The 72,089-nt window shown below is 41.4% G+C and overlaps 1 protein-coding gene across 1 annotated transcript; it reads left to right on the top strand.

The window, feature by feature from the left end:
* Positions 1-9,804: 9,804 nt before the first annotated feature.
* Positions 9,805-13,237, top strand: KCNE4 (potassium voltage-gated channel subfamily E regulatory subunit 4). Its single transcript, XM_045775324.2, has 2 exons — positions 9,805-10,145; positions 10,700-13,237. Exon 2 carries the CDS (start codon positions 10,726-10,728, stop codon positions 11,236-11,238), a length of 513 nt encoding a protein of 170 aa, XP_045631280.2. The 5' UTR covers positions 9,805-10,145; positions 10,700-10,725; the 3' UTR covers positions 11,239-13,237.
* Positions 13,238-72,089: the final 58,852 nt, after the last annotated feature.

Genomic DNA, 72,089 nt, shown 5'->3' on the forward strand with positions numbered 1-72,089 from the left:
TCAGTAGAATCCCTATCACAATTCCAATTGTCTTTGTTTTTTTAGAAATAGACAAACTGATTCTAAAATTTATATGAAATTACAAGAACCCTAGAATAGCCAAAAGTCTTAAAAAAGAAGAAGAAATTTGGAGGACTCACACTTTCTGATCTCAAAACTTACTACAAAGGTACAGAATTCAAAATAATGTGGTACTGGTGTAAGGCTGGACATATAGATCAATGAAATAGAATCGAGAGCTCCCAAATAATGCCAAACATATACAGTCAATTGATTTTCTAGAAGAGTACCAAGACCATTCAATGGGGAAAAGAGATCCACATGTAAAATAATGTATTTGGACCTCCACATCACATCATACACAAAAATTAATTCAAAATGGATCAAGAAACTTAATATAAAAGACAAAGCCATAAAATTTTGGAAGGAAACATAGGTGTAAATCTTTGTGACCTTGGGCTAGGCAACAATTTCTTAGATATGACACCAAAAGCATAGGAAATAATAGAAAAAGATTAGTGGAACTTTATCAAAATTAAAAACTTTGGTGGATCAAAGGGTAGGAGAAAATGTTTGCAAATCATATATCTGATAAGGGTTTAATATCTAGAATATATAAAGAATTCTTACAATGTAACAATAAAAAGACAATCCAATGGAAAAAAAGGGCAAAAGACTTGAACAACATTTCTCAAATAATACATACGAATGACCATGAAGCACGTGAAAAGCTGCTCAACATCTTTAGTCAGCAGGGAAATACATATCAAAACCACACAGAAATATTATTTTGTGATCAAATATAGGAAAATACAATTGTGATCAAATTTAGGAAAATAACAAGTGTTGGCAAGGGGACCCTCAAAATTGTTGGCAAGCATCTGGAATTGTATAGCCTCTGTGAAAAACAGTTTGGTGGTTCTTCAAAAAGTTAAACATAGGATTCTTATAGGATGTAGTAACCCTACTCTTAGGTTTATACCCAAGAGAATTGAAAACATATGTTTGAACAAAATCCTGTACGTAATTGTTCACAGCAACATTATTCACAAAAGCCATAGAGCAATAACAACATAAAATATCCAACAACTGATGAATGGATGAACAAAATGTGTTGGCTCCCCACGGAGGAATATTATTCAGCCTTAAAAAGGAAGGAAGTGCTGACACTTGCTTCAACATGAACGAACCTTGAAGATATTGTGCTAAGTGAAAGAAGCCAGGCACAAAGGACCACATATTGTGTCATTCCATTTCATTCCATTTCTTTTTCTTTTTTCTTTTTTTTAAGAGAGAGAGAGAGAGCGAGCAGGGGGGAGGAGCGGAGGGAAAGGGAGAGAGAAAATCCCACGTGGGCCTCAATCTCATGACCCTGAGATCATGACTTGAGCCAAAATCAAGAGTCGGACCCTTAACCAACTGAGACACCCAGGTGCCCCGTGTGATTCTATTTCTGTGAAATGTGGAGAGTGGGCAAATCCATACAGACAGAAGGTTCTTGGTTGGGGTGTGGGATGAAGGTAATGGGTATGGAGTTTTTTGGGGGATAACAAAAATGTTCCGGAATTAGATAGAGATGATGGTTGCACATTGTGAATAAATGAAAAACCACTGAATTGTACACTTCAAAATCATGAATTTTATGGTGTGGCCAGTATTATCTCAATTTAAAAAATGTTAGGAACATTTTCTGGCTGTGGTAAGGACTGACCGTTGACCCCTAAGTTACGCAGTGCTTCCTAGTTGCCAGACAGTACGCGAAGTCTATATACGATCTCATTTACTCCTTACAACGACCTGAATCCAGGCACAGGCAGGTCAATAAGGTGGTGAGTGGCAGAAACTAGCACCTGAGTGGAGGGCCCTGATTCTGGAACCTGTGTTTTTAATCCCTCTGCTTTTCTACCCATTTCTCACCATGATGGGGATTATTATTTTTCTTCTTAGGCCTAGGTGGCTTGGATAATTTAACCAAGCTTTACCTAGACTGAAGGAAGAGGTAAAATTTGCCTTTCCACTTCTATGAATAAAAGCAAAGGCAATAAGATATTTACTGTCAAATGAGCCTCAGAATTTTTTTTTCTTATAGGAAAAAAAAGAGGTCCTTGCCCAGGCGACTTGCCTTGAGGACCTGGCTTTCCATGGGTTGTGCCTATGTCATAGAGTCATCCCAGGGCTGAGCCTGACTGCTCTCACACTAGGCAGTCGCTGGAGGCTGGAGCAGCGCTGCGGGGATCCAGCGCGAGGAGGGGATCGCAGCGCCGTGTCTGAGCTGCCATGAGGAGTGTGAGCCATTGTAGACAAGTGCTCGGTCCCCTTCAAAGAGGAAGCTAATGGTATTCATGCAGGAAGCTGGGATCTGGCAAAGTCCCAATGCCAGCCACTGTTGTCCAGTGCTAATTTTTATTTTGACTTCTTTTCTTTAGAATAATTTCTTGTTGTTGTTTTGATCCTTTAATTTTATGAAATACCTGTTGGTTTAGGTTGCAGGACACGTGTATTTGTTTGAATAAATGAATCAGTGAGTGAATAAATGAAGTGACATAGACCTAATGAACATGTCATTTATTCAGGTCAGGCATAGTGGCACATGGGGTCAGGACTGAGATGGGGTTTGGCTGAAATTTCTGGACACATTAACCGAAGACACCAAGCTCTGAATCTACCCAACTGATGGTCAATGACCATCTCACATTCCAGGACACCCTCCCCATCACCCCCCCCCCCATTCCCTGGACAGGGCAGGGTACATTCTCCTCTCCTCATGCTCACTGTTCGGTATGGATCAACATTTCTGACACTCCTTTCCTGCTTGTGAGCAGGAGTGAATTATTTCTTTTCTTCCCTTCTTTTTTTTTTTTTTAAAGATTTTATTTATTTATTTGACAGAGAGAGAGACAGCCAGACACAGAGGGAACACAAGCAGGAGGAGTGGGAGGGGAAGAAGCAGGCTCCCAGTGGAGGAGCCCAATGTGGGGCTCGATCCCAGAATGCTGGGATCACGCCCCGAGCCGAAGGCAGACGCTTAACAACTGAGCCGCCCAGGCGCCCCAAGGAGTGAATTATTTCTTGAGCTCAGAAGGAATGCTTGCTCTCAGCATGGTTCTGGGTATCAAGCTCCACATCCCTGTGTCAGGTCTTCATTCCTTGGTCTCTCATGGGAAGCAGAACGCCTCTCTTTGCAGTTGCTAGCCTGCATGAAGAGTGGCTTTGGTCTCTTTGGGTCCCAGTTGTGATCCTATAGGCAAATCCCACCTACAGTTTCTCAACAGGTGAGCTAAACTTGACGAGCTGTCCATTCTCCAGGCCCAGCGGGGCTGACCTTGACTGCTGGCACAGTTATGGCTGTGGCAAAATAGACTCATGGCCTCTTGGCTTTGGGCTGTCCTATGACTTAGACTCCAGCTCTGTCTCTTAGATTTCTTTAACTTTATTAAAGAATAATGGACAGATATAATTGTATATATTTAAAGTGTATCACGTGACAATTTGACATACATACACGTGTAGAATGATTGCCTAGAGCTAGTTAATTAACACATCTGTCACCTCACAGAGTTGACACGGTTAACTTTTCTTTTTTTTTTTTTTGGTGGGAAGAATGTTTCAGATCTACTCTCGGCAGCCGTCAAGTGTGTAATACTGTATTATTAACTATAGTCCACCTCAGCTTTTATTGGGCCCTGTGTTATAATCTGTTACTTAGAGGGTTTAAGAAAACCTTCCAAGGGCTTCAAAACTTTTTTTAAAAAGACTGTCGGCTTTGTCTTTCTCAATTGGATTCAGCGAGTCCTTCATGAGCCCCCTTTGTCCATGGTGCTCCAACGCCGGTCCTGACCCCTTGATTAGCTGGGGCCAGAGGAAGTGACCAAGAACGGCCAAGCAGTGTGTGTCCCAGGAATGGAGTACGTGTCTGGCGTGGTTTCAGTGGGAGGCAGGATGGCCCATCGCAGGTCTGCTATGTCCTGCTGTGTGAGCAGGACAAGTTACTCGCCTTCTCACACCCCATTGTCTACGTTTATACAACTCTGCTCGGAACAGCCTGCACTGGGCTCTTGTGGAAATTAAATAAGAAAGTCTGTGAGGAGTCCCTGGCACAGTCTTGCTATTATTCCACTCTAGGGGCTCAGAATGAAACCGAACAATCACTTCCAGTTCTCCAACTTAAATTTCAGGTAGATCCTGCCGTGGGGCTCCCCAAATGTTGTCCTTTTGTGTTTTTCTCACATTGTTTGGTATTTGTGATGAGTGGACACTCGCTAGCTGCAGGCACTGGGGCCAGCATTCCGCACATGTGACTTCCTGATAAACAAGCAGGGCTTGCAGGGTGTCATCACAAAGCAACCCTTATGATGAGTCCCGTTACTTCTTCAGACTCATTCTCTGGGGCCAGTTCTTCCCCTGCCCCAGGGTGGAAGTCTGGGAGCAGATCCCACGACCTTTCTGGTCCCTCTTAGGTAACAAAAAAATCCTCTGGCTGTTCTAGTCTCCCCAAGCAGCCTCGGTTTGGTAATTAAAATTCTCATTCCCACATGATGGTTAGAACCTCTCAAGTTCATTTACAGTCAAAACTTCTGTCCTTCCCTCTCAAGTGCTCCCCTCCCCTTGGGCCTTGGAAAGACTGAAGGCCATTGGTGGGTAGGACCATGGGCTCTGCCCCCATTCCAGGCATTTTCTTTGGATGCGGGGAACGAATGTCTTCCCTCAGCCCTTGGGCTGCCATCTTGGGCAGGAACTAGCTTGTATCCCAGGTCTGTGTGCTGCCTCTTGTGTGGCCCACGTCTGGGCTATCGGAAACACTGCAGTATCTTTCTCCTGTCAAACTCCGGGAGCATGAGCTTTCCTTACTCAACAGCCTTTCTCCAAAGCCAGAGCTGAACACAGTCTCTCACCTTTCAGATTTTTCCAGGTGTGGGTATGACCCCAATCCTCGGTATCCAACAGGGTTTAGGCTGCACGAGATAATGAGACTCTCTCTCTTTTCTCACTTCATACAGATCCAGGGCATAGTGCTGTGCCTGGGACACTCAGTAACTAGAATAGGCCATGTGGTATGGTGGGTGGTGAGACTCAAAGACACTGTCACCAAAATCTCCAGTCTGGGTTCCGAAGCCAGCTCTGCCATGTACTAGCCATGTGATCTGGGGCAGGTTACTCCAATCACTCCGTGCCTCAGTTTCCTTATCCATGTAATAGGGATGATCCTAGAGCCTATCTCACAGGATTTTTAGGAAGATTCAATAAGATAAAATTTATAAAGTGTTTGTAGCCATTCCTGAGGCATTTCAGGCACTATGCAAGTATTTGCTAAATATACCAGGCAAAAAAGAGTTTGAATAAATAGCAAGGGCAAGTTAATGACGACTTTATTAGGCATTCTCTAATCTTAAGAGTTCTGAGTTCCTGCATCCTAATGTCTTGTGGGTGATGTCCTGCCTATAGACACATCCCCCCCGAGACACGGCTGATGTTCTACGGGGGTCTGGAGGTCTTACTAAGCACCAGCAGATACCCAGTCCTGTTTTACTCCAAGTGCTAGGAATGCTACAAAGTATGTGTCTAGAGAGGGTGACTCAGGGCATTACTAGGGATGACCACAGCAAGAGTTCCCAGACACAACTTTTCAGAAAGGGTTTCTGGGAAAACAGCATTGGGGTGGACACCGAGAGTTGCATTTTGCAATATTCTGCCAGTCCTGCAGCCTGGTTATCCCATATCTTCTGTTCTGTTCCTTCCTCTGAAGATGGCTGTCCGCATGGACTATGGGACATTCCTGAGTATCTGGAGACAATTAATTATCCTAGTCTTGACATGCCTGTGGGGCCAACACTGAAACACAGAGAAATGATGTAACTTAGCCAGTCACGTAGCACGGGGGAGGCCGAGCCGGGTCAGATCTCTGTACTCCAGGCTTACGTTTAATCTGATGAGATTCACCACCATGCTCTTATCCCAGCACTGACTTTGTTTAGTCACAGAAGCTGCTAACATAATTTCAGAGATGTGTGGCCAGGGTCATTTGGTGAAAATGACGTTACCAGGAAGTTAAAATACTCAAAGCTCTGGAGAAGGTTGTGGGTCAGGATTACGTAGGGGAAAAAAAAATCAAAACAAGACCAGAAATCAGCTATAAATACAAGCAAAAGGGAAACTGTTTTACTACAGACAATATGGAGATAGGATAAAAATATGACGATTTCACTGATAACTTCTAGAACATACTAAGGTTGGTGTAGCCTCCAAAGTTTTTGATGGCATGAATTCGGAATAAACAATTTGCAATTGCACATTTGCATTTACGCTTGAGTCAGTTTGTAAATACACACTTGTATTTATGTCTGGCCATGTAAGAATTCACTTTTTATTTATTTATTTTTAAAAAGATTTTATTTATTTTTGAGAGAGAGAGAGAGAGCAGGAGCAGGGGGAGAGGCAGAGGGAGAAACAGACTCCCCACTGAGCACAGATCCCAGGACCTTGAGATCAAGAGCTGAGCTGAAGACAGACGCTTAACCGACTGAGCCACCCAGATGCCCCAGAAATTCACTTTTTAAAAGAAAGTTTTATGAAGGCTCAAAAAAAAAGCTGGAAAAATAGCCCTCTTCTATTTTCTACTTTTTCTCAGTCCCTTTCCTGATTCCCATTGAGTGAAGCAAAGGGTAGGGAAAAGAGAATGGACTCTGGAATCGCATGGACCTGGGTTCAAATCCTGAGTCTACTACTATTGGTCTGGCCTTGAGCAATTTGCTTAGCCTCTCTGATGTTCCATTTCCTTATCTATGGGATGGGGGGTTATGGTAATTCTTACCTCACAGGGTTGAGGTAAGCAAAGCCTTTACCAAATGCCCGATTGACAACAGACACTCAGCTACGTATGGTCTGCAGAAACCTCAGACTCTTTTAAAATGCCAGTTTAGGGTGGATTTATCAAAAACATGGCACTGATGCAAAGACAGATAGATCAAAAGAACAGAATGGAGAGCTCAGCAATAGACCCACAAATATATGGTTTAATTGATTTTTGAGCAAGGTTTCAAGACAACTCAATGGGCAAAGGATTGTCTTTTCAATACATGATGTTGGAGCAATTGGACCACCATATGCAACCAAAAAATGAGTCTTGATCCATACCTTGCATTACATACAAAAATTAACTTGACATGAATCATAGAGCTAAAGCTAGAAAGTTTATAGGAGAAAATTGTTGTGACCTTGGGTTAGACAAAAATTTCTTAAGATACAAAGAAAGCACAAACCATAAAAAATTTTGATTAATTGGTTTTCATCAAAAAGAAGAAAGTTTTGGGGCGCCTGGGTGGCACAGCGGTTAAGCGTCTGCCTTCGGCTCAGGGCGTGATCCCGGCATTCTGGGATCGAGCCCCACATCAGGCTCCTCTGCTATGAGCCTGCTTCTTCCTCTCCCACTCCCCCTGCTTGTGTTCCCTCTCTCGCTGGCTGTCTCTATCTCTGTCGAATGAATAAATAAAATCTTTAAAAAAAAAAAAAGAAGAAAGTTTTGTTCTTCAAAGACACTGTTAAGAAAACGGAAATGCAAACTACGCAGTAGGAGAAAGTATCTGGAAAATGGATTTACTTCTTTAACATTGCTGTCTCCTGAAACTGTGGCACCAGGTAGATGTAATTAATCATTCTCGTGTGTCACTATCCTCTCCCTGAAAAAGTGCAGTTTGTAGAGGCTCTTCCTTCCTCCCTCACTACTTATGCCATTATTCGCTGCCATAATTCTCATAATACTGTTACGAGCGAGAGCTAGGAAGAAGATTGAGCTATGTGTAATAAGGTTGCAAGCCCCACAACTTAAATTGTATTCTTAGTGGGAGAGAAAAGAGCAACAATAAAAAAATCTAGAGTCAGGCACACGTGCATCAAGCAACCTGGCGCTCTTCTTAGCCACAAAGCACTCTCAAAGACGACAACAAAAAGCACAGATGGGGCACATTCATTAGGGCAATATGGCGCTAAAGCGCTTTGCATCATTTCATTGACGCGTAGGAGAAACATTGAGTCAGCATGGAGTCCTAGAAGAAGCAGAGACACCAAGGAGGCATCCAGCAGAGTTTCATCTGGGCTGTTTCCTCCCTTATGCCTGTAAAAGATTTTGCTCTTCTTAGGTCTCGGAATGGCTTTGTCTTTTGGACTCCATTCTCGCTTCATCTGTCTCTTATTGGTTTTACTGTCTTGGGACTGTTGGCTTGATTTTGGGGATTTCTCTTATTTGAAACTTTGGCCTCTGTTTGGCTTCCTGGCACCAGGCTCCGTGCTTCCTTGCTCCTTAAATCTGCTCTCCCTTTTCCCCATCTCCTCTCTGCCTCCTCAAAGTTTCCAGTTTGCCGTGTTTGGCCATTGATGGGTGATTACTAAACTCATATGTCCCAAAGTACATAGTCTACCATACAGGGATCCACAATCTGCAGACATGTCTCTCCCGGGTCTCTCTTACTCTCATGACCCTGACAAACCACCAGAGGCATAGCTGAAGATGGAAGTTGTCAGGTACTTATGATAAGTACAAGTTGATAAGGCCAAATCTATCTTGGTCAAGGTAGCTGTGGAACTTTGCAATTATTGATGCAACCATGAGGATGTCTTTATTGGTGTGAGCAAAGGTCCAGTGTAGGATGATCTTGGTGTTGGCGTGCTCAGGGGTTATATGCAGGAGCCACTTGGGGCCTTATGGGTGAACATAGCCTAAACCATAGGTGAGTAGAGCAGTAGGGCAAAGAGCATCCTGTGTTCATTAGCCTGCTCTTTCCGCAGGTATCCCGACAGACTCAGGACCAGGCACTAACCTCGTGGGTTTGTGCAGCCGCCAGGAACAGCCCAGTGCGTGGGCTATATACACTCCAGGTGCGGAAGAGGGGTGTGGCCATGCTTGCCCCCGGCTTCGGTTTAACAACAGCAGAACCACGAGAAATGTTTTCTCTAGAGTCGATTCCCCAAGACAGTCTGGCTGCAATTCATAGGCCACCAGACCACTGGGAACCGAGCATCCCTCCCAGTTGACTTTAACTTAGAATAATAGCCTCTCAGAATAAGCGTCCCGGGGAGCGGATGGGCTAACATCAAAGTCTTCCATTCCTTTTCCAATTTTGATCACAGCGACCATTTTAACACGAACTCTGCATAGGTTTTAAAAGCTTGAACTGTGCTCAGCAGGTCATCAGAAGAATCTCTGCTCCTCCCCTGACCCGCCGGAGACAGCAAAGAGACGTGTGCATGGTCTCTGTGGGACGCTATGAAGGATCGGGGATGTGCCATCCAACAGGAGAAAACTTGCCCGCAGCGTCTTGCACCATAACCCATTTCCACTTCACGCAGGCGATGGGAAACAATCTGGAAGACACATTTTAATTATAAGAAAATAAACGTATGAACTTGGTGCAGAAGACGGGTAGAACGTCTCCATGTTTTAAAAAGGCTCCCCTGTACCAGGCAGCCCTAAATCTTAGCATGATGAAGCCGACAGGGATTCAAAAGTTCACACAGTTCATATAAATTCTCCGCTTCGAAGCTCCCACATCCAGCAATTTTACGAATCAGGCATCTGAGGCACAGAAAGCTCAGTAAGGATTTATGACATTTGTATTGTTAGTGGGACGACTGAAACGTAAGCCCGAGTTCCTTGACAGTACATCCTGCACTTGCTTCCAACTGTCTTTTATCCAGACGATGGTATTTGACTGTCTCTGAAAACCTGCAGAAGGCATCATGGTTATTCCCCCAAGAGGGAGATGAAACGTGAACTCATTTTCAATGAGAGCGGACTTTGGGAGAACAGTTCCAACTGGGCACATTCTTTTCTCCTCTTTCCACTCGTTTTCAGGGCCACCTGGAAGGTTTGGCTCGGGGCTCGGGAGTGAGGAGAAATCCCCGATTCCCAGTCTCTTTCTTTTCACAGCTGCAAAGTTCAGTGAGTTGAACTGCAGTGCTGTGACTGTTCGCTCTGCCACGACCAACCTCTGTTGTAAATCTTCCTCCCAGAACACGTGACGATGCATTTCTTGACTATATATCCCAACGGCAGCAGGAGAGTTGTCAGAGTGCGGAGCCCCGCAGAGAGGAAGGACGCTCTTGGACTTGGCCATTTAACAACTCAGGACTTGGGAAGAATTTGCCAGCCTTGGGTAAGTTAGCAATGCAACTTGGCTTCAGAAACATTTGAGAGAGGGCTCTTTTGTGCAATTAGTAGATGAGGTTTTCCTTTCCTTTCTCTGTTCTCAGGAAACTCGGTTTTGAATTAATAATAGGTTTATGTTTGAGAAGCAACATGTAAGCTTTCTTTTTTTTCTCTTTGGCTCAGTTAGAAAAAGTTTCCCAGTGCCTAAAATGTGATTTATTTTCTCTATGCTCCCTTGTCTTAGGCTGATTTTTCCCTTTTGCTTTTAAAATGATAAAAGCAATGATTTTACACACTCACTTTATGAAATGCAGATACCACGACACGTATACCCTAAAAAAGGAAAGTCCTTGTCGCATTTCTCCCTATCCCTCCCTCCCTTCCCTCCATCCACTCTGGCCTCTCATAGCTCACCCGTTAGCTATTTTGTGGGTCTTCTTACCACGATTTCTCCATGCAGTTATCAGCCCTTTTGATGTTGCAATCCCACAAACCGCGTGCTCAGCTTCCTCCCTGTACCGCGGGCCGTGGGAGTGTTCTAACCTGCAGGTTTCTCCCCAGACCCTGGCTGTGTGCACGGCGCTTCAATGCTGAAGATGGAACCTCTGAACAGCACACACCCCAGCACTGCAGCCCCCAGCAGCCACCTGGTGTCCCACGTGCCTGGCAGCGAGAGCAGCAACGGCAATGAATACTTCTACGTTCTGGTTGTCATGTCCTTCTACGGCGTTTTCTTGATCGGAATCATGCTGGGCTATATGAAATCTAAGAGGCGGGAGAAGAAGTCCAGCCTCCTGCTGCTGTACAAAGATGAGGAGAGGCTCTGGGGGGAGGCCATGAAGCCGCTGCCCATGGTGTCGGGCCTGAGGTCAGTGCAGGTGCCCATGATGCTGAACGTGCTGCAGGAGAGCATGGCGCCCGCCCTGTCCTGCACCCTCTGCTCCATGGAAGGAGACAGCCTGAGCTCCGAGTCCTCCTCCCCAGACGTGCACCTCCCCATCCAGGAGGAGGGGGCGGATGATGAGCTGGGGGAGACTTCAGAGACGCTCCTCAACGAGAGCAGTGAAGGGTCCTCAGAGAACATCCATCAGAATTCCTAGCACCCCCAGGGCCCCTGGAGGCGGCCCCATCAGCCAGCACCCTTAGGGAGAGGAAGGACACTTTCCGTGTCTGGTTTCACTTTTGCAGTGCAGCTGCCACTTTAAAGAGACTGTTGGCGAGCCCCTGCACGGGGGTGGTGGGGGACGAGGCTCCATGGGAGTCAGCAGCCAGGAGTCCACACCGGGCCTGTGGTGGACACCTGCCACGGAAAAGCCCCGAAGATGTGCAGTGTGTACCTTGACTTTGGGGTCTGGGGCTTGGGGTTCCAGTTCCGAATTGGGCAGGTCGCTGTGCTTGCCGTTGTTTTCTCACCGGATGCCCTGGGTAAGCCCTGGGGCATCTGCCCCCTCCCAGGGCTGCCCAAGGCCTAGGACAGGCTGACGGACTGGTTTTGATTTGCTAATTTGCCTAGAGCTTTGTTCTAGATCTGATTGGCTGTAAGTACCTCTCCGGTGTACCTGTGGCAAGAGTTCACAGCAGGTCACAGAGCTTCCTTTAGGAGGTCTTTGGGTTAGAGGGGGATGTCTGATGGAGGACTTTGATGGCAGAAAGCTGGAGATCCAAACCTGTTCTTTTGCATACTGTGAGAAAAAAAAAACGCAACTTTTAAACCTGCTAACGTTGGCTGGGATTATAAAACAGAATCTGCTATTTTGACCCTATGTCTAACCTGTGACCTTGGACTCTGACCTCAGACCATCCAGCATTGCATGCTGGCATGACAGTTTTCTTGGTTGGAAGGGCTTCCCCAGAATCGAACCTGCACTCTGAACAGCTGTGCAGGGGACTTTTCCTGATCTTTCTAGAAGGGCTGATGGTGGGGTTGAACAAGGCCAAGCCGTTAGCTCTGCTGCTGCTTTTTTCCCAGCCTAGTTTTCTGAGCTGGGAGCTGACATAAAGTGGGCCTCCACGGTATGGCATTTTGTCACGTAGCCGGGACCCAGAAGGGCATCCTCAGGCGGAGGTTGGACGAAGCAGGGGTCCAGGTTCTGTTTTCTGATCTCGAGCCCTGACACTGATTTGCTGTGTGGTCCTGGGCATGTCATCAAGAGGCTTACTGCCTTCATGAGACTCCTGAATCTAGATCCCCAGGGGGCCGGGAGGATGTCTTTGGATTTTAAGACTCTGTGATAAATCCTGTATGGCCTGGTGTGAGGAAGCTTGGACAAAATATTTCCCACTTGGCCAGTTAGTCTGAGAACGGATCTGCTTATTTAAAGGAGCAGTTGGAGACGCAGAACACATGTAACTGGGAGATTCAGGGCGAATCACTACCCAGTTCATGCTGTCATTTTCCCAGCAGTGAACCAGGGAGGCAGATACCACATTTTACTCTGCAAAGTTCCCTGGGTAGGAGGGAACTTCTTCAGCTGAGAAACCAGAATTCTAAAAGCAAACGTTCGGGAATGCTCGCTAACGTCTCCGTGTATTCCTGCGGTCAGTAGCTTTGTAGCAGACCCATTAGGCCCTTAAAGGCAAGCAGGAAGAGAAACACACCAAAAGGTCAAATTTAATTCTAGTAAAAACAAATTTTTTTTTTTTTTTTTTTTTACACATGTTCTTCCTTGATTGAAGATAGCAGTAACTACTGTTCCCATAAGGGTTAACAGTAGGGGAGCGGGCTTATCAGTTTGCCCTCACACAGTGCTAGAGGACATTTATGTTTGGGGGAAAAGGGCCCTCCGTTCACTTTAAAATTCAGAGTGTGGATTTACTCCAAAGGGGGCTGTTTGAGGTGAAAGAAGCCAAGTTCAGTTTGGCCCCTTGCCTGGAATCACTTGAATTCTGAAGCTTTACTGCGAGGGACATGTGCGTTGTCACATTTTCCATTGCTTAATCCTGAAGTTTGGTGCAAGTCTATCTGCGCCTGCTAAAAAAGTGATGTATATACTTTCTTCTTATTCTATTAAGTTGTATAAAATCGTCTTCTGTATTTAACAGTTTGTAATTTTCACACCGTTTTTTAATTTAAATAAACAAACACATTTTCCCGAAGAAGTTATGAGCTCTCTCTTTGATTCTTCAGTGTGATTCCTAGTTTCCAGGACATCCCAGACATTTCCCAAGCCGTCTCTGGATCCGGGTCATCTTCCCGGGTCAGACTCTGGGGAAGGTGTATCTTATTTCTGCCTGAGTCACGGAGGGAGCGGGGCTGGGCTTTCCCATCCTTTGATATGCATTGCAATGAATTTAAAAAAAAAAAAAAAAGCTGCGGATGGGTCTTACATCCTCCTCTCGGTTCACAGTGGGTGGCTGTGGGGCCCTTGAATTTGAACCTGCAGAGGAACACGGCAACCTGGTGCAAAGCTGGGGCTCCAGATTTGGTGGCAAGGACTCATCTAGTTTGCATGCTGGCTAGGCAGACATTACTCACAAGTGGCCGCGGCAGCACAAACTAAGGGGCCAGGGGAGCTGCGAAGTGCACAGGGGCAAAGCTACTGAAGACCGCGGAGCGCGCGGGCGGGGGAGCCAGGGTTGGCGCTCCCGCCCCTCCCAGTCACGTGACCCGCTCGCCCCTCCCACTTGGTCTCGCTTTCGCTCTGTCCCCTAGGCTGAGGTCCCGCCAGCCTGCCGCAGCCTCTCTTTTATGATTTTATTTACACCGTCGGAAGTGCTGAAGAAAAATGACCCAAACCAGTGACCCATTTTGAGTCAAGCAGATGGTAGAGAGTGGCCTTACTTTTCCGTTTCCCTGCTTCCTGTGAGTTTAGCTTTTCAGTTTCAAGTCAATGTTTCCATTAGGTTCCCAAATAACTGTCTCCCTGAAGTCTTCATCTGGCAAAAGTACAGCGGAGCCTGGATTCTTCCCAAAGCACATCAAGGATCCCAATTCACTAGTTGGTATTTTGACAATGAAAGATGAGAACATGATTTTAAAAAGACAAGAAAGCCTTTCAATTTATCCGGGCTTAATATCCTTGGTGAGGAAAGAGTTAAAACAAAAAAAAAATTTTTTTTAAACCAGGGGCGGAAGAAGAGGGAATTCTAAACTCTAATTGTCCTAAAAATATGCAGAGTACACTATGTCGTTTTAATGGAATATTTGTTTTCTTAAAAAAAAAAAGAAGAACTTCTAAGCAGAACCTAAGGCCCAAGGGGTTTAGTCTGTGTGGATTTACTCATGCATGTGAAAATCGGAGAAGGGAATTTGGCCCCCCGCACCTAGGATATTAGAAACATATTTTAAAGCACTTAAATGTTAGGGATGAGGTAAATGGATCATCCCGCTTGCTGCATGCTGTTCTAATTACACCTTCGTACGTCAGAGTCAGGCGGGGCTGCTGCCGAGGAAAAGCTAGCTTTCACGGACAGAACCATGGGATCCAAATTACTGGGAAAGGCTGAACTTGGGCCAGGGAAAGAGTGCTCTTGGCTCATGATTCTGCTTGGAAAGTAGACCCCATGGTACATTTGCGAGCTGCAATTGGAGGGTTTTGTGGTCAGGCGCGCACTTCCAGGGCTCAGCTGGAGAAGGGCCATTTATCATCCTGTAAAATGTCGCTCTGATCACAGAGGTTGTGGAACAGACAGAACTTGGAGCTTGCAGTGCAATCGCGACTCCAGGTAGAGACAGACCCTACATGTGCCTTACCCCCAGTCTAGGCATCCTGCTGGAGAAAACCACGGGGAGCGTCGTGGGTTATGGGACAGGAGTTGGAGCCTAGGGCCGGAGGGAGACATGTCAGCTCACTGAGCAGGCCAGGCCGGTGGCTCAGGCAGAGGATAAATAGGGGTTCAGTGGAGACTCAGCCTTATTTTGTCTGGCTTTCTGTGGCTCTGCAGCTGTGCAGAAAGTACCCGGCCTCTCTGACCTGAGGTGTCTCTCTTTCACCAGGAGGAAGACATGCCGGCCTTTCTCTCTCGGGGTGGGGGAGCTGCTAATGACAAGAACGGTGAAACCCCCTGCGAAATATTGAGTGCTGCATGCAAGTAAATGGAAAGCAGCTCCAGGCTTCTACTTTTTCAAATGTATCCTGGATCCGACATCTGCAAATGAAAGTCACTGAACCTTCTCTTCTGTGCACGGTTTCCTCAGGAGACTGCAACATTCAGGAAAAGGATATGATTTGCCAAAGAAGAAGGGTCATAAGAGAGAAAAACCACTGTTCAATTTTGCCTTTCCCCATTTCTGAAATGTTTCCTCCCACGCAGGAAGGAACAGTTTGGGATGTGAGCTGTTACCATGGAGATAACCAGCCAAGGTCACTTGTTTGAAGGAGGAGCCCATGGCCCCACGGCACTGGATCATTAGAGCAACTTTATGAAATCGGGATTTGGTCCTTGACTCGGGCAGCGACAAGCTTTGAGCCCCGGCAGCCTCCCTTCATGGCATGGAGGAGGGGATGCAAGGAGAGCTTATCCTTTTGTCCGTACAACTCCATCTTCCTTCTCTTTGCCCCTCTCCTGCCCCATTCAATATAGGGCTGAAGTTTTGTTCTCCCAGCTCTAGGCATTTATTTTCTTACCTTGCATTTTTTTGCTAAGGAACATGATTAAAGAATTCTTCACATCAATGGCCATAGCCTTTTCTGCCCTTAAGGTTTTCCATCCCCTCTTCCAACATGGTGAGCGGCATGTTGTCTCTGGTCTTACTCCTTCCAGCTTCTGTAACAAAGTATCATAGACTGGGTGGCTTATAAACAACAGAGATTTATTTCTCATAGTTCTGGAGGCTGGTAGTCTGTGATCAGGGTTCCAACATGATCAGGTTCTGGTGAGGACGTCTTCTGCTGTGCAGGTGGCTGGCTTCTTGCATCCTCACATGGCAGAAAGACAGGAAGCTAGCTCTCTGGCTTCTTCTTATAACGGCACTAATCTCATTCATGAGGGCTCCACCTTCATGACCTAATCGTCTCCCAAAGGCCCCACCTCCAAATACCATCACACTGAGGAGTAGATTTCAATATGTGAATTTGGGGGAATGCATACAAATATACCATCCATAGCATCTCTTTCCCCAACCTCCTTCCTTTTCCTCTCTCACTTCCTTCCATTTCACGAAAGGAATGAAAACAACAAAAAACAAAACAGGAATGAAAACAACAAAAAGGAAACAGTAACCATAACACGTTGTACTTATTAAGCACTTATTACATGTCAAGCATATATATCACCCAGTTGTTACAAGCCTGTGCTTTGAGCTCCTACTACTCTCTTGTAGGTACTTCAGTAGGTGCTGGGAAAAATGTAAAGTCTGCCTGGCCTCCAAAGAGGTCAAAGTCTCCCCATAGTTGATTTCCAATAAAAATAACTTTGTTTCTGATTTATTTATAACATTAGCGCAGGGCTCTCTGGATGTAAGAATACGTAGCTTATGTCTTCGAACAGTCTGAGGACACTGTGGTGTAATTAAATGGACAAAATGTATTGCTTACTTAATATTTGCCTTGTTCTGTGATAGGTGCTTTCCCTTTGCTTATCTTAATCCTCTCAAGCAAACTCTGAGCTAGGTCTCTGTTACCGTTAATGTAGATATGAAAGTTGAGGCTGGGGGCAGGTAATTGCCGACTAATGTAATGAATGATCGGGATTCCAGTGTAAGTCATTTGATATAAATCTGGTATTCTTTAAACTACTGGGAAGCAGAGGCCATGAGACTTGGAATCTAGTCCCGTCGCAGACATTAGGCAGCTCTGTGACATTGCACTGGTTGCTCAACCTTTCTGGGTTTCCTCCTTAGTAAGATGAAGATAGTAATATCTTCTCTATTGACCTCAAAACACTGTCAGAACTGCCTATGAAGCAGCTGGAAAAGTAAAAAGTGCTTGTCTTTGACAGGGGACTGCGTGTAGACATTACTAGCATGCAGCAGTATCCAGCTCTTCTCCCCTTCTGAGAACATGGAAATTTCCACTTCTCCTCCCCTAACACCGGGGCAGGGATATGACTCATTCTGGTCAATGTAAACTTGGTAGACAAGATGTATGTCACCTATCAGCTAAGTCAGTGAAAAGCCCAGGTATGTTATTTCCAGTCCCCTCCTTACTTACGTGTAACTAGTGAGACCAGATGTTCCAGGTGGTACGAATGATTGTTGGAGCCTGAATTGGCCTGGAATGGAACTGCGTGGAAGGCAACTGCTCTGGAGAGTTGCCTAAACCTGCAGCTGGCTTTGTGTGAAGCAATAATAACGTAAGCTATGGTAAATATTGAGAATTAGGGGTTTTGCTCCTGCAGCAGAACCTCACCCGTCAGATTATACAGGGCACCCCAATATTAGAGAGACACAGAAGTCAGAAGGTGCCTTCTACATCATCTAACCCAACCCCTCTGTTTACTGATGACGAAATCAAGGCGCAAAGCTGCTGAGTGACTTGTTCAATGTCATAGAGGGAGACAGGAGCAGAGCTGGGATCACAACTCAGATCTCCTGACATTTGGTTCAGGATCCCCATGGTGGGCAAGGCTTAGGGAAAACAGAGGACCTAGGGGTCTTCTCACTTAGAGCATCCCTGAGCAGCTCTGAGTCACTGTGTGCCTCTGGTTGCTAGCCCCATGAACTGTGCCAGGAAGTAGCTTCTTTTTTCCTGCCCAAACCCTGGTACTTACTGCTCTTTGTGGGGGGATGGATCTGAGCTGGCAGAAGTACACACATTCCCCCAAAGCAGTACAATGTGACATCACTGGAAACTTTAATAAAGGGGAAGAAGCTATAAATAGGAGGAGGGAACTATTCAAACAGGGCTGAACGTACTTGTCTTGCACGCAGCTTATTGGCTTCGACCTTCTGTTTGTTGTTTGGTTGGTTGGTTGGTTTGTATGTTTCAGCCTAGCTCCAGCCCCAGAGTGGGTCGCAGGCAGCCCCCCTCAGTGCAGAATGCTCCCAGGACTGATGGTCCTAGGTTCCGGGCAAGGACCCTTGCAGGTAAATGCTGGAGGTCCAGCTCCAGATTGGGGTTTCAGATGATGAAGAAACCAACCCTGGTCATTATTTTTATATTCTGAACCCTGACATGAAAGGAACGCTTTCTCCCTGATCTTGTTCTTCTCTTTTCTCTTAGAACTGGACATGGTGCTTGGATACAGAGATTCTGTTTCTTTTTCAAAGTTTTCTCCTTTTTGTTCTCTCATTACATTGTCTGCATGTCTCAGCTACAGACGCTATGCCCTTTCCCATAGGATCATAAATCTCGTGAAGGTCAGAGCCGCGTATTATTATTTCTGTAGTTAGTACCTAGTTTGGGCCAGAATCCCTCAGGACAGTCTCTTGTCATGTTCTTTTCTTCCTTTTTTTTTTTTTTAAACATTTTCTCTTTGGGTCATCTCATTCATCCTCAAATCTTTAATTATTATGTAAAGAGCTATAACAAACACCTACCTAGTGCTTATTATGGGCCAGGCACTGTTCTCATGGTATTAAATTCTCATGACAAATGAAGAAATAGGGGTTTTAAAGCCATTTTATTTGCTTATTTTTAAAGGTTTTTAGTTATTTGAGAGAGAGAGAGAGAGCGCACCCATGAGCACGGTGGGGGGAGGAGCAGAGGGGGAGGGACAAGAAGACTTGAAGCTGGGTGTGGAGCCAGAGGCAGGGCTCGATCCCAGACCCTGAGATCATGATCTGAGCTGAAACAAATAGTCGAATGCTTTAACAGACTGAGCCACCCAGGCACCACTAAAGTCATTTTAAAAATGAGGGCCAGTGAGGCATGAAGTTAAGAACATTGAGAGATTCTCACAGCTAGTTAGCAGGAGAAATGGGATTCGAATCTGGCAACCTGGCTCCAGAGGTGAAAACACCTACCAGCTCAATGGACTGCCTTTCTATCTCTAAATCCTTCAGTTCTGGCCTAGACTTTTCTCATGAGCACCAATGCCTGTGGTTATTTCTACCCAATATCCCATAAGCATTTCAAGTTCCTGAGGTCAAAACCCAAGCACATCTTTTCTCCAAAATCTGTCTCTTAACATATTTAATAGGTGTCAGAAATGCAGGTAGAACCCAAGCTTCTCTCTCTTACTTTAGGTCACCAGGCACTCTCTGAGATTTCTTTCCATTAACGTGGTCATTATTTATCCAAAACAGTATTTCTTTAATCAGGAAAACACTGAAGACCAGGGAAAAAGAAAAGATAACCTAATCAGGTCTCTGCTTACATAAATAAAAAGATAATATTTAAGATGGAACCTGCTACGCCCTGAATCTGTACAATGATAAAAACTCAGTCTTTGTCATCGTGGTACTTAAGAATGTTCCCACTGCAGAAGATGAAGAAAATAGAAGAGGGAGGTAAAGAAAGCAGGATTCCTGATGGCAGGAGAAAAGTGCCTGGACTGGGCCAATGGCAGGTGCAATGGAAACACCTCAGCTAGAAATGCTGAGAAGTTGAAATTGACAAGCTCTTGCACCTAGCTAAAGGTTAGCAGATGAAGGAGAGAGTGGGATGGAGAATGATTCTAAGGTTTTGAATCTGTGTAGCTGAGGGAGTGCAAGGGCAAATGATAAAAATGGGTAATGAGTCCTGGAAGTGATTTATTGCATTGTGCATTTTGAGTTGGAGGTGTTGACATGATACCCAGAAAGCATGTGGAAAAGCAGTATGGGAACTTTTGAGAGAAGTCGGGGCTAGAGAGAGAGACTTGGGAGCCACGCACACGAATACATAGACTTGAAACCTTGAGCATGGCTGAAATAGCCAAGGATGAGTGGAAATAGAGAGGAGGGCAAAGAGCATTCCTTCAGGGACCAGCTACTTCTTGGGGTTGGAGGAGGAGAGGCAGAAAGAGCGGGAGCAGGCCAAGAAGTAAAATCAGGATGGCAGAATGCCCAGTAGCCAAGCCAGCAGAGGTTCTCCAGAACGAGAAGAAGGTCAACCATAGAGAGATGGAGGGGAAGAAGCTTCCTTTTGACAATGCGTATATTAGTATCTATAATATGAGGAATTTGTATGATGGTGGGGTGGGAGATATCACAGGTGTAAAAGGTTAATGCATGTTGAGAAATAGGTCACTCTCATTACAAACTAATTCTTTCAGGAAGTTAGGCTGTGAAAAGCGAAGTACAGTGTGGCCAATTCAAGGAGCTGTAACTACTCAGAGCCCTCTTTCTCTTTTACTTGCCATTGATTGCTACTTAGTGTAGGTTGCAAATGTACTTTCACTCCCTTTTGAGTTCCTTTCTAGGTGTGTCTCTTTAGGGGCTGAGGTTTTCCCAGGTTTATAATGAATCTCTATTTTTAAATTTTTATAATTTATTTATTTTTAATCAAAGTATAGTGGACATACAATACTACATTATTTTCAAGTGTATGACATAGTGATTCAATAATTCTATACATTATACAATCATGAATCTCCATTAAAGACATCCAGGGACGGCACTAAGCCAGCCTGAAGAAGTTGCAGGGTGATATGCGACAGGGCTGATTCAGGGAAGTAGAAATAACACCACCTTCTCTTTTCCACCACAGACAGCCCAACACAAATACTTTGCTGTCAAATCTCCAGCTTTCCATGATTTTTCTCTTCAGGTTGTATGAAGAAGCACCAAAGATTATAGGATGACCTTTTAACTAGAATTGCCCTGAATTTTGTATTTCTCCAAAGTGACTTTTATTCAGGAACTCAATTTCTCTAGATGCTTGAAAATTGATTGGCTGTGTAATTTATGTATATTGCTTGTGATCAAATTCCCTTTTAAAAAATCAGGTTTCTGAGTAGGTAAGTGGACGATGAGAAAAAGCTTTTCTGGTGGGGAGTGGGTAGTACTACAGGATTCATGGTTACATCCTGGACCCCCGCCATGATAAAAAGCAGCATTAACAATAACTGGCTTAAAATCCTCTTTGTGTTTTTTGGTCCATGAAGAGGCATACATCATCCTGCAAAATCACACACCAACAATATGGTCATTTTCAACATGGATAGGAGGACGACTTGAGGCTTCCCCGAGGCAGATGGTATAGACCGGAGGAACCATGCCGTACCAAGAACCGCAAAGTCAAGCTATTTTGACCTTCTCTTTGTAATTTAATGAATGGCTTTGTTTTGTAGCAATAATGATTCAGTATTTGGACTTTGACAGCTTCAAATTAGCTGAAAATCAGAAGGGTAAAGGCATATCATTATATTTCAATTAAAAAGATAAAATGTAATTTTGGTCTTCAGATAAACGATACTACTGAAACAAAGACAAAAATCAGGGAAAAATCTAAAAGTGGCATGTGAATGTCACATATTTGTATTTTACTATTGGAATCCATATTTTTCATAGGAAGTGGGGTTTGATTTTACTTCAGGGATTAAGTTCTAAAATCAGAGTGTAAGACAAAATTATCCTTGAAAGTCCTCTAATTGCTCTTAAAATTTCAACTTCTGTGGTTTCTCAGAGGGCTTTGGTCATGGCCTCCATGTCCCTGGGTAGTATAGTCTATGCCCTCCGCCCACCCCCACTCTCTTTCTCTCTCTGTCTCTTTCTCTCTCTCTCTCTCTCTCTCTCACACACACACACACACACGCACGTATGCACACACAGGAATTCCCACAAATGTAGTGTGCCTATTTTGGACTTTGCTATAAAATAGGTGAGTTATTTCTCTGTGTTGTGACTGTTTTCTGCCCTAAAAGCAATCCGTATTACACTTCTATCCTTCTGTGCTCCCCAATAAAAGACGCTACATACCAGCCCTTGTCCTGATTATAGTTGTGACAAGAAAGTATTACCAAGGAGGAAAACAAAATTGCTTTTTGAGGCATACCCCCCAAACTCAACCAGAGATATCATAGAGTTTAGGGTTTATACTTTGAATGGTCATTTCTTTTGCTTCTTAAATTATATGTGTGGTAGGTCAGTTAATGTTTCCTGGGTGCTCATTATGTGCCCCTCGTTCCTTTCAATTCCCAATCTCATTCAGTCCTTCAATGGCTCTATGACATTCTCCTTACACGTGAGAGGTGGAAGTTCTGGCAAGTGTCCAAACTCAAATTACCAGTAAGCAACATTGTTAGGATTTGAACTCACATCTGCTGGATGCAAACACAGGTATTTTTTTTCCCACTCTACATGATCTAGTTTTGCCTCATTTCCCACAATATTAAAGTCATGTGATTATTATTATTTTTTCTCCGTTTTAAGAGCATTCATATGAGGTCTCACCTAAAGCTCACATTTCTTCATGAGCTTGGACACTTACAGTCAGTTGGGAAAAATCCTACCTGCCCCAGCACCCCAATGATCTCGAGTGTCTTCTCCACACCATTCAATAGAAGAAGGGCAGTACTAACGTAATACAAATTGGAAATGAAATAAATCCCTGAACTGAGATTGTGGGTCCCTAGGATGGTCTTCCTGTGGTGGGAATACAGACCATGGTCAAGAGGAGCAATGAGATGGGTCATGGAGGGAAGAGAGGGCAGGCTCTGAGATGCTTGCCTGAGACTAGGAGTGGCTTGAACAGAGTTGCAGAGACTCTGTGTGGGGGAAATAGTTTCTCAGGACTTAGTGTAGTTGTAGAAAAGTGGCTGGAGAAAAGGGAAAAGATCATTTGAATTCATTTGTTAATTCAATAAGCATTCATTTTTGAGTCTTGTGTACAAGATCTCGTGTCCAAGATTTTATTCTAGTACTCTCAATGATTCAGAGAAACACAAGACACTTTTTCTTCTAGGACTGGAAATATTAAGAACCTAAAAACTAGATACTACCTTGAAAATGCTTCAATACGTATGTTTTTTTAATTAGAAAAAGAATCTTCATTAATTTTATTTGCCCAAGGGCTTACTATTGAACAAATTCAGTTGAATTTAAGCCTTTCATGGAAAGAGTCAACCAATTCCTTTGTTTTTCTTTCTCAAGTTATGGAAATTTCCAGTCCAGTCATCCTGATTGGATTTCATTTTGTCAGGTTCATACTCTGCCTTATCAACCGAATCTTCTCCAGCTCCATGGTGACAGACCAAAGAGAGGAAAAATATTTTGGGCCAAAGTTTGGGAACACGTGCCTCATATAAATTCACTCTAAGCCCAGCTCTTCAAGATTTTAAAGTGCATGTTTTCATTGAAAGAAATGTAACCCGCATGCTTTTGGTCCCTCACACTGTTAATCAAAATGTCATTATAGAAGAATAATTTGTCATCTAAGGATATTTTCAGTTTTTTTTAAGTAAGTCTAATTTTTAAAAATGGAAAGTCATGATACGCCATAGGCATGAAATCTGAAAACAAAGATTGCTAGGGAAAGCTCGACAGCTGCCGTTTAAAAAATTTATTTTCTTTTTCTTTTCTCTCGTTCTTTTTAATTAAAAAAAATTTTTTTTTGACTTACTGGTCCATTTTATTGAAATGTAGTTCACACCTAGATTTGTATATATTTAAGATGTATCATGATTTGACATATGTATATCGTATACATTTAAGGTGTATAATGATTTGATACATGCTTATATTGCAAAATGATCAACACAATGAGTTTAGCTAATATCCATCATCTTGTTTTCATTTAGTCACATGTGGGAGAGACATAAGGATTGGTCTCAAAATGTAACATCAAGTTCTATATAGTTTTAGTGATAAATATTAAATACAATTACATTAAACATAAAGCACAATATAATATCTCAGAATAGGTCCTTGTATATGGTAAATACTCAAATGTTAGGTACTATTATGTTTAAGTTGATATTAACACAGCCAATATTTATTATTGTATTTTAATTTCTCTAAATTACAATATTCATATTATATACCAAGAACTGTGCTGGCTTATTACCATTTGTCTTATGAGTATTCTCTTTGTCCAAAGAACACAAAAATTTTCACTACCACTATTGCAACACAGGTATGGAGAAAGAATCTATTTGGAGTGCAAATTTGTTCAGATTCTCAACCGAATTATTCTCAACCGAATTATTCTCATCCAATAATCACTCTTTGAGAATACTTTATGTGCTAGAATTTGAGTGTACAGAGCTTATGGCCCCATTCTTAGGTAATTTACAGTAAAAGTGGGAGACAGATGCATAAACAGATAAATTGTATGTGATAGGGTAAATGTTAGTAGTCAGCTGTGGGAGCCAGAGCAGATAGCAGCCCGGGGAGGTGGAGAAAGGTTCCCTAGAGGAGATGGCATTTGATCAAGGTTTTAAAGGAGAGGTGGGAGTTGCCTAATTTCTTTATCTGTAAACAGAGGCGGCTGGACAGGATTCCTTTTTACTCCAAAATTCCATGATTTTAATGCTGTGGATCCCCTTTTATCAGTAATGAGGGGCATTGGCATTGGGCCTTTGCATTTTGATTTTTGCAGAAGATCTTATCTGCACGATTCTACGGCTTCCATCCACAGCAGAGCATCAGTTGACTGTTCAGCTGTTCTGCTAACCTGCCAGATGGCTGAGCTTTTAGATTTCAGGACAAAGAATTCACACAACTGGCTGAATGTTTCACTTTTCATCAGAAAATTTTGGCATCAGGTGGACAATAACCATGGACAAACTTCAGGAATTTGAGTGATTTGGATTCAGTACAGAGAAAATAATAGCTTCGATTCTGATTTGAAGTGAAGCTCAATTATCCTCAGCCAAAAAAATAGCCTTTCTTCTTCCAAGTGGTCTAAGATGCTCATTAGCTCTGGCTTTGGTCCTGGGGTATTTTTGCAATGAAGTCGGCTGAAAGTTTGCAGGACAGATGGAGTTGCCATCTTTCATGGGGCTGTAGAAGAGAGCAGAGCTGAGTTAGAGACTGGAAGAAATAAAAAAATTCCATGAAAAGAGAGGACCAAAATGTCACCTGAATGATGATGTAATTGTGCCCAGATCTTTCTCAACAATTCGTTGGCAATTATAGTGGTATTTTTAAGCAAACCAACCTTACTGAGGTGAAGTGCACACATTGTATAAGTGTACAGTTCCTTGAGTTTCCGTGAATTTCTACGCCCACAAAACCGTCATGCAGCTGAGATATAGCATACCACTGTCAGTCCAAAACACAGTCCTTCCTCCACAGTCCTTCTCCATCCCACACCCCAACCTTACATAACCACAAATCTGCTTTCAATCACTGTAGATTAGATTTGTCTTTTCCAGAATTTCATATAAGTGGAATCACAGTATACTCTTTTGTGTCTGCTTTCTATTACCCAGCGTGTTTTTGAGATCCATCCACGTTGTTGAGTGTATCAGTAGTTTCTCCTTTTCATTGTTGATTCACATTTCATTGTAGGGAATACCACAATTTCTTTACCTGTTAACTTGTTCATGAGCATTTGGGCTGTTTCCAGTTATGGGCTCTATGATTAAAGCTGCTATGAACATTCATGTACGATTCTTGGTGTGGACATATATTTTCATTTCTCTTGAATAAGTATTTAGGAGTGAAATTACTGGATTGTGTGTGGTAATGATATGTTTTAACTTTATAAGAAAATGCCAAACTGTTCTCCAAAGTGGACCTACTGTTTTGCGCTCCCATTAGTAATATTTAAGAGTTCCAGTTGCTCCATATCTTGGTTAACCTAGTTTTAAAAATCTTATCTTTTCAAGTAGGTGTGTAGTGGTTATACACTGTTGTTTTCATATGTGTTTTCCTGGGGGCCCCTGGGTGACTCAGTTGGTTAAGTGTCTGCCTTCTGCTCAGGTCATGATCCCAGGGTCCTGGGATGGAGCCCTGTGATGAGAGCCCCGTATCAGGCTCCCTGCTCAGTAGGGAGTCTGCTTCTCCCTCTCCATCTGCCCTTTCCCCACTTGTGGCGTCTCCCTCTCTCTCTGTTTCTCTCTCTCAAAATAAATAAATAAAATCTTTAAAAATATGCATTTTCCTTTTGACTAATGATTTTGAGCACCTTTTCATGTGCTTAGTGGCCATTCATATACACTTATTTGTGGAGTTTTTGTTTCCATTTTTTTTTGCAGTGGTTTTGAAGCTTCTATGTGGCACCCACAATGTTCCATGAAGAGACCTAGGGGCTACCATGGTGGGTGGATTGGGTTTTGCTAAAGAATATTTTGAAGACAAGTTTTCATGGCTAAAAAAAAAATTTGAAAACCATTGGTTTAAAACAAAATTGGGAAGGAGGTAAATATGTCTTTTGGTGTTTCCATTCCTTTTTTCCTCAGGGCCCACACAGTAAGTGATGAAGTGCTTGAGGAACAGAAGTCCCAGAGATAAGGTTTCTGAGTTTTAGGAAGCCTTGGAGTAAAGAGAAACATGCCCAGGCTCTGGAGTCACAGAGATCTGACTTTACAACCTGATTTTGCCATTTGTTAGCTCTATAAACTTGGACACTTTATTATCTCCTTTGAGTTTATAGTTCTATCAGCTGTAAAATAACAGAGCTATTATAAAAATATTATAATGGGATTAATAATATCTAACCAGTAGGCTATTTGGTAAATGAATCTGAGAAAATAAACGTAAAGTATCTAGAAGTGTGCCTAGCACACAGTAGTTACGTATTTAATGTTAGTTTCCTTTTCTTTCTCCTTACTCCTAAACTCGCTTTACTTCTCTCCCTTTATTTTAGGATCTCAGGATTCCTCACCATGTTACTCCATCTTTCCTAAACTTAGATTTATCTAAGCTCTAGACTTAGATTAATTCTTCCTTCATTCTAACATTAACCTGTTTGCATTCTCCTCTCATAGAGTCCCGCTGAATGTGTGAGCAGCTAATCTGATAAAACATAGTTTTCTGTTCAGGTGGTAATGGTTGATAATATTGCAAAGTTTTCATAAGTATCTAATCCAAGGAGTGGGATTAAGGAAAGAACAAGTAAGAGGAGAATTTGAGGCTATGAGGGGTGCCTGGATGGCTCAGTTGGTTAAGCGTCTGCCTTCAGCTCAGGTCATGATCCTAAGGTCCTGGGATTGAGTCCTGCATTGGGCTCCCCGCTCAGAGGGGAGTCTGCTTCTCCTTCTGCCCCTTCCCCCCTACTCATGCTATCTCTCTCAAATAAATAAATAAAAATAAATAAAAAATTTAAAAATCTTTTAAAAAATACTTTGAGGTTATGAAAGACTGGTTAGGGTCAGTAGTGTTTTGGGTATGGTTGACTTTTCTCAGAATCCCATAAATCACAGAACATAAATGGTTTTTGCCAGGGAGTTGGTCTGTGCTTGGACATTTTTAATTAGTTGTTCATTTTTAAGCCTCCTTCTCCCCCTTTTTTGTGAAGTCTTTCCCACCATTGTCTAGAAGGCCAGAGACATACAAATGATTTTACAAGCCAAGTAATTGTTCTTTAATAAAAGTTTTGTGTTTCTCCGGTACTTGTTGATTGCTTATGCATTAGTGGCACATTTCATAAAGGTCTTGAGACTTCTGATAAAACCGTAATTATTTGTAGTTGTAGCAAAACCCTGACTGAGTAGATAGACCTAGAATTGGTCTTCTGGATTCTACTTTGGAAACCCATACAACATCTAGGCTAACAGATCTTCAAGGGCAGTTTGGATGATAATCAGTTCTACCTCAAAGATGTTGTGAAGTCATGGAATACTAGAATATTACAGCTGGAAGGGTCTCAGGGAACAGTTAGTCTAACCTCACATCCAATTTTCAGATGAGACTATATATTATTGTGATTGAAAGTTATTTCTTGATAAATGTGAATCTGGTTAATTGATCATGATGTTGACCTCGACATCACCACTGCTGACCTTGTTCTGAGACAGCTGATTCATTAATTTCTTGGACGTCACTTTTCAAAATTAAGTTCACAATCCTTGATTCTAGTTACTGCTGGTCTGTGCAGTTTTGTTAACACATCTTATTTTTCTATTGTTCTGGGAGCCAGAGAGTTCTGCGGAATATTAACATTATGCAAATAGAGCCAAGCTACCCACAGTAAACTTTAGGTCCTAAAGTGAGCTGGCTTCTTCCTTGCCAAATTATCTTTAAAGATAAGTAAACAAACAACTAAAAAATGTTTAGAGCTTCCATGAGATAGCCGTGCATGAATGGGTTCTTACTTTGAAACTTTATCCACTTTACAAACAAAAATGTTTCCCCAGCCGACTGAAAATGATCGCCTTCAAACAGGGTAGTTTGGACAGACATACATCCAAGTTATCCCATCTGAAGATTCCTGGAAAACTCAGTTCTATTCTGAGAATGAAAAGTTATAAGAGAAAGTACATGGAGACTTTGGCACTATTTGCTCTTAATCTGTCACATTGGGCCACTCTTGATGGACCACCCTCAGGAGTCTTTGCAATACTAAAATGTCCTTCCTGAAACAGTATATGCCTCCACCTATTGAGCAAAATTGGTCAATATCAAGTCTTCATTGGAAAAACAGAAGGCAACTCAGAAGAGCATAGCAGTGGGCCAGGCATGGGGTTATGATGACTTGGAATGAGGTAGTGGGAACACCGTTGGGAAAGACAAAGAATCGACATTCAAGTACTGGGAGTGTGGAAAGGGAATAGAATATTTGGTTGAAAATTTAAAATTCATTTTTTTGATACTCAGAAACAGTTAAGAGAAGAGTTGCAACTGTACCAGACCTATGTCTTATTTGGATTCCCCTGGGCGCTCTGGCTAACAGTATCAGCTAGGAGTTCCTCTTTTTCATGGCGCTCCTCATTCATCTCATGTGGGTGGTGGTTGTATTGTCCTGTTGAGTTATGGTCATGTCTTGCTTTAAAGGCAGCTGCCCTTCCTTACGGGGAAAGGGGAGCAGGCTATTTGTTTCACATTGTGCGAAATGCTGGAGAACCCCAAGGGAAAGAGGTTCTGTGTTAGCAGGCATTGTTAATATGCAGCTAACACGAAAAATGAGCACTCAGGATTCGAGGGAATTTACAGGAAAGAGGCTGGATGTCACCATCACTAATTAGCTTATGAAGAGGCATCAAGCATATCTATAATTGAGCATAAAGAGAGTGCTAAGAGAGAAAAACACAAAATATTTTTTAAACCCCCAAACTTGGAAAGACTGTCAATTAATAAAAAAAATTTTTTTTTAGATTATAAAGTGATATTTAGCATTGAATATGGCTTATAAAGTTCTGGAGGAGACCTGGCTGAGAGGAGAAGGATTTTCTTTTGGAATTTGCATTGAGATCAATTTTTTTTCTTTCCTTTCCTTTCCTTTCCTTTCCTTTCCTTTTCTTTCCTTTCCTTTCCTTTCCTTTCCTTTCCTTTCCTTTCCTTTCCTTTCCTTTCCTTTCCTTTCCTTTCCTTTCCTTCCCTTCCCTTCCCTTCCCTTCCCTTCCCTTCCCTTCCCTTCCCTTCCCTTCCCTTCCCTTCCCTTCCCTTCCCTTCCCTTCCCTTCCCTTCCCTTCCCTTCCCTTTCCCTTTCCTTTCCCTTTCCTTTCCCTTTCTTTCTTTCTTTCTTTCTTTCTTTCTTTCTTTCTTTCTTTCTTTCTTTCTTTCTTTCTTTCTTTCTTTCTTTCTTTCTTTCTTTTCTTCTTCCAGAAAAAGCCTAAAGGTCTTATTGAAACTCATACTGGTAGGTCCCACTCCCAGAGGCTATGATTCAGTAGCTCTGGAGTGAGGTCTGAGAACTTGCATTTCTAAGTCCCAAGGTAATGCTGAAACTGCTGTGTCCCAGGGCCACTTTGGAAACCATGGATTGACCAATTCCATTATTTTACACAGGCAAAACTCAAGCTAAATTTTATATTTTAGTGACATGGTCAGAGTTACATGGTTAAGTCTGGTCAAGCCAGGATTAGACCTAAAATCTGTGGACTCCAGCTCCATAAGCATTGAGTAGGTGAGGTAGTGCTAGGGGGGGAAATATTGTCTCTCTCTTAAGATTTTATTTATTTATTTTTGAGAGAGAGAGAAAGAGAGAGCAAGCATGAATCGGGGGGAGGGGCAGAGGGAGAAGCAGACTGCCCACTGAGCAGGGAGCCCAATGCAGAACTCAATCCCAGGACCCTGACATCATGACCTGAGCTGAAGGCCTACTGAGCCACCCAAGTGCCCCAAAATATTCTCTTTGAAAGAGGAATCCTCTTGTTTCATCTTTAGGCCTTAAAATGTATAACAAACAATGGCAACAAGACATTATAGGCCAGGAAATGTGTTTAGTAGAAGAGAAGAGTGAATCTAGTTGGAAACAAAGGCTGGTGCAGAGTGATGGGAGGGTCCCAGGCCCTGTAATTCTTTGTGACTCATAGTTTTAAGAATAATTTACTTATTTTATTTATTGTAAGTCTCTCCCCAACTAGAATGTAAGCTCCCAAATGGCAAAAATTTGTATTTCTCTTCACTTCTGCATTCCCAGCTCCTGTACTATGCCTGGTACACAGTGAGAATTCAGTCAATATTTGTGAATAAGATGAATGTGAGGTATACTCAACACTGGAACAGACCATTTCTCCTTGTTTTCTTCTGTGAACGGGTGGTGCTGGAGAGAAAGCAAATTTTACCTTCTTCTTTTGATGGCCAAGAGTAAACCCTACCACTGTTCCAGACTAGATATGCCTTTGGCAAAAGCTGCCAAGTGTCCCAGGGCTCCCAAACCAAAACTTAGTGACATGTCTGCACCAATGGTGACCATCTTGTTAGCTTTCTCTCCAGGAGAGAATTCTAAAGCCATCTTTAATGAAAATGAAAATTCACCGAGCCCTTGCAATTTGCCAGGTACTGCTCCATGGGCATTATATGGATTAGCTCACTTAATCTTTAGAACTTCCTTGGGAGTGAGGTACTATTATTGGCCCCATTTGACAGATGAAGACAGTAAATCCTATAGAGGTTAAGGAGTCACTCAAGGCACATGGCTGATGAGTATTGGAGCTGGGGCTGTCTGATTTCATACACCATGCTCTTAACCACCTGATCATCTGATCTTTAGATGGCCTTGTGAACCAACTAGAGCCACACATCCTTCAGATGGAAGAGGAAGTCTTGAAGCCCACCAAAACCAGGCCTGGGTTTCACCTTCCCTGGGCTGACTCAAACTGTCTGAAACCTACCTTGACTTAGGGAGAAAGTTCTTGGGAATAAAGGTAATTGGAGGGCTACAGCAGGGATTACAATGAAATGTCAGGAAGCAAATTCAAGGTAGAGAGAAGTATTATATAAAATGAGGGGCCTGGAAAACATGTAATGGCTTTGAGATGTTTTCTTTGAAGTCCAGTGGCTAGGAGTTCAGAGCAGAATTTTCTATAACGTGTTACCTATCTGTCTGGAAAGTGAAATATTTTAGGCAGACTTTCTGTCTGTATTTGAAAGGAAAAAAATAGTCCAAAAGATAATAAAGAATTGAATAAGAAAGTTTTTCTTAAACTTCTTTCTGTTATAAGCATGTAGACATTGAAGTTAACACTTGAGCTCTGATCTCATTTTTCTTTTTTTTTTTTTTTTTAAAGATTTTATTTATTATTTATTCGACAGAGATAGAAACAGCCAGCGAGAGAGGGAACACAAGCAGGGGGAGTGGGAGAGGAAGAAGCAGGCTCATAGTGGAAGAGCCTGATGTGGGGATCGATCCCATAATGCCGGGATCACGCCCTGAGCCGAAGGCAGACGCTTAACCGCTGTGCCACCCAGGCGCCCCTGATCTCATTTTTCTTTTGACATCATCTGCATGTTGCACTGAATAAACCCAGAGTGGGACATTCTTTATTTTTAGTACTGGGAATGTCGGGCACCATTTACTTATGAATTCCTCTGTCTTGCTTATAAGAACACCTTAGGACACCATGACTATCTCAACAGTCTGCTCTTTGGAAATCTCGCTAGCTTTGAACATAAAGAAATGGAAGGCGCAAGGCTGAGTATCCACGTGCTCTTCTTATTCCAGCCAGGAGTTTTTTTGGGGGGGGGGGTTCCCATCACTCATCATGTGCTTTCCTTATCTCTGTGTCTCAGGCACCTCTGAGATGCCCAGATTTATTGATGCCATACGACTGCTCATTGAAAACGGTTGGTGGAGTTCCTTTTCTTACAGGGTGAGATGCTTTGGTTTTCAAGGGATTTGCTAGTTAATTGCTAGTAGAGCTGTGAGGAAATTAGTACCTTTGTCAGATTTTAGTGAATTATGCTGCATAATAAACGATCTCGAAATCTCAGTGGCTAACTATAGACGTTTATTTTTTGCTCATGTAAGATACGGGTTGCAGGTCTCTAGCAGGTCGGCTACACTTGGCCTCTCCCTTCCCTACAGAATGAGCTGCTTCTATCTGAGGTATGCTCTTTGTTATGCATTGAACTGTAGCCCCACAAAATTCATATGTTTAAGTCCTGACTCCTAGTATGTGACCTTATTTGGAAATATGTTATTTACAGAGGTAATCAAGTTAAAATGAGATCATTAGGGTGGCCTTAATCCAATATGACTTTGTGTCCTTATAAAAAGGAAACTTGGAGACATATACCTAGGGAGAATACCATGTGAAGAGACGCAGTGAGAAGAAGCCCACCTACGTGGGGCACCTGGGTGGCTCAGTCGTTAAGCATCTGCCTTCAGCTCAGGGTGTGATCCCAGAATCCTGGGATCGAGCCCCCCATTGGGCCCCCCACTCTGCTGGGAGCCTGCTTCTTCTTCTCCCACTCCCCCTGCTTGTGTTCCCTCTCTCGCTGGCTGTCTCTCTCTGTCAGATAAATAAATAAAATCTTAAAAAAAAAAAAAAAAAAAAGAAGGCCACCTACAAGTCAAAGAGAAAGACCAAAACAGATCCTACCCTCATCACCCCTGGAGGGAACCAACCTTACGGACACCTTGATCTCAGACTTCAGCCTCCAGAACTGTGATACAGTGTATTTCTGTTTAAGACATTCATTTGGTGGTACTTTGTTACGGAAGTCCTAACAAACTAAGACCACCATTTTGTAAGAGAGATGCAGGAGCAAGATGCTCAGCCAAACCACAGGCACGTGTAAAGCATCTTCTACTTGGACAGGGCATGTCCACTCACATGCTATTGGTCAGTGCAAGTCACATGATCAAGGCTGCGAGGTACGCTCTTTCCCGTGCGGGGGCGATGCAAGGGGAGTGAATGGTTGCAAAATATAATTCAAGCCACTGCAATTACACTTACCAATCTTGCTAATGTCAGAGGACTAGAAGACAGAACTTGGATTCCCCTTGTCTCCAGAAGTTGACTGATCAAATCTACGTGTTAGCCGAAAGAGAATAGTCCCTTCTTCCCTGCTTTACTTGCCAACTTGGATGTGGTCATTCAATTTATAGTGACACGATTCATAGGTTTGTGAGTTTACAATGAAATATCCGGATAAAATAGACCAGCTGATCATCCATTTGATGAACATGTCCTTACTCTACTGCCACTGCAGGAAGATCGCCAACCTCAGCTCAGATCTCTCAAGAAGGAGAGGGCTTACTCTCTTGGAGGTGGCCCATTCAACCACTGGCCAGACCAGTATAAAGTTCCTCCAAATTCAGAACGAGCAACTTCCCGTTTGGGGACTGTGAGGCTTTTACCAGTCCCCAGATCATGTGAAGTTGACAAAAGGCCTCTTGGACTCTGAATCAGGCACACATATAAAAAAAAATCCCTATTTAGAAAAACACTCTGATTCCTGTTGTCACTTTTTTTCTTTTATCTTCAGGCAGGGCAGACAGTGTTCTCAGGGGTCCCTCAGAACCACCTTGCCCAGGCTCAGTGGAAACCAGGTGCACAGACTGAATTATATGTGCACTTTCGGGGTTTCCCTAAAAAATTTTCAGTTTGAAGACATGCTATCTGCAGCTATTGTGGTAATTGCATGAAGGTCCTTGACCTTAGTGTTATGGTTTCTTAGTGTATTATATTTTAAAAAATAAATATAAAATGGAGCTCATATCTTTCCCTTTTAATGTTTTTTGACTTCGATTTTATTTTATTTGCTATTATATTGCCACATTTGCTTCTCTTTTGATATAATTCTTTTTCTCCATTCTTCAATAGTTTTATTTTATTGTGCAAAGATGTGTTTTTTGTAAATAAAAAAAAATATTTGTAAACTCAACTTGGGCTTTTTTGTCTTTTAACATGGGAAAATTTACCTGTTCACTAACAAATATTTGCTATGCTTTAAATTTTCATTTATTATGTGCATACACATCTTACCTCCTGCTTCATTGCATGTTCAGGAACATGGCATGAGGGATGGTAAGTGCTTATTTTTATATGTAGTTATTCAGTTAGTAACCCCAATAATGTCTGGGCTTCCTCCAACTCTTCATAGCTATTGATTGGATTTAGAGCACTCATAGAACCAATCCAGAGCAGTGCTCTTTTACACATGGATTTGATTTTCTCTGGGCTTTTTTATTCTTGGCCTAATACCATTTGTCTTTCTTCTTTAATAAATTCCTCAAAATTTTTGATTTACTAATGATATTCCTTTCTGTTTTCTACTGCTATTAAGATTTCCTTTTTATTAAAAAAAAATCTTTTCTGCATATTTTGGGAAGCAAGCAAGAGGAAAGGAAGGTAGATGTACACAGCTATGTTGACCTGATTCCCCAAGATCTTATTTCTAAACACTTTTGCTTTTTCAGAATTTTATTTTATTTATTTATTTATTTATTTATTTATTTATTTATTTATTTATTTATTATATAAAGAGCATGAGCATGGGGGAAGTGCAGAGGGAGAGGGAGAGAGAGAGAATCTTAAGCAAGTTCCATGCTTAGCGCAGCACCTAGTGCAGGGCTCGATCTCATGACCCTGAGATCATGACCTGAACTGAAATCAAGATTTGGACACTTAGCTGACTGAGCCACCCTGGTGCCCCAACACTTTTGCTTTTAAGAGGGGAATGGCGGGGGGTCAGATTTTGAGAGAGTGTGTGTGTGTCTAATGCTTTCACTGTTGCAAAATCCTGGGTTCTGCTTATCCTTTCTCTCTCTCCCTCTCTCTCTTTTTGTCTTTTCTTCTCTTCTCTTTATCTTCCCTGGTTTCTATTTGAAAATGAAGTCAGTTAAGAAGAGCTTATAATGGATATTGTGCTTTTTTGCCTAGTCTGTTCAGGGGGTGGGAGCTGGGAACCTGCCTGTAGCATGATTAATTTTCATCACTGTGCTTTAAAAAATAAAACGTGTCTGATTATCATTAATTATGTTGCTATTATAATAGGCCTAATCAAAATGGATAGTCAATCATCCACTGTGACATTAACAGATGCCCTTTTTAGATGAGATAAAAAATTCTCAAGGCTCAGGTTCACTGTCACACGTAAAAGTCCCTACTCTGTGCATTGTGAGATGCCACATATTAGGAGAGGTGTTCTTAGATTGCTGAGTAGTTCAAAGGATCATTGTCATTTGAGTCATTTATGCGCTAGAGTTGAAAAGGGCAACTGTCTAAAACTAGTTCTTAAACCTGAGTACATTATTGGAATCATCTAGGAGGTTAAAAACATGCCTGGGTCTACTCCTAGAGGTTTTGATGTAAGCAGTTTGGTGGGTAGCCTGCATACTGAGAGCTCTAAAAGTTCCCAAGGTGTTCCCAAGCAAATTTTGAGAACCACTGCTCTAAAATACCAACGGGTAGAAGGTAGAACACCAGTGTCAAGTCTCAAAATAGATGCAAATCACAACAGGGCAAAGTCTCATCTAAAAATCCTTAGCCTGACTTTCCGACTCTTACCAGTTGGTTGAGACTCTTATTCATGCCTCTTGATACAGATTTCCTGGTCTTCTGAAAGTGGTCCTTCCACCATCTTGGTCAAAAGCAAGTCACAAAGCTAGCCCAGTCAGAAGGAGAGGGGAAATAGACTCGCCTTCTCAAAGGGTGGAGCAGCATGGATGTAGAAAGCGAGGGCAATGATGGAACCATCTTTGGAGACCATCTAGTACAAGAATATTCTTAAATAATTTTAAGAATGTTTACTTTATTTCTCAATTAGATTGCGCTCACCTTGAATCCTGAGATAATATATTTTCTCTATCTTTTATACTTCCACATAGTGCTCTGTAAAGAACATACACTCAACAAGCAGATATTGCCGAGCTGATATTAATGCAATAGGTCCAAGTTCAAGCAAGTGTGGGAAGAGTAATTGACTTTTCCACCTGGGAGAGAATCCACAAAAGAGGACAAAGAGATGGAAATTTTCTAAGAGAGCCATGAGTTTCCATGATGTGTCTTGACTTCCAGGGAATGATACATACCTTTAAAATTTCCTTCCTTCCCTTCCTAATTTCTCTCTTTTTATGCTGTCCTAGGTAACCTTACATGATCTCCAGTTTCAGAGGAGAAATGAGGGGAAGTGCTCACGATGCTGCAACGCCTCCCTGCGTGTTGCCATGGTGACAGAAGGAGCTCGTTCCTAGGGCCCCAGCCTGCAGGCGCCTCTTCTAAAAACCCAAGGCCTCCTTTGTTTTTCATCAATTCTGGATACTAGCATTTGATTGCCACACAGCCTTCCCTTGAATTATATTTTAAAGATTAATGGTTTGTGGAAGAACGTTCAAGGTTTAGATTTCCACCAAGAGACTCATAAAACAAGCATGTAAAATAGAGCTGTGGAAACAGAGCATAGTTCTCGAGGATTTTTAAAGTATGAATCTAAAGCTACTTAAAATCTGGATCTTTATGTCCCACTGGGAACTACAATGGTCCAACTTTTGAATCAGAGTCTGCAGAAAGCCTTTGGCCTCAGGACTACCCGTACCCTTTATCTCATATATTTTTTTCCTAGGCAGCTTTTGACCTCGTTTCCGGTGGGCACTCATGGGCCGTGAATGGTAAACAGTAAAGAGGCATCATGGGAGGCAATAGTCACAGCCCGGCCGCGCAGTGGAGGCTTGTCAGGACGTTGCGTTCCAACAGCTTTTGTTTCACATCAGAAGTTCTGATTGCCTTGGTTTTCCCAAGAGATGTTTTGCTTTATTTCTAACCTGGAATAGATTTGGAATTTCTAAGAAGTTAGAATAAGAATGGCTAATATATATTATATATACACACATATAATGAAGTGCCTTGTGTGGGTTTGGAGTTGGAGGCCTGCGTTGTGGTCCTGGTTCTGCTACTGTCTTACTGTGGGCCTGTAGTCAAATCCTTGAACGTTCATGGTCTTGGTTTCTTCATCCTTAAAATGAGGCAGATTGTCTCCAAGGTCCTCCCTAGCTCTGACGCACTAACTGTGTTTTCACAGCTTTGGTCTCTGCTCAGCTCACCTCTGCCACCACTTTCCCTTTCAACTGCCTTTTGATTTTTCCCTTTTGAAATCAGTCCTCAGTTTGGGTTTCAGTTAAGTTGGAAAAAGGTACATAGATTCTTTTTCTTTTCTATCATGATAATGAACACCTCTTGGACACTAATCTAAACGTAAGCCTGGTTTTTTAGTAGAAGAATAGCAACGAGTTGTGCTAGAGACAAACTAGCCATCACGATTTCTTCTTACTAATCTTTAAGTGTCTCGGTTTGATTCTGCCTCAGGACCTTGGTACATCCTGTTCTTTGAGCCTGAATGCCCTTCCCCTAGATCTTGTCTCGTCTGCTTCTTTCTCAACATTCAGATGTCAGCTGGAGTGACTTTCCCTTGGAGGGACTTTCCCTCTCACCACCCCAGTAGTCACACACTAGCAGGACAACTTAGTTATCTCTCTCTGAAATTATCATGCTTATGTACTTTTAGTCAACTTCTGCCTCCTCCTGGTGGAACCTTTGCCCCATGACAGCCGGAACCTTGTCTGCCTCATTCACCTCGAATCCCCAGCACCTGGAAAGGTGTTTGGGCTTTGGTCAGACCTCAGTGTAGGCCCTGACCCTGTGTCCCTAACCACTACCCTACAGTGCTGTTAGGAATGAGGAATGCAGGCAGCTGCTGGAACGAGGATGAGCTAGGTAGCATTAGGTAATGCATACATAATCATCAAGCCCATTCTCTTAAATCCTGACCCCGAAAATTCTGGCTCCCAAATCAGGCTTGTCAAATGACTAATAGCTTTTGAGCTGTGATTTAACTTCTCTGGCCCTTGTATTATACATATTTTAAATTGACGAGTTGAATTAATACCTCACATGTGTGCAGCCCCCCCCCCCTTTTTTTGGTCCCAGATGCTGGCCCAGCATTTTATAGTCATTATCTCATTCAGTCCTCACACTAGCCCTTTGAGGTAGGGTCTATGATGATCTCCATTTGCAGAGGGGACCTGGGGCTGAGATGGAAACACCTGCCTGCATTGGACTGCGCAGGCAGCCACAGCACAATGCCATAGACCGGGTGGCTTAAACAACAGAAATGAGCTTTTTCTTACAGTTCTGGAAGCTGGAAACTCCAAGGTGTGGCCGGTTTGGTTTCTCCTGAGACTGCTTTCGTGGGTCCCCACACAGCCACCTTCTGGGTCCTCACATGGCCATTTCTCTGTGTAACTGCATCCCTGGTATCTTCTTATAAGGATGTCAGTCATATTGGATCAGGCTCTCATTCTTATGATTTCATTTCACCATAATTACCTCTTTAAAGACCCTATCTAGTCATTTTGGGGGCTAGGACTTCTGAATAAGAATTCAGTTTATAACACGGCCCAAAGCCACTCAACTCATAAGCAATGGAAAGGTCATTTGAATCTAGACCCATCCCCATGCTGCTAACCACTGCTTTGCACCACCATGAGGGGTTGCCCAAAAGCTGGAGACCTCACCTCCATGTTTGCAAAGGGGATATTGGGAAGGGAAAGGCAGATGGCTGAAGGTTGAGGGACCTCTCAGCACTGCTCGTGGATGTGCTGAGGCTGGGTAATGAAATGAATGTTGCCATGTTCCGTTACTCATGGAGTGTCTGACGGGGAAGCCACTGTTCGCGGGAGTTACTGAGCATTAGCCAGTAACCTCTCCCAACCTCTTCTAGAATTATTGGAAGATCAATTTTACTCCAGTTCTCTCATGGATCAAATGGCAGTTATCCAGGGACTTAAAAAGTCCAGGAAAGTTTAAAGACGCAGAGCTGATATTTGCCGAAGTGTCTCATTGGAGCCCGTCTCCTAGGTTGACAGAAGGAGTGAGCGGGGCGGCCAGGGCCCAGGGAGTGAGATCTTCTAGTAATGCTGGTGGGATGGCTGTGAGCCACTGGGCATTGAGAGTATGTCTGGGCTGTCATTTGTCACCTGTTCAGCCACAGCTTCTGAGCAGCTCCATGGACCAGGCGCCCTGCAAGGAGACGGTGATTTCTGCCCAGTTTAGCAGAGAAGCTCACAGTCTGAATCATTACCCATGCTACAGAGCAGTGCGTACTCCCACAGCACCACTGACAGAACATTCCACACACCCAGCTAATAATTTTAACTATATCGAACTCCTCTCTTTCTTCTGCTCCCAACCCTCTTGCTCTTCCTCCCACTACCTCCCTCTTATATTTACTGTGTGGCAGCTGCTTGCTAGACATCCCCTCATTCAATCCTTAGAAGATCCATATAAGGTACTATCGCTATGACCACCATTTTATATATAGAACCAGCCTACTGAACACTCTCAAATGCTGGGGTGTGAGGATGCCATTGTTCTATTTTTCTTTAGTCATTGCCTGTGCTGCGTTGAACAGGCCTTTTCTGCTGGGTGGAAAGCTCCTGAATGACACTGTGAGCACTTCTGTAGCTTCCTAATTCACTTAAAACTTCTGTCCAATGTCAAACTCATGTCCTGTGTCCCCAGCCTACCAACATCCATAAAACCATCATTCTGTAATGAGATTCTTTACATTTAATACTATTGTAGATTAGAGTTATTGCCATGTCATGTGACATGATATCAATGAGTTTACTCTTAGAATTACTTTCCAAACACAGTATGGAGGGTTTTCAGCCAGGCTGGTCAAATGAGGGAGGTACCGTACTGTGGGGGATTTGCGCATTAGCTGTTAATTGTGAGATGTTGTAACTAGTAGCTCCTTGTACTCTGTCTCATACTGTGGTGACTGATCTCATAAAAAGACTTTGCTCCTTTCTTTGTACTTGGAGAAACTTAGAAATGTCCTTTTGTCTGTGAGATGGATGCTTTTGCAAAATGAAGGCTCAGTTTCCTTGGCACCTTTGCTTTTCTTGAAAGCTTGAGCATGAAAACAAGCCATTTAGGCAGAGGAGAAGAAGAATCAGGTCTCACAAATTCAAATTAGTGATAATCCTCAGTAGATTGCTTAAATAGGGCCTCAAATATTTTTTGGACTTCTCTGTTTGTTTTTGTGAGTCTGATGGCCTTCTGGCTTTAATCAAAATCTTGTCCGTTGTGATGAGAAAATAAATGTCAGAAAAATTTAAATCTACTTAAATGCAAGATACTTAAGAGGATTATAACTCTTCTTTGGTTTCAGAAAAATTGGTTTCTCAAAAAAGTTTTTAGGTCAACTGTATTTTTAAGAATATTAAAAACTAGTTTGCGTCAAAAATACCGAAAACTGAGTCTATGTAAGCAAAACAGTGAGTTTGAAAAATAAATTTTTATTTAATCCTACAGTTAATAAGCTAAAATTTCACAAGATTCAATTTTATGTACATTTATGTATGTTCAAATATATTTTGAAAATTGATATTCTGATGCCATAAACATCTACAATAGCCTTTAGAACATATTTATTTAAATTATACTTAAACGTTATTTGTTTTTAGAAATAAACATCATTTTCATGTCTAGAAAATACTTATAATGAAATTCTATCAAGAACCAGACTTGAGGGATACCTGGGTGGCTCAGTCGGTTAAGCATCTACTTTCAGCTCAGGTCGTGATCCCAGGGTTCTGGGATCAAGTCCCGTTTCAGGCTCTTTGCTCAGTGGGGAGCCTGCTTCTCCCTTTGCCTGCCTCTCCCCCTGCTTGTACGCTCTCTCTTGCTCTCTCTTGCAGACAAATACGTAAATAAAATCTTAAAAAAGAAGAAGAAGAAAAAAAAAGAACCAGACTTGAGCTCATTATTGATACCAAAAGCCAATAAAAATTATTAACTAAAAAGTCAAGAAGAAACAAGTAATAAAATAAAAACAATTCTATCCCGTTTAGGAACATGGAACACCAGATGACAATAGCAAGGACAAGAGTCAGTATGGCTTCTTTATTTGCAAAAAAGATTGTGAAAAACAAGGCAAATGAAAAATTTCACACACATTCCCAAAATGAAACTCATCAATGGTGATAAATGAATGACTTATCTGGGGTGATTTGCCAGGATGGTCAGGAGGAAATATTACTTGGTCCAGCCCCTAAGTGCCAGAATAGTAGTTACTGACTTCAGAAATGTATAGAAAGAACCATACATACCGTTTTCCAATATCACCTCAATCGTTGAGAGTATTCGAGTGGTTTTAAACATGATCTTTAATTTGTAAACATTCTACAACTCTTTTTCCTATAAGGTCACCCAGCACAAGTGTGAGCTGTGTCTTTCCCCGTTGGGAAGGTCTGTGCTGTCGAAGACCACTGGTATTTTCTGTGGAGGGGACATCAACCCTTTTCTAGCCTTTTAGGACTTTCAAGGCCCTTATGTCTTTGAGGCTGAGCCTCTGGCCAGTGTCATTTTGTGAACCAGACCATGAGAGCTTCTTGGAATGTGAGGGAGCTATGGAAATATGATAGTTCTTAATACAGCAACATGATTGCCATGACTGTTGTGTGTGTTGGGAGAATTTGTGTGAAAAATATATTCTCTTAGCCGTTGGCACTTAAATTCTTCTTAGTGAGTAAGCTGTCTTTCTTTATAATAACACTTTACTAAGACATTTGGGAGGGCAGGTGAGAAAGAGACTGAGGTCAATAAAATAGAGACAAAAACAGTAAAAGAGACAAAGTGTTCAGAATAAGAAAATAAAAAATAGTTTTGCTGTCGGAGGAACAGTGAGTCTGGGTACCATAGGGGTGAAGTGGCCAGTGGAAACACCCACAGGCAGGTGGCAGGTGGATGTTTAAAAGACTATGGACTATGAGAAACAAACTGAGGGCTTCAGAGGGGCGGGGGTGGGGGAATGGGATAGACCGGTGATGGGTAGTAAGGAGGGCACGTATTGCATGGTGCACTGGGTGTTATATGCAACTAATGAATCATCGAGCTTCACATCAGAAACCTGGGATACACTGTATGGTGACTAACATAATATAATAAAAAATCATTAATTAAAAAAAATAAAAAAATAAAAAGGCTGAGAGTGGGGATGCCTGATTTTAATGGGTTTTTTATATTTCATTGAAAATCTATAGTAAAGTCAACGTTCCCCTCCCCTCTTTCCTTTAGAAATTGGGAAATGGAGGGGAGAACTGAGTTTCACATCTAAATCCACAGAAGTAGTTACAAAATGGCAAGATAGTGCATTAGCTGGGCAAGCCAAGGTTAGGGCCAGAAGATCTCCTGAGACCAACAGCGCCCCCAGGAGTCTACAGAAATTATGGAAGATGGGTTTGGACTTCCACAGGGTTTGGAATCATGATTTTGATTCAATCTTATGTAGATCTCAAGGCACATGGAGGTAACACCTGACATCTTGGTTATAAAGAACAAGAAAAACAGACCCTAAATGGATCATGAAACTGTAGTTATCCATTTACCACAGTGATGCCCTTTGACATTAACTTTTACTACTGCTCAGGCCCCCTCCCCTAACGTCTTCATATTTTGTCCGTCAGGAAACAGACCCAGGCAGATAAAAATTCCTAGCTAGGTACCCTGAGTTAGAAAGAAGAAAGAAGTGTGCTTGAAAAACATTTTTTTAAAAAGATTTTATTTATTTATTTATTTATTTATTTATTTATTTATTTATTCGACAGAGATAGAGACAGCCAGCGAGAGAGGGAACACAAGCAGGGGGAGTGGGAGAGGAAGAAGCAGGCTCCCAGCAGAGGAGCCTGATGTGGGGCTCGATCCCAGAACGCCGGGATCACGCCCTGAGCCGAAGGCAGATGCTTAACCACTGTGCCACCCAGGCGCCCCTTGAAAAACATTTTGTGTCAGGAAAACTGTAAAATATTGCCTTGAGAGAACTGCCAGTATCCTAAAATGTATCTGGCTCAGAAAGGAGACATGTCATTAATTGACGGAATAATTTGTCTTGCTAAGTTGGCATGATGAAACTTACTTGCTGACCTTACACACCCTCCTGGCAGATCCAATTCTTTTTGCTGAATTGCATTTTCTTGAGACTCTTAACCTCTCATTATAGGTGAGAAATCTGGTAAGAGTGGCCCCCATTCATTTTTGGGTTTAGGGCTGCCTGGGAATCTTTATAAGCAACCAGAGCCAAAGCCGGACATGAACTACGACATAAATTTCAAGTTCATGATTAATTTCTGGCAATCCCCTTCTGTCAGATTTACTTTTTTGGAAGAAAAAAATACATAATAAAGACAACATCACATTCTGATGACCAACTTATTCTTTAGAGATGCTAAAAATAAGGTTTATTAGTTTGGTGGTAATTATTTTGCAGTATCTGTGCATCAAATCAACCCATTGTACACCTTAAATTTACTCAGTGTTATACGTCAATTATGTCTTAATAAAGCTGGAAAAAAGAAAAGTGACCTTATGTAAGCAGAACTTTTAAAATACCTAATTATCTTCCTGTCTATGTTTGATTTAAGGGCCTTGTTTTTCTTCCGAGGTGAAATGTCTGGGTCACAATTTATTTATGATTTGAGAAAAGGCTATCTGTCAGATTTGAAATATGAACAGAACCCATTCTTTAGAAAAATGTCAATTTTTAGACTGTCTGTAGTCATTTTTTTCTGATTTTTACTCAAAATATTTGAAGATAAATCCAAAGATGTGTAATTGGTTATTTTTCTACCTAACCTTCCCCATCGATCTCTGCTTTTTATTTTTTATTCTGGAGACCCTTCTCAAGTGAACGCTGCTCTTCTCATTATCCCCAGGTTTCTATTCCCTTTCTACCTTGAACCCTACTGGGTTCTCATACATTTCCAGTTTTGTTCTCTTTGAGCATTTCATTTCTCTCTTGTCCTATCATGCTCAGGAATGACGTCCTCATTTCTGAGAAAGGCAAGGCTACCTGAAGTCAATTTCTTCAATTCCTCTTTACTGGAGATATGGCCACCTCAGCTGGTATTTTCTGCTTCCTCTTCCTTCTCAGAGAAAGGATTTCTCCTTTTCCTTTCAGGTTACCTCCTCCATCTGTACTCCACTCTTTTCTCCTCCTTACTTCTCATGGCCACCCTTCTGTTATTGCTCCCACGACATTGAATTCCTTTTTACACTAAAGGTATTCTCCTAGGCCTCTTATCTTCAACCACCCCGGGGACTTCCAGTCCTCCTTCATATAACCTTTATATCCACATCCCTACTTCTTCCTCCAGGGATAGCCAGCTCTCCAGGGAGAGACAGACAGCAAGGTCAACCTGCCACAAACCCAAATCTCCTCATCCTCTTGCCTCAACTATCTACTCTTCTTAGACTTTCTACCTTGATTATCAACTTCCTTGTAATCCAAGCGAGAAACTGTCCATCCTTGTTCTTACTGGTCCCATCACACACAACCCCAACTCACCGTAAACTACTTTTGACTTTTTGTTCACCGTATTTCTCTGTTCAGTGCCTTCTTTTCATCTCATTCCCCTAGCTTCTGCTTTCATTTGTCTTGCCTGGAATATTGCCACAGCTCTGGCCTCTCTGTCTCTATGGTGTTGCTAGAAACATGAAATGTGGCGACCCAGTGCAAGCCTGAGGAACCTGAGAAGTACTTTGGCTATGAGACACACCAGCAGTGAGAGCATTCCTGATCACTAAGTGTCTGTTTAGCTCTGGGTTCTAGACATAAAAATAGGTCCAGAGTCCCAAAGCTGTAAATCTTTTGAGTTCCCAGTCAACCATTTCCCTCAAGGCATGGCTGGGTAACTCTAAGTCCAGACTACAACGGGGCACCAAATTTGCAGTAAAAAGTTCTTTTGAAAGATTTGATATTGCAATAGAAGTATCAAGTAGGCAATTATGGGCTAGATTCCATTCTTGGACTTTCTTACCCTTATTTTACAGTTTAGTATAATTGTATTTTGAGTGACATTTAGAGTAGAGATGCATATTTTAAATGATAATTGGCTGGGAAATTACCTTTGAAGGTCTGAAGCTGACTTTGCCTTGAGGACACGCTCAGGGTACCATAGTGACTAGCTGGGAAGGGTCTCATGATGTCATCAGCCATGAGATGTTCCCAATACTGGAGCTCTAGTGTTGAACCCAGGCCTTCCAACTAGACTCCACCTTCTTACTCCTGGGAAATTTCCTATTTGGTTGTCTTATTTTCTTACCACTGGTCTCAATCTAAATGCACCGAGCCTAAAGTTTTGAAACTAGAAGAGCGGTGTCTGGAACCACTGCTCTATCTCAGAAAACTTAGACCCTGGATAAATTCATAGTTTCAAACTGGTTAATTGGGAGGGACCTAGCTATTTTGATTGGCAATAGGATTTGAGTTCAAGACCACTGTGACACCCAATAACATTCCTGAACTTTTTCCATAGAACTGCTGAAAAGGATTTGCTTCAAAATTTATTTATAAAGGGCCATTTCTGGTGAACTTCCTGAAACAAAGAGAGTGTGACCCCAGATGGCTCCCTATTCCCATCATCCAGATTAGAACCTGTTGTATATTCCAGGAGAAATATTAAAGTTAGCTTATTTGTGCCCTAGCACCTTCTTTATTCTTGAGTAAATGGACATCTGTGTTGTTGAGTCTGTGGTTTTCCATCTGGCTTTGACGTTCGTCTGCTGCCTTCTTTGACTCCACCCTTGACTGGAAGGACCGCCTCATGGGACACGCATGTCAGAATTATGTTAGCCAGGCTGCTGACCGCCAGTTTGCCTGCTGGGGACACCACACTCTAAAAATCCTTTTGGGCCAATTGTCAAAACCCAGTTCCCATTCAGTCCTTAGAGAATGTGAAGAAAAACCAAAACCACCTTGGTCAAGTGCATTAAACACATTTTCACATGACTCAGAAAAAAAATGTTTGGCACACACACACACACACACAAAACCATTTGGTTTATTTAAAAATTCCATTGCCTTATCATTGTGTGAGGATTTGAAACTGACAGCTACACGGATGCCTTAGATGTTTCTGGTATGTCTTTGAAAGAGGCTCAACGTATTCAAAATAAGCCAAGTCCTTGCAATTGGCTAACAAAATTTTTAATGTAAATCTTTTTTTTCCATTTTTTCATTATTCATTTTTAAATTGGCCAAGATTTTTTTCCGATTTTATTGAGAAATAATTGACATACACCACTGTATAAGTTTAAGACATATAGGTGACAGTTTGATTTATATATATTGTGAAATGATTACCACAATAAATTCAGCCAACATCTCTCTTTTCATGCGTTTACAATGAAAGGAGAAGAAAGGAAGAAGAAAAGAAGGAAAGAAGTTTTCTTCTTACGATGAGAACTCTTAGCATTTACTCTCTTAACAACTTTCCTACACGTCATACATTAGTGTTAGCAATAGTCATCGTGTTGTACGCTATATATACCTCAAGCCTATTTTTCTTGTAACTGGAAGTTTGTACTCTTTGACCACCTTCCTCTAAATCCCTCTCCTTCCACCCTCTGCATCTGGTAACTACAAGTGTGATCTCTTTTTATGAGCTGTTTTATTTTTTATTTTTTAATTTTCTAAAAGATTTTATTTATTTATTTGCAAGAGAGAGAGAGAGCAGGAGTGAGGGAGAGGCAGAGGCAGAGGGAAAAGCAGACTACACACTAAACAGGGAGCCTGACATGGGGCTCGATCCCAGGACCCTGGGGTTATGACCTGAGCCAAAAGCAGATGCTCAACCAACTGAGCCATCCAGGCACCCGTTTTATTCTTTGTCGAGTCCACATGTATGTGAGATCTCACTTATTTCTCTGAGCATAATGCCTTCAAGACCCACCCATGTTATTGCAAATGGCAGCATATCTTCATTTTTTAATGGCTGAATAATAGTCCATTGCATATATACATACCATAACTTCTTTACCCATTCACCTGTTGATAGACATTTGGGTTATTTCCATGTCTTGACTACTGCAAATAATGCTGCTATGAACGTGGGGGTGCAGATATCTTTTTGAGTTAGTGTTTTTGTTTCCTTTGTGTATGTTCCCATGTAAAATTGTTGGATCATATGACAACTCTATTTTAAAATTTTGGGGGATCCTTTGTACTGTTTTCCATAGCGGCTGTACCAATTTTACAATTTCACCACCAGTACACAAGACTTCCCTTTTCTTCACTTCTTTTTTTTTTTTTAAAGATTTTATTTATTTATTCGACAGAGATAGAGACAGCTAGAGAGAGAGGGAACACAAGCAGGGGGAGTGGGAGAGGAAGAAGCAGGCTCATAGTGGAAGAGCCTGATATGGGGTTCGATCCCATAACGCCGGGATCACGCCCTGAGCCGAAGGCAGACGCTTAACCGATGTGCCACCCAGGCGCCCCTCCCTTTTCTTCACTTCTATGCCAGCATTTGTTATTTTTTGTCCTTTTATGATGGTCATTCTAACAAAAGTGAGATAATATCTCATTTTTGCTTTAGTTTGCATTTTCCTAATGACTTGTGATGTTAAATGTCTTTCATGTACCTGTTGGCCTTTTGTATATTTTTTTGGGGGTAATGTTTTTTGGGTCTTTGTAAATTCATAAAGTTGTATTATTTGGTTTGCTATGAAGTCGTATGAGTTCTTTATATATTTTGGGTATTAACCCCTTATCAGATATATGGTTTGCAAATATTTTTTCCTATTCCATAGATTGCTTTTTTTTTACTTTGTTCATGGTTTCTTTTGCTGTGCAGAAGCTTTTTAGTTTGGTATAGTCCCACTTATTTGTTTTTTATTTTGTTGTTTGTGCTTCAGGTGTCATATCCAAAAATTCATTTCCAAGACGTATATCAAGGAAGTTTATTCTTATGTTTTCTTCTAGGAGCTTCACAATTTAAGGTCTTACACTTAGGTCTTTAATCCATTTTGAGTTCATTTTTGTGAGTGGCATAAGATATGGGTCCATTTTCATTTTTTACATGTGAATATCCAATTATCCCAGGACTAAGTGTGGAAGAGACTGTCTTTTCTCCATTGAGTATTCTTGGCTCCCTTGTTAAATGTTAGTTTACAATATATGCTTGGGTTTATTTCTAGACTCTTGACTTGGTTCTATTGGCCTATTTGTTTTTATGCCAGTACTATATCTTTTTGATGACTATAACTTTACAGTATAGCTTGAAAATAGGAAGTGTGATGCCTCCTGTTTTGTTTTTCTTGGCTACTTGGCTACTTGTATTTCTTTGGCTACTTGGGGTCTTCTGTGGTTCCACATAAATTTTAGGAGTATGTGTTCTACTTCTGTAAAAAATGCCATTGGAATCTTGATATAGATTGCATTGAATCTGTAGATGGCTTTTGGAAGTATTGATATTTTGACAATATCAATTATTTTACTACATGAACACAAGAGACCTTTCCGTTTATTTGTGTCTTCTTCAATTTCTTTCATCAATGTCTTGTAGTTTTCATAGTGTAGATCTTTCACCTTCTTCGTTGAATTTATTCCTAAGTATTTTATTGTTTTTGATGCTATTATAAAATGGGATCAATTTCTTTATTTTTTTCAGAAAATTCATTGTTAGTGTATAGGAATACTTCTGATTTTTGTACATTAAATTTGTATACTGCAACTTTATTGAATTCGTTGATTAGATTTAACAGTGTCTTGGTTGAATCTTTAGGTTTTTCTATATATAAAATCATGTCATCTGCAGATAGAAACAATTCTATTTCTTCCTTTCCAATTCTGATATCTTTTATTTCTTTTTCTCGTCTGATCATTCTAGCTAGTACTTCTAGTACTATGCTGAATAGGAATGGTGGCAGCGGGCACCCTTGTCTTATTTCTGCTATTGAAAGAAAAACTTCCCATCTTTCATGGGTATGATGTTAGCTATGGTCTTGTCATATATGGCCTTTATTGAGTTGAGATATATTCTTTCTATGTCTAATTTGTTAAGAGTTTTTGTTATGAATGGATGTCAAATTTTGTCAAATGATCTTACTGCATCTATTGAGATGATTGTATGATTTTTCCTTTCACATTGTCAATGAGATGTATCACATTGATTGTTTTGTGTATGTTGAACAATCCTTATATCCTAGGGATAAACTCCACTTGATTATAGTGAATGATCTTTTTAATGGACTGCTGAATTCAGTTTGCTAGTATTTTATTGATAATTTTTGCATCTTTATTCATCAGGAGTATTGGCCCGTAGTTTTCTTTTCTAGTCATGTCCTTTTCCAGTTTAGGTAGCAGGATAATGCTGGCCTTATGAAATAAATTTAGGAGTTTTCCTTCCACTTTGATTTTCTTGCAAGAGTTTGAGAAGGACTGGTATTAATTTTTTTGTTTTGTTTTTTTTAAAGATTTTTAAAATTTATTTTAAAAATCTTTAAAAAAAGATTTTAGTTTTTTTAAAGATTTTAGTTTTTTTTAAAGATTTTAGTTTTTTTTAAAGATTTTTAAAATTTATTTTGGACAGAGAGAGAGTGTGTGAGCAGGGGGAGGGGCAGAGGGAAAAGGAGAGAATCTCAAGTAGACTCAAGTTGAGCATGGAGCCTGATGTCGGGCTTGATCCCACAACACCAAGATCATGATCTGAGCTGAAACCAAGAGTTGGACACTCAACCCCCTGGTGTTAATTTTTTTTTTTAAATGTTTGGTAAAATTTCCCGGTGAACCCATCTGGTCCTGGGCTTTTCTTTGTTGGGAATTTTTTTTTTTATTATTATATTATGTTAGTCACCATACAGTACATCCCTGGTTTTTAATGTAAAGTTTGATGATTCATTAGTTGCGTATAAAACCCAGTGCACCATGCAATACATGCCCTCCTTACTACCCATCACCAGTCTATCCAATTCCCCCACCCCCTCCCCTCTGAAGCCCTCAGTTTGTTTCTCAGAGTGCATAGTCTCTCATGCTTCATTCCCCCTTCTGATTACCTCCCTTTCTTTATCCCTTTCTTCTCCTACCGATCTTCCTAGTTCTTATGTTCCATAGATGAGAGAAACCATATGATAATTGTCTTTCTCTGCTTGACTTATTTCACTTAGCATTATCTCCTCCAGTGCCATCCATGTTGCAGCAAATGTTGAGAACTCGTTCTTTCTGATAGCTGAGTAATATTCCATTGTATGTATGGACCACAACTTCTTAATCCAGTCATCTGTTGAAGGGCATCTCGGTTCCTTCCACGATTTAGCTATTGTGGACAATGCTGCTATGAACATTGGGGTGCATATGGCCCTTCTCTTCACTACGTCTGTATCTTTGGGGTAAATACCCAGTAGTGCAATGGCTGGGTCATACGGTAGCTCAATTTTTAACTTTTTAAGGGACCTCCACACTGTTTTCCAGAGTGGTTGTACCAATTTGCATTCCCACCAACAATGTAGGAGGGATCCCCTTTCTCTACATCCTCTCCAGCAATTGTTGTTTCTTGCCTTGTCAATTTTTGCCATTCTAACTGGCATAAGGTGGTATCTTAGTGTGGTTTTGATTTGAATTTCCCTGATGGCTAATGATTTTGAACATTTTTTCATGTGTCTGTTAGCCATTTGTATGTCATCATTGGAAAAGTGTCTGTTCATATCTTCTGCCCATTTTTTGATTTGTTTATTTGTTTCTCGCATATTGAGTTTGAGAAGTTCTTTGTAGATCTTGGATACCAGTCTTTTATCTGTAGTATCGTTTGCAAATATATTCTCCCATTCCGTGGGCTGCCTCTTAGTTTTTTTGACTGTTTCCTTGGCTGTGCAGAAGCTTTTTATTTTGATGAAGTCCCACAAGTTCATTTTATCTTTTGTTTCTCTTGCCTTTGGAGATGTGTCATGGAAAAGGTTGCTTTGGCCGATGTCGTAGAGGTTGCTGCCTATGTTCTCCTCTAGGATTTTGATGGATTCCTATCTCACATCAAGGTCTTTCATCCATTTGGAGTTTATCTTTGTGTATGGTGTGAGAGAGTGGTCAAGTTTCATTCTTTTGCATGTAGCTGTCCAATTTTCCTAGCACCATTTATAGAAGAGACTGTCTTTTTTCCACCAGATGTTGTTTCCTGCTTTGTCAAAGATTAGTTGCCCAAAGAGCTGAGGGTTCATTTCTGGGTTCTCTGTTCTGTTCCATTGGTCTATGTGTCTGTTTTTGTGCCAGTACCATGCTGTCTTTGTGATCACAGCTTTGTGGTACAGCTCGAAATCCGGCATTGTGATGCCCCCAGCTTTGTTTTTCCTTTTCAACAGTTCCTTGGAGATTCGGGGTCTTTTCTGGTTCCATACAAATTTAAGGACTATTTGTTCCAGTTCTTTGAAAAACGTTCTCGGTATTTTGATCGGGATAGCATTGAAAGTGTAGATTGCTCTGGGTAGCATGGACATTTTAACTATGTTAATTCTTCTGATCCATGAGCATGGAATATTTTTCCATCTTTTTGTGTCTTCTTCAATGTCTTTCAAGAGTGATTTATAGTTTCTAGAATATAGGTCCTTTACATCTCTGGTTAAGTTAATTCCAAGGTAACTTATGGTTTTTGGTGCTATTGTAAATGGGATGGCTTCCCTAATTTCTCTTTCTTCAGTCTCATTATTTGTGTATAGAAATGCAACTGATTTCTGAGCATTGATTTTGTATCCCGCCACATTACTGAATTGCTCTATAACTTCTAATAGTTTGGGAGTGGCTTCTTTTGGGTTTTCCATATAGAGTATCATGTCATCCGCGAAGAGAGACATTTTGACTTCTTCTTTGCCGATTTGGATACCTTTGATCCCTTTTTGTTGTCTGATTGCTGTTGCAAGGACTTCTAGTACTATGTTGAATAATAGTGGCGAGAGTGGGCATCCTTGTCGTGTTCCTGATCTTGAGGGAAAGGCTTCCAGCTTTTCCCCATTGAGAATGATATTTGCTGTAGGCTTTTAATAGATGGTTTTTATGAGATCGAGGAATGTACCCTCTATTCCTACACTCTGAAGGGTTTTAATCAGGAAAGGATGCTGTATTTTGTCAAATGTTTTTTCTGCATCTATTGAGAGAATCATATGATTTTTGGCTTTTTCCTTCTGGATAAAATCTAAGACACCGATCGATTTGCGAATGTTGAACCACCCTTGCATCCCAGGGATGAATCCCACTTGGTCATGATGGATAATCCTTTTAATGTACTGTTGGATTCTATTAGCCAGGAGATTGTTGAGCATTTTGGCGTCCATATTCATTAGGGAAATCAGTCTGTAATTCTCCTTTTTGATGGGGTCTTTGCCTGGTTTGGGGATCAAGGTAATATTGGCCTCATAGAATGAGTTTGGTAGCTTTCCTTCTGTTTCTATTTTTTGAAATAGGTATTATTTCTTCTTTGAATGTTTTTAGAATTCCCCAGGAAAACCATCCGGGCCTGGAGTTTTGTTTTTTGGAAGGTTGTTTATCACTGTTTCAATCTCTTCATAATTAATTGGCCTGTTTAAAAAATCAATTTCTTCCTGTTTCAGTCTTGGCAGTTTATAGGTTTCCAGGAAGTCCTCCATCTCTTCCAGATTGCTTAATTTATTGGCATAAAGCTGTTGATAAAAGTTCCTAATAATCCTTCCAATTTCATTGGTGTTGGTTGTGACCTCTCCTTTTTCATTCATAGTTTTATTAATTTGGGTCCTTTCTCTATTCTTTTGGAGAAGTCTTGCCAGTGGTCTGTCAATTTTATTAATTCTCTCAAAGAACCAGCTTCTAGTTCTGTTGATCTGCTCTACTGTACTCCTGGTTTCTGATTCATTGATTTCTGCTCTAATCTTGGTCAACTGCTTCCTCGTGCGTGGATTTGGCCATTCCCTCTGTTGCTGTTCCAGGTTCTTGAGGTGAGAATATAAAAACTGCATTTTAGATTTTTCTATTCTTTTGAGTGAAGCTTGGATGGCTATGCATTTTCCCCTTAGGACATGCTTTGCAGTATCCCATAGGTTTTGGACCATTGTGTTTTCATTCTCGTTGGTCTCCATAAGTTGTTTAAATTGATTTTTGATTTCCTGGTTTATCGAATCATTCCTGAGCAGGATGGTTCTTAGTCACCAAGTGTTTGAGTTTCTTCCAAATTTTTCCTTGTGGTTGAGTTCCAATTTCAAAGCGTTGTGGTCTGAGAATATGCAGGGAATAATTTCAGTCTTTTGGTATCGGTTGAGACCTGTTTTGTGACCAGAACATGGTCTATTCTTGAAAATGTTCCAAGGGCATTAGAATAGAATGAGTATTCTTTGGTTCTGGGGTGTAGTGTTCTATATATATCTATGAGGTCCAACTTGTCGAGTGTGGCATTCAAAGCTGTTGTTTCTTTGCTGATTTCTTGCTTAGGTGATCTGTCTATTGCTGATAGTGGAGTGTTGAGGTCCCCTACAATTAGCGTATTTTTATCTATATGTTTCTTTATTGTGGTTAAGAGTTGGCTTGAGTATCTTGCTGCTCCCCTGTTGGGGGCATATATATTTATAATTGTCATATCCACTTGTTGGATACATCCTTTAAGAATAATATAGTGCCCTTCTGTGTCTCTAACTATAGTCTTTATTTTAAAATCCAATCTGTCTGATATGAGAATTGCTACCCCAACGTTCTTTTGAGGTCCATTGGCATGAATGATGGTATTCCATCCCTTTACTTTCAGTCTGAATGTATCTTTAGGTTCAAAATGAGTCTCTTGTAGACAGCAAATGGATGGGTCATGTCTTTTTATCCAATCTGCAACCCAGTGGCGTGTGCCGGTGAATAATTTGGGCTCTGGAAAACCCTGCTACCTCTCCTCATCAGAATGATGAGAAGGAGAAATCCCCCCCCCCCAGCAAAGAAAAGACAATGAGTCTGTGACCTCTGCCACAGAACTAATGGATATGGATATAACCAAATTATCAGAAATGGAATTCAGAGTAACAATGGTCAAGATGATGTGTAGACTTGAAAAAAGTATTAACGAAAATGTTAATGAGAATATAGAATCTCTAAGGGCAGAAATGAGAGCAAATCTGGCAGAAATTAAAAATTCTATGAGCCAAATGCAGTCAAAACTAGAGGCTCTGACGGCCAGGGTGAATGAGGCAGAAGAACGTATCAGCGAATTGGAGGATGGGTTAGTAGAAGAGAAAGCTAAAATAGAATCTGGGCTCAAAAAAATCCATTCTCAAGAATGTAGGTTACGGGAGATTACTGACTCAATGAAACGTTCCAATGTCAGAATCATTGGCATCCCTGAGGGGGTGGAGAAAAACAGAGGTCTAGAAGAGATATTTGAACAAATTGTAGCTGAAAACTTCCCTAATCTAGCAAAGGAAACAAGCATTTGTGTCCAAGAGGCAGCGAGGACCCCTCCCAAGCTCAACCATGACAAACCTACGCCATGTCACGTCATAGTGCAATTTGCAAATATTAGATCCAAGGATACAGTATTGAAAGTGGCCAGGGCAAAGAAATTTCTCACATACCGAGGCAAAGGTATGAGAATTACATCAGACCTGTCTACACAGACCTGGAATGAGAGAAAGGGTTGGGGGGGGCATTTTTAAAGCTCTTTCAGAGAAAAACATGCAGCCAAGGATCCTTTATCCAGCAAGGCTGTCATTCAGAATTGATGGAGAAATAAAGACCTTCCAGAATCGCCAGTCATTGACCAATTTCGTAACCATGAAACCAGCTCTACAGGAGATATTAAGGGGGGTTCTATAAAAGTAAAATGGCCCCAAGAGTGATACAGAACAGAAAGTCACAATCTATAGAAACAAAGACTTTACTGGCAACATGGCATCATTAAAATCATATCTCTCAATAATCAGTCTCAATGTAAATGGCCTAAATGCTCCCATAAAGCACCACAGGGAAATTTTTTATTACTGATTCAATCTTCTTACTTGGAATTGGTCTGTTCAGATTTCTATTTTTTCCTGATGCAGTCTTGTAAGTCGTATGTTTCCAAGAATTTTTCCAGTTCTTCTAGGTTGTCCAGGTTGTTCATATGTAGTCATGCATAGTAGCCTCTTATGATCCTTGAATTTCTGTAGTAACAGTTTTAATCTCTCCTTTTTTATTTACAATTTCATGATTTGTCTCCTCTTTTTTCCTTGGTTATTTTAACTAATTTTATTTATCTTTTCAAAAAACCAACTCTTAGTTTAGTTCACTTTTTCTATTGTTTTTCTGTTCTCTATTTCATTTATTTCTGCTCTAATTTTAATTATTTCCTTTCTCCTGCTAACTTTGGGCTCCATATGTTCTTCTTTTTCTAGTTCCTTAAGGTGTAAATATAGGTTGTTTATTTGGGATCTTTCTTGCTTCTTAATGTAGGTGTTTATTGTTTATTCCTCTTAGAACTCTTGCTGCATCTTACAAGTTCTGGTGTATTGTATTTCCATTTTTGTCTCAAGAAACTTTTAATTTTCCCTTTCATTTTTAATTTGATTCTTTGGTTGTTCAGGAGAGTGTTGTGAATTTTCTAGTTTTCCTGTTATTAATTTCTAGTTTCATGTCATTGGAGTCAGAGAAGATCCTTGATATGATTTCAGTCTTCATGAATTTGTTGACTCGTTTCGTGGCATAACATGGCTTGTCCTAGAAAATATTTCATGTGTACTTGAAAAGAATGTGTATCCTACTGTCACTAGACAGAATGTTCTGTATATGTCTGTTAGGTCTATTTGGTCTATAGTGTTGTTCAGAAATGCTGTTTCCTTGTTGATTCTGTCTGGATGATCTATCCGTCGATGAGACTGGGGTATTAACGTCCTCAGCATTGTTGGGGGACTGTTGTTGTATTACTGTTTCTTCTTTTAGCTTTGTTAGTTTTTGTTTTATATATCTAGGTTCTCCCTGTTGGATGGATGAATATTTACAGTTGTTATATCTTCTTGATATACTGACCTCTTTATCATTATATAATGATTTCCTTTGCCTCTTTTTGCCATTTTTAGTTTCAAGTCTATTTTGTCTGATATAAATATAGATACTGCTGCTTTTGCTGTTGTTACCATTTGCTTGAAGTGTCTTTTTCTATCCCCTCACTTTCAATCTATATGTGTCTTTAAGGCGTAAAGAGTCTTTTGTAGGCAGCATATTCTGTGTTTTTTAATTGGAGAATTTAATCCATTTACCTTTAAACTAATTATTGACAGATAAAGACTTACAATTGTGATTTTGTTAATTGTTTTCTGGTTACTTTGTTTATCCTTGTTCCTTGTTTCTTATCTTGCTGTCTTTTTTGTGTGTTTTGATATCTTGGAATCAACATGCTTTGACTTCTTTATTGTGTTCTTTTTTTTTTTTTAAGATTTTATTTATTTATTCGACAGAGATAGAGACAGCCAGTGAGAGAGGGAACACAAGCAGGGGGAGTGGGAGAGGAAGAAGCAGGCTCATAGCAGAGGAGCCTGATGTGGGGCTCGATCCCACAACGCTGGGATCACGCCCTGAGCCAAAGGCAGACGCTTAACCGCTGTGCCACCCAGGCGCCCCCTTTATTGTGTTCTTTTGTGTAATTACTCCAGTATTTTCTTTTGTGGTTAACATGAGGCTTATATAAAATATTTTAAACTTATAATGCCTTATTTTAAACTGATAACAACTTAACTTCAATAGAATTTTTAAACTTTACAATTTTACTTCTCCTTCCCCTCATATTTTAGATTATTGCCATTACAACTTGCATATTTTTTATGTTGTGTAACTAAAATAAGAGATTATGTAGTTATGGTTATTTTTACTACATTAGTTTTCTTTTAAACTTTCAAGCTAGAGTTGTAAGTGAATTGCACACCGCTATTACCATATTGCAGAATGTAACTATAACTATGTATTTACCATTACCAGTGAGATTTATACTACTTTTATTTGTTTTTATGATGTAAATTAGCATTTTTTTTTTTTTACTTCCACATAAAGAATTCCCTTTAGCATTTCTTGAACTCCCTCAGCTTTTATTTGTTCTGGAAAGTCTTTATATTGCCTTTGTTTCTACAAGGCAGCTTTCCTGGGTGTAGAATTCTTGGTTGACTATTATTTTCTTTCAGTACTTTGAAAGTATGCCTGGTACTGAGTTTCGTCTGGGATGATTAGCTCTGCTTACCTACCTCTTGGCTTGAATACCACCAGCCATTAGAGTTCCCAGGAGTTATCACCTGTCCTCCTGATCAGATGGAGTTGGAAGGCATTCTGTACAGTGGGTGGGGCTACAATTCAGCTCCTTGCCTGGGTGTGGACACATGGGGCTCTAGGATCAGCAAAACTCATCTGAGAATTAAAATCAGGAGGGAGGTGCCTGGGTAGTTCAGTCAGTTAAATATCTGACTTCAGCTCTGGTCATGATCTCAGGGTCCTGGATTGAGCCCCACATTGGGCTCTGTGCTCAGCAGGGAGTCTGCTTGTCCCCCTTTCTCTGCCCCTCTCCCCGCTTGTGCATACTCTCTCTCTTTTAAATAAATAAATAAAATCTTTGAAAAAGATAAAATAAAATCAGGCAAATCTACATTCTGCCAAGTTCCCTGGTCAAAGTATGCCCTGTTTCATTCTGCAGATGAGCAAATCTGCTGTTTGGGATTACTACTTGGACACCATAGGCATTATTCTGCCAAGATCTGTGCACTGGTTCTTGCAAGCCCTTCTTCCCTTCTCCATCACATCCAGATTCTTAGGGGTTGAGCCCTGTAGATTCCCTGTGGTGCAAGATCAGAGTAGGGGCTCCTGCAAAGTGACCCACAATGCTGGAGAGGGGGAACAAAAGGGCTTGTTATCCTCCCAGATTCTCTTTCTCACAGAAGGAATCAGAGTTGCAGGGAGACCTCTACTTGTGGTGCAGCTCGAGCACGGGGGCAGGGCAACACACTCACTGTGTAGCTGTGACTCTTACTTTTCTCATGTGGTCTCTCTTGACCTCAGTGTGCAGTGGATGCTTCAACCTCATCCCAATGTTCTAGGATTTTCTCAGGGGTGTCTTGTTCTTGAGTAGTTTTTGGTTTTTCTTGTTATGGGGAGCAAAGTCAGGAACAACCTTTGTGGCCATCTTGGTGACATCATTCCCAAGCTAAAATATAAATCTTCATGATGATTACTTTTTATATTTGATTTCCTTCCCTGAAACTCTAGTGGATCGTATAAAGAAATGGAAAAAAATATGATGAAGCAATATTGGCCTGATTTTTTTTCAGACTTTCTGTAAGCAAGAGTGTCACAGAGATTGGCAGGAATTTTGCTTCCATAAAAAAATATAGGCTGGGCTCCTATGTTTATAGTTATCAGGGGAACTATTTTTTAGATCAAATTTGGAACATTCTTTTCAAGAGAGCAGTTAAAGTAGCTAACTGTGGCCCAAAATATCTCAATAGAATCTTTTTCAAATGAATTTTATTCTTTTCCAAGGTTATAATAGAAGAAATTACAGATCACCATGATGTGTTATATGCTAACTATATAAAATAAAACTTTTTAATTAACATAATATGAAATAATATGAATAGTGAAATATTCTTGAAATAGTATGATTGGATTAGAAATGTTTTAAAAATAAGGATATGTTGGGGTTCTTGATTTCTTATAATTGACATCTTGATCTCTTGATTTCTTATAATTCTGATATGAAGTATTATTTTGATATTACAGATGAGAAAACTGAGGGTCTGAGAAATTAAAAGGCTAAAAAAGAAATAGGTTATTGAATACAGATTTGAATCTGTGTCTTAGATTGCAAACCCCATGCTTTGTCTCCCTGGACATAGCCACTTCCTCAATGTAGCTTTATTATTCTCAGGTCCTCATATGAAAAGGAAGAAAAAGTATCAAAAGTAACAGTTTCTGGGTCTCTTCTCATAAAAGGTTTGACAAAGTATGATTAGAGCTTAGATTATATTGTCACTTTAAAAACTCTTAGAAATATCTTGAAATGAAAGCTTTTTCCTTGAAATCTTGTCTATACTGCTAATTTGCCTACTAAACCCTTTTTCATAAATACTGGAAAGGTACTATATAACCTTGCTGATTTCATGTTTTAACTCTGGGTTTAACAAAGCATTTACATATTTGTGAATATATCTTGGTAGTTTTGGGAGCTTTATTAATTAATTTGTTCCCTTTTAAATTTAATTACCCTTTCTCTAAAATTCTTCATATACAGATAGAACAGAGTGAAAGGTTTTTTTCTCTAGTGCAGAGAAAAGTTTGAAGATAAATAAGAAACTGGAAACGAAAATTTGAGCCTTCATGCTAGTTCCAATACTAGTCTTGTCCCATAACAGCAAACATCTGATAGGAATGACCAAAAGATACTGTTACTTTATAGACAATAAATGTCAGAAATCTCAATGTTGAATATCATTTCTTCTTTGTTATTGGTTTAAAATTATACAAGATTTGGTTTCTAATAGCAGCAGTTACTTTTATTGAGAATTTGCTAGGCTCTAGATTGCCTGCTTAGGTTTCACTCCCATGCTATTCTTTGAGCTGTGGAATCCCTTGTGAAGGAGGTGTCACTAACCACCAAGCTACAGATGGGGAGAGCAGTTGCCTATGGTTGTGTGACAGGTGCATGGCAGAACTGGGATTCCATCTTGACTTTCCATCTGAAGAGTTTCAAAGGTGAAGAGGATGAGCTCAGAGTCCTTCAAAGAGGCATCATTAGGTTAGGTTATGGGAAAACTGAGGCAAGAAGTTAAATCATGTTACTAAGCACTAAATTGTATACCTGAAACTAACATTACACTGTATGTTAACTAACTGGAATTTAAAAAGAAAAAAATTTTTTTTAATTACGTTACTAAGTATCCTCAGTGTAATTAATTGGCAATGTTTGCCTTTTAGCTAAATGCTGTTTCCTTTAGATTTTAGCTGTCAAACTGTTCTATACAAGTCTTAAATTCTGTGGGTCATCTCTAGGGGACTCTGAAAAGTGAGAGCCATGGCTGACCTGGGGGTTTTGCATCCCCAGGGGCTTAAATGAGATGAAATAGAGACAGCCCCCACCCCACTGCCTGACCACAATCAATGTCTGGAGTTGAATCAAGCTGCTGCATCACGTTTGGCTAGCTCTCCAAAGACTTGGAGTGGTGGGATGGACAGCAATCAGAAAGAGCCCATACAAGTGGAAATTCATCTCTATTCTGAGGCATGCCTGATCCAGGAATCTTAGGGAAAAAATAGTAGCTGAAACCTTCTAGTTTAATGTCTATTAGTGATTTAGAATGTTCTTATTGCAATCTATTCTGAGCCACTGACCTTCAAATTGGGAGATTTTTTTCCCTATAAATTTCTGTTTAACACTTCAAGGGGCAAGTTTATTATTTTTCTCAAGAACTGCTTGATGTTGAAGGCCTCTGTTTCCTTGCCCAGTTTCTGCTACCTCCAACAAAGCATTTACATAAATACAGGGGACAGAACTTATATTTAGCTGGACCTCATACCAATGAAAACATTGAAATACTTCCATACTAGTTGGTAAATAACTACTCTTCTGAGCCTTGTGGATACTCTTTGACCATCTCTCTCCGTCTCCCCACCAATGGCTACCTGCCTTGGGACACTACAGAATGCCTCATGGTTGGCAACTAAAAGGTTAACACTTGGTTAAGGCCTGATTTAGGTTTCATGGGACTCGAAGTTTATTTGATTTGAGGTCCCCACTTTAATAAGAACAGCATAATACTGGGTACAAACACAGACAGACATGTAGAATAAGAAAAGAAATCATAACAAATTATAAATTTTGAACACCTGATAAATAACACAAATATCCCAGAATTTCAGAAATAACAGTATATTTTATTAATTAATTATACTTCATAATGCCATGAAACTTTTCTTTCTACATACTTTTTCTTTGATCTCTTTATATTGCAACAATTTCATAATATGTAGAAATAATAGAAAGAAAATTTAATCTTTACTATGGACTCTGGGAAACAAACTGAGGGCTTCAGAGGGGAGGGGGTGGGGGAATGGGATAGGCTGGTGATGGGTATTAAGGAGGGCACGTATTGCATGGGTGTTATACGCAAGTAATGAATCATGGAACTTTACATCAAACACTAGGGTGTACTGTATGGTGACTAACATAATATAATAAAAAATATTAATAAAAGAAAATTTAGTCTTTCTGCTCATATAGTTAGCCAGATTTTACTTTTATTTTTAATAGTTTTTACAATTTTACTGGACATTATTGAAAATTGAATCTTCTATTTACAGTTTTGCACATCTAATGACTATAAGAATTTTCTAAAGATTAGCTTCTGGCACCATAATTCAAGCTTCATTTTCTTTTATACCCACTTACTTACCAGTGCTGGTGGCTTGGGACACATTTGTGTTGTCCCATGACCAGTCACGTTGCATGTTCATATCATGCTTCTTGATGAATTAACTGGCAGAATATGTACTTAGAACATTCCTGGTCCTGAGACTGAAAGCACAATCCATGCTATAGTTTTAAAGTTTGTGTGCCCCTGCTCCGCTAAATTCTTATGTTGAAATTCTTAACTCCAAAGGTGATGGTATTAAGTGAGGTCTTAGGGTGTGATTAGATCATGAGCACAGAGCCCTCTTCAATGAGGAAAGTGCTCTTGTAAGAGATCCCACAGAGCGGTCTAGGCTCTTCCAGCCTGTAAGGACACAGGAAGAAGGTGCTATGAACTGGAAAGTGGGACTTCACCAGATCGCGACCATTCTGGTTCCTTTGCCTTGGACTTCCAGCCTCCACAACTGTGAGGAATGAGTTTTTGTGTTCAGAAGCTGCCCAGTCTGTGATATTTTGTTACAGCAGTTCAAGTGGATTAAAACAATCCATACAGGGGCGCCTGGGTGGCACAGCGGTTAAGCGTCTGCCTTCGGCTCAGGGCGTGATCCCGGCGTTCTGGGATCGAGCCCCACATCAGGCTCCTCTGCTAGGAGCCTGCTTCTTCCTCTCCCACTCCCCCTGCTTGTGTTCCCTCTCTCGCTGGCTGTCTCTATCTCTGTCAAACAAATAAATAAAAAATCTTAAAAAAAAAAATCCATACAAAGAACAATTGATAAATTGAAAACTCATTAAAATTAAAAACTTGCTCTATGAAAACCCATGTGAAGAGTATAAAGAGATAAACTACAGACTGAAAGACTATATTTGCAAACCACATATCTGAAAAAAGGGTTAGTATCAAGAATATAAAAAGAATTCTCAAAATGCAACAGTAAAAAACCCAAGAAATCCAAATGAAAAATGAACCGAAGACATACGCAGCCATTTCGTTTGAAGAGAATATGCAGGTGATAATTAAGCACACGAGAGCATCATTAGCCATTAGGGAAATGCAAATGAGACCACGATGGGCAGGCCCTTTCACTTTCAGAATGGCTAAAATAAAAAATAGTGACAACAGCACATGCCGCTCAGGATGCCGGGGAACTGGCCTCTCGTACATGGCTGCTGAGAATGCCAAATGGTATGGCTACTCTGGAAAACATTTTGGCAGTTTTTGGGAAAAAGCAAATAAGTGAATACCATACAACACAGCAATTGCCTGCCCACACGCTTATCCCCGAGAAATGAAGGCGTATGTTCACACAAAAACTTGTACACAAATGTTCCTAGCAGCTGAAATCCACCCCGATGTCCTTCCACAGGCCAGTTGTGCACAAACAACAGTGGGGCAGCCCTACCGTGGGACACTACTGAGCAATAAAAAGGAATGGAATATTGACACATGCAATGACTTGGATGGATTTCAAGGGAATTGTGCTGAGTAAAAAAAACCAATCTTAAAGGGTTGCATACTATTGATTTCATTTGTATAACATATTGAAATGACAAAATTTTATTTTATTTTTTAAAAAGATTTTATTTATTTTTTTTTGAGAGAGAGAGAGAGAGAGCAAGAAAGAACACGAACAGGGGGGAGAGGGAGAAGCAGGCTCCTCACCAAGTAGGGAGCTGATGTGGGGCTTGATCCCAGGACCCTGGGATCATGACCTGAGCTGAAGGCAGATGCTTAACTGACTGAGCCACCCAGGTGCCCTGAAATGACAAAATTTTAGAGATGAGGGACAGATTAATGGTTGCTTTGGGATTGGGAGAAGGGGAGGGGAAGGAGAGAAGCCGGTGTGGCTATATTGGGACCACATGGGAAATCCTTGTGGCTTTAGAACTGTTCAGTAACTTTACTGTGGTAACAGATACACGGACCTGCACAGGTGATAACATTGGTAGAACTTAATACACATACATATGCACGCACACGAGAGAGAATACAAGTAAAACTAAGAAGTCTGAATACGATAAGTGAATTATATCAAAGTGATATAGAGGTGATATTAGACCGTTGTCTTGAAAAATGTACGGTGATCTCTGTATTATTTCTTAGAGCCGTATATGAATCTACAATTATCTCAATAAAAATTTCAATTAAAACTAAATTTAAAAATACTTCTGGAAGTTATTTCTATTCTAATAACTGTACACAGAAGTGACTGCAGACTATATACCCATATTATTGCTAAGGCCAAACCAATGTATTTCTTTCTTTTTTTTTTTTTTAAGATTTATTTATTTATTTGAGAGAGAGACAGAGATAGAGAGACAGAGCGAAAGCACGAGTGGGGAGGGGCAGAGGGAGAGAATCTCAAGTAGACTCCCTGCTGAGCTTAGAGCCCAATGTGGGGCTTGGTCCCACGACCCTGAGATCATGATCTGAGCCAAAACAAAGAGTCAACCGTTTAATCAACTGAGCCACCCAAGTGCCCCAAACCAGTGTATTTCTAAATCAGTTTTTCCCCCAGCCAGTTTCCAAAAGGCCAGCTGCTGCTCCCACACCACCCAACACAGAGGGAAGTGTGACAAAAGACATCAAAGCAGAAATAAGCAGTGGGGGGCGCCTGGGGACAGCGGTTGAGCATCTGCCTTCGGCTCAGGGCGTGATCCTGGCGTTATGGGATCGAGCTCCACATCAGGCTCTTCTGCTATGAGCCTGCTTCTTCCTCTCCCCCTCCCCGTGCTTGTGTTCCCTCTCTCGCTGGCTGTCTCTCTCTGTCAAATAAATAAATAAAATCTTAAAAAAAAAAAAAGAAAAAAGAAATAAGCAGTGCTGTTGACCAATTGGGGTGAAATGAGTTTACCTTTGCAAGTTTTCCAACACCCTGCCACTACGTGAATATATTGCTAGTGTTTCCCCAGGGCCGTGTGAGCGAGGGCTCCTGAGCCTTCTCAAGCCCCCTGAGATTTCCCACAGGCATCTCTATAACTGAGGTCTTGGCCTCTCCTCTGAACGGTGGTGCCTGAGTTGGGCTGACCGTATTCTGAAACAGAGCTGTTAATCTTCACACTTTTTTAAAATGAAATTTTTATTTGTTTACTCTGAACGCATGAAAATTCAAGAATGTAGTGAAGGCACGGCAGAGGACAAGGCGGTGTGGCCGGTTTGCTCTAGGATCCTTTGCTGTTATTTAGACCCGAAAAAGGTGGGTTCATTTGAGGGTTCTTTTAGAGAGTTTATTTTTGGTGAACGTAGAGTTCTAGTAAGAAGTCACTTTTGCCTGTGAGGTGGGTCTGTTTTCCCAACTCCAAAGACAATGTCGTCAAACCTCTTGACAAAGCAATGCATAAACTTCTTCTGCACTTGTTTTTGTGACTGCCCTTCCCCCCGGGATTAGGGGTGATTTATCTAACTGGTGGGATGGGAAAGGGAACCATGCAGCACATTATACCCAGGCCTTTATGGACTCTTTCCTTCAGAGCTGCCTGCCCAGAGGCCTCCTCTTCTTATAGAAGGTTCGCAGAGACAGGAGCTGGTGGGAGTGAGGCAGGGAGGTGTCCAGCCGTTCTGTCTCTCCCTGAGTCAGGAGGCTCGGCTGGAAGGGGGACAGGAGGGAGAAGGGAGCTCCTCACTGCCCCAGGCTTAATCTGAGAACTCTAATCCAACTAGACCATGGATAAAGCTGGGATCGTGATTCCTGACTCCTTTGTCTACTTGTCAATTGGTTCAGAACTTGTAGTATTGAGAAATGTGATGAAATGGATCCGTAAACACTGCACACACACACACAACTCACACTTGTATTTGTTATGTGCCAGACACATAGCCTCGTGATACTGGGTGAGCAAAGCACTAATGGCCCCAAGAGCCTGACAGGCAGCTTTCGGTGCATCCCAGGTGATAAGCACCCTCTTCTGACTCTGGACATGCAGTGGTTCTACCGTTAGTTGATGGAGAGGAAAATTCCTTCAGTTCAGTACTGTACATTCCTCCAAGACTTTCTGAAGCTGCTGGACTCAAGCCCAGCAGTCTGGGGGGAATCACTTGGCCACTCTGTCCCAGTCTCCCCCCCTAACATGTGGCAGTCAAGGAGAATATTCCCTTTATGATCTCAAGTCAGCTTAGAGTGAAAACAGCCCAGGCTGTAGGAGGGGAGGCTGTGGACAGGGCAAATAAATCACCACCCAGCGGCCGGTTGGGCTCCACCTCCCTGTGCCTGGTGGGACCCCGCCATGCTTCCAAACTACAGCAGAGAGCAGGCCGGCTGAGCACAGAGAGGCCCCCTCAGGTGACAACAGGGGCCTTCCTTGTCCTCTTCCCACCTCTACCCCAAATCCAAGTGGTGAATAATTATTACAGTTTCCCTTCTTCATTGTTCCCCCCTGCCCCGTATCATTTGCTTTGGGAAAGGCATTTGCTAACCAGTGGGGGGCTTCATTTTGAGAGTACATTTTACTTTCCTAGAAGAGAAGAACCCGAAGGAACTTCTGATACTTGTGAGGACCAGACGGCTATTAATACATGTCATTATTAAGTGGTTGGCAGAAGAATAGGTCCCTATGCCTGCATTCAAGTCTGCATTTCAGGGGAGAGACTTCTCATGGTTGGGGCAAGTGGAGAAGAGCCGCTGGAGTGGAGAAGAGCCCTGTTGGTAATAACCTGTGAGGACACTGGACTGATATCCAGTTTGGGAGACTGGACAGGTGTGAGCCCTTGCTCTGGGCCAGCTCCTGGCACTGTCCCTAATGTCATCACATTCAGGTGGCGTCTCCTTGGGCTGTGAAAGACTAGCCCTCCCCTTTGCATCAGCACACTGTTCTTCTCAGAAAAGAAAATGAAACGTCAGGTTCATGATGCGATGGAAATAACACTAAGCAGAACCCAAGGGCCCTGGTTCTGGTTCTGACTTTGCCACTAGTGGAGGGGCTTTAGCTAATTTAATTTTCATCTGTGTCTCAGTTTCCGTATTTGTACAATGGGCCACCAGAACAAATGTGTCTCTATTTCCTCCCAGCCCACACTATGGTTTATGAGTGCTCTTGCTCACAGAAAGGAAGGGAAGAGAACTCTATGCTGAGCATTGAGACAGATACTTGGCTCCTCTGATCTTCAGAAAATAGCACTTCAATTTTATAGATGAATGAGATGAGGCTCAGTGAGGTGAACCAACTTCTGCAATGTGATTCAAGTGATATATTAGTGAGCAGACTTCCTGTTACAAGTGTCAGGAAATCCAAGTTGAGCTGGTGTAAGCAAAAAGAGAATATATTGGTTCTTGTAATGATGAGAGATTGTAAGGGCTTCTGGCTACAGGCATGGCTAGATCCAGGAGTTTGAAGATGTGACCAGGAACTGACTTCTGTCCATCTCTCAGTTCCTTCTGTTTGTGTTGGTTTCATTGTCAGGTTTCATGTGGTAACAATAGGGCGGCAGCAGCCCCACCTCTCACATGCAGCCCTGACATCTGCTTAGGGTGAACAACTGCCCTGGTTTGCCTGGAATTGAGGGGGAATCTCCGGGCAGGGGACTTTCAGTTTTCAAGCCAGGAAATTCCCAGGCAAATTGTGACAAGCTGGTCCTTGGCATTGTCTCAGCTTCAAGTCCAGTGGAAAAGAGCATGCTTCTCGGAGTAGCTCTTGCAAACTGTTCTGACTTCACATGTCCCACTGTCTTAGAACCAGGGTCTGTCCCCGAACCAGTCCCTGTAGCCAGGTGGCTGCAGGGGCATCGACTGGCTTAGGCGTGGACACAATCTTGTCTGGAGCCCATGTGTGGTGGTGAGGAGATGGGGAGGAGTCTCAAAAGACAATAGGGGCTGGGGTCAGAAAGGGGAGTGAAGAGCCCTGTGGAGATGACTGGAAACAACCTCTCTGCAGAACAGGTGGGTAGGTCATGTTTCAAACCCTGGTGTCCTCACTGCAAGTGCAGTGTTCTTTCTCCACAGTCACAGGGAGGTAGATGACTCCGAGACATGCTATGGCCCTTTTCCAGGAGAGGTCAAGGAAGAACGCCCAGCAGAGCTGGAGAATGGTGATTCTGACGCAAGAACTTTGGGAGTTCTTGGCTCCGTGGCCTTTGAATAGAGAACAGATCCATTTCCTGGCCCCTACACCCCAGTAGGATTTATAGAGGTGGGTGGGCAGGGTGTGGGGGACAGTGCGTGGCCAGTTCTCACCACGTGAGCCTGTTGGCGGCAGCCCTGAGTGGCCCTGCACTCTCTGCATCCCCTTGGCCTCTGAGAAGCCCTTCTTTGAGGCCAAGGGTAGAGCCCCGCCTATTCTCTGGGGGAAACGCGATCTCCTCAAAGGGAGAGGACATCTGGTTGGGAGGTTGGTACCAAAGGAATTTAAAAGATGCCTTCTGTGCAATGCCAGCTTGCAGTGCCCTGGCTGCTAATACTGCCTTTTATTAGAGCTTCCAGAACACTTACTGGAGAGCTACTAGGCTAACAGGAAAGATTATTTTTGGCTCTCATACTTCCTGTTTTAGGAGAAAATGGTGTTCCAGAAAGGCTTACAAAAACTGAAAAACTGCTAACATAATGACATTGAAGACAGGAGATAAATTTCACACTGAAATTTTTACTTCAAGTGAGAGAAAAAGTGTGAAAATTATTATAAGGGTGATGATAGAAACATGCTGTAATCAGGAAACAGAAATATGTTCTAGTTAGGAAAGCCTAATGTTAGAGGTATATTGTGCGGTTTTCAGGGCCAAGTCTATCTTCCTGCATACAGAAAACTTTCAGGAGTGTTACGAACAGGAATGATTGTACAGTCAAATGATGAATCAAAAATTGCCTTGCATTTGTGAACCTCTAGAAACCTAGGTTAATTGGCTTGGAATAACTTCAGTGGGCATCTCTTGTTTTTTGCCTGTCCGGCATTTATCTGTTTTCTCTTCTGCAGCAACACCTTGATTTCATCTTAAGGAATTAACCTTAACTGTCTCTATTCTCAATCCAAGTAGTTCCAGGGGGATTGAATTCCAGGGTTGGGCACATGGTCAAAGCCTGGCCAATAAGGCACTGTGATTGTCTCAGGCATGATTACATGACCCAATTCAGGCCAATGGAAATCAGCACTGAGACTTTTGCTCGATTACTGTAGCAAAAGTACCTCGTTTCTGTTGGGGTTGCTACACTGATAGAATATAAGCACATAGATGCCAGTGACCAGCTCTGCCTGAGAGCAAAGGGAACATGGCAAAAAGTAGAGCCAAAGATATGGAAAGATGAAGCTCTTATAAAATTATTTTAGCGCCTGGATTTGGACAGGCCTGAAGCAGGTGGACTTTTCATCCGTATGAGTCAATACACTATTTATTTTGCTTGAGCCAATTTGATCTGGTCTTGGGTTACTTTTTTTTTTTTTTTTAAGATTTTTATTTATTTATTTGACAGAGTGAGACAGCCAGCGAGAGAGGGAACACAAGCAGGGGGAGTGGGAGAGGAAGAAGCAGGCTCCTAGCGGAGAAGCCTGATGTGGGGCTCGATCTCAGAATGCTGGGATCACGCCCTGAGCCAAAGGCAGACGCTTAACTAATGAGCCACCCAGGCGCCCCATGGTCTTGGGGTACTTGATAATGAAACATTCCTAATTAATAGATGAGAATATAGTTAACTATATCATTTATTTAGAACTCAGGTGTCCAATTGCTTGATTATGTGGAACAAAGAAAGGAGTGAACTGATTCTGAGGGTACGTGATACGTGCTAAGGATTCTGGGTTGGACTGAAAAGCAAATCTTTTCCTTAGGGTTGTATGTGAAATAAGAGTCAAAATGCTTTCAGCAATTTTGCTATTTTATTTTCAGACTTATAACAGATGAGGAGCAAATCTCAAGGCAAGGAAGGAGTTGCTCCAAGCAGGAAAGAGAGAAGTGAGGAGTAACTAGGGAGTCTAACATGGGAAGAGCCAGAGAAGAATTCCAAACCTAACAGTTGTAGTCATTTAACACAAAGGTCAAAAGATCCTGCATTACATGTATGTCATGTATGTTCTTTTTTTTTAAAGATTTTATTTATTTATTTGAAAGGGGGGGAGGGGCAGAGGGAGAGGGAGAAGCAGACTCCCCACCAAGTGGGAAGCCTGATCCCAGGCTCAGATCCCAGGACCCCGAGATCATGACCTGACCCAAAGGCAGATGTTTAACTGACTGAGCCACCCAGGTGCCCCTACATGTATGTTCTTGATAACCTCCGAGTCATCAAGAAAAGACTGCTTGTTGCTCCGTGGTTTTCTGTTTGAAAAGGTATGAAGGACATAACACATTTTAGAGAGTTCCAACCATTTTAAATTTTTTTTAGAGATTTTATTTATTTGAGAGAGACTGAGAGCATGAGCACGGGGGGCGGGGGGGGGGTGCAGAGGGAAAGGGACAAGCAAGGAGCCCACCATTTTAATTTTTAAAAGCAAGTTTTGGTGTAGAAATTATAAATCTCGCTAACTGGAAGAGCTCTCCACCAAGACCAATTTCCTGAGGATAATGGATAGCCTAGAAATGCTTTTACATTGATTTAGAAGGAGTAGTGTCTGCGAACTCTTACAGTTCACCGCTAAGCGAGGCAGCCTGTGTGTTTTGATTTTTCTCTGCTTCGGTTTAGCCACAGGATGGTTTTTAGTGTTGGTGGTAAAGGCAAGAGGGACCTGCCTCCATGAGAGTGGAGCCTGAGGAGGCTGGTCTCAAAGGAGAGGCATTTTGAGCATTTGTTCTGGGTGAAATATTTTATGTGATAAGTAGATGTTCTCTGGGGTCTCTTTTCACTCAAATGATCTATAATTGCATGCTTGGTTTAGTTTGTTTTTTTCTTTTTTTTAATGGCCATTTGGTTTTAAGTGGTATCCCATTGAATAAATCTATTTCCTCAAGTTCAGTTTTGGAGTAGGCATAGGATACCATGACATTCTTTAAAAGTTTCAGCCATTTCAGCCATAAATAATGGCCTATCTTTACAAGAATGCCTGGGTTAGACTGGGTTGTGGCCTAGAGAGCTGTTTACCACAATATCCGCTCCCCTTCCAGGGTATAGAGTTTTGTCCTAGAAAATGATAGTTCAGATAGGTCCCAGCTCCTCTTGCATCTAAGAAAGACCATATTATTAATTTTCACCAATAGAATATGAACAGAAGTGGGTGTATCTTTTCCAGAATTTTTAGGAAGTGGGTGTAGCTTTTCCATCATTGCCCTTCCAGGTAGATAAAGAGAACTTTAGTGGGGTCACAGCATAAGAAGGAAAGCACCAGCACCTGGGCCTGGAGTTGCCACTGCTTGGCGGGAGTTGGGCCTGGAGTTACTGGTTGTGGGAGAAGAGACACTGACCAACCAGTGGATTGCTAGGTAGATGTGGTTTAGAAATAGTTTCAGGTGGTTCGTGGATATAGGATTCAATAACATTGGCTTGCATAGATTACTTTTTCTTTTTTTTTTTTTAAAGATTTTATTTATTTGACAGAGATAGAGACAGCCAGTGAGGGAGGAAACACAAGCAGGGGGAGTGGGAGAGGAAGAAGCAGGTTCATAGCAGAGGAGCCTGATGCGGGGCTTGATCCCATAACGCCGGGATCACGCCCTGAGCCGAAGGCAGACGCTTAACCGCTGTGCCACCCAGGCGCCCCGCATAGATTACTTCTTTTTCATCTTTTTTTTGTTCTCCAATAGTGTCATTGTACTGCTCCAGAGTTTAATACTCCCTAATATTGCTATCCCCTCATTTTAACAAAAAAACATAACAGGTCCCAGGCTTGAAGTCTTCTGGTTGGCAATACCATCGCCCTAGAGTTTAAAAATGTAGATTTATTTTTGTTGTACTTATTTTAAGTCATCTTTTATTTATGCAAGTGAATTAGTTTCCTAATTTTAATAAGGAAATCATTTTCCTTTTAAATAATTGTATTAAGAGGCAAGTGAGATGGTTTAAAAATATGTGAAGTAGATAATAGTAAAGTTTGTAGTTAACATGAATACATTACTGTAGAAATTCATTGATAAATCTATTATTATAGAATGCTACTATATTTTTTTTCTACAGAGAATGAGGGTGATATTTGACCTAACTTTTCATCCAAAAACTATTAATAATATAACCACCCTAAGAGAGCCAAATTGTAAGGATGATATACGCTACTCATTTTGATTCTCAAGACACATTTTTTCCCACGCCTGTCCTCAATTTATTCAATGACTTTTATTAAAAACAACTTTATTGAAATAGAATTCATACACCATACAACTCATTCACTTAACATAGACCATCAATGTTTTTTAGTATATTTGCAGAGCTGTGCAACCATTATCATAATCAATTTTAGAATATTTTCACTACCCCAAAAGAAACCCGTACTTATTAGTAGTCACTCCTCATTTCTTCCCAAACCTCTTGTCTAAAGCCCTAGGCAACCGATCACTCTCTGTTTATATGAATTAGCCTATTCTGGACATTTCATATCTATGTATCTGTATCTATCTATCATCTATCTATCTATCTATCTATCTATCTATCTATCTATCTATCATTTATCTAATCTATCATGTATTGAGTCAGAAAATAAGGGGTGTTTTGTCAGTGTAACTTAACCAGAGTTCATCTATATTATAGCATATATCAGTACTTCATTTCTTTCTATTGCCAAACAATATTCCATTATGTCGATATAGCACATTTTGTTTACCCATTCACCGGTTGATGGACATTTGAGATGTTTCTGCTTTTTAGCTATTATGAGTAATATGAACATATGAATATTTCTGTATCTTG

Source organism: Ursus americanus, chromosome 1 (assembly GCF_024610735.1).
Source record: "Ursus americanus isolate L20-20 chromosome 1, mUrsAme1.1.p, whole genome shotgun sequence".
NCBI lineage: Eukaryota > Metazoa > Chordata > Mammalia > Carnivora > Ursidae > Ursus > Ursus americanus.

Excerpts from the sequence above, each read along its gene's own strand:
- KCNE4 (XM_045775324.2), top strand. The coding sequence starts at position 10,726 with ATGCTGAAGATGGAACCTCTGAACAGCACACACCCCAGCACTGCAGCC.